Source organism: Miscanthus floridulus, chromosome 10 (genome assembly GCF_019320115.1).
Source record: "Miscanthus floridulus cultivar M001 chromosome 10, ASM1932011v1, whole genome shotgun sequence".
Taxonomy (NCBI): Eukaryota; Viridiplantae; Streptophyta; class Magnoliopsida; order Poales; family Poaceae; genus Miscanthus; species Miscanthus floridulus.
In genome coordinates this window covers 136,158,693-136,221,673 of record NC_089589.1, presented here as the reverse complement: position 1 = coordinate 136,221,673, position 62,981 = coordinate 136,158,693, and the positions used below count along the sequence as shown (strand labels likewise).

General features: G+C 45.9%; 1 protein-coding gene, 1 long non-coding RNA gene and 1 pseudogene across 4 annotated transcripts; 2 read left to right on the top strand and 1 right to left on the bottom strand.

Annotated features, from left to right (window-relative positions):
- The window catches only part of LOC136485800 (disease resistance protein RGA5-like), a 65,929-nt pseudogene extending 42,915 nt beyond the window's left edge, over window positions 1-23,014 (top strand).
- A 19,625-nt stretch (window positions 23,015-42,639) lies between these two features.
- Window positions 42,640-44,570, top strand: LOC136487328 (putative disease resistance protein At1g50180). The gene is made up of 2 exons (XM_066484490.1): window positions 42,640-43,496; window positions 44,066-44,570. Exons 1-2 carry the CDS (start codon window positions 42,640-42,642, stop codon window positions 44,568-44,570), a joined length of 1,362 nt encoding a protein of 453 aa, XP_066340587.1.
- Window positions 44,571-46,804: 2,234 nt separating this feature from the next.
- Window positions 46,805-49,090, bottom strand: LOC136485799 (uncharacterized). 3 transcript variants are annotated; one of them, XR_010766557.1, is made up of 4 exons: window positions 48,269-49,090; window positions 47,710-47,823; window positions 47,444-47,600; window positions 46,809-47,151 (listed from the first exon to the last, which is right to left on the bottom strand). It is a non-coding gene; the product is annotated as an uncharacterized lncRNA (long non-coding RNA). The 3 variants fall into 3 exon arrangements; XR_010766558.1 differs by having other exon boundaries at window positions 46,805-47,596; XR_010766556.1 differs by having other exon boundaries at window positions 46,807-47,600; window positions 48,269-48,434.
- Between the last annotated feature and the right edge of the window lie 13,891 nt (window positions 49,091-62,981).

The window sequence follows — 62,981 nt, the reverse complement described above, 5'->3', positions numbered from 1 at the left end:
TTCAGACTTGTTGCCACCGCTGTGCGGTTGTTGTTCGTGTTGGTTGCAGCGTGGCGCAGGGATGGTGTCTGACCGGCACCGAGACGTAACGCTACCACATCGGTCCTTGCGGGGTCAGTGTGGCATGCTTGCTTTTGTCATAGCTAGAGCGCCTGGCTCAGACGCGACCTTCATGATCGTAATGGGGAGAGGATCATGCGCTGATGTCCACCCAGTTTTAAGGATAAAATTGATATGCCAACAAACACGTGTGTGCCCAGGGATCAGTCACACACACAAGCTAACAAATTACATAAAGTATAATCACGGTGTCTCTTACATCAGATCCATAATATAACTTAGTCTTACATCACACAGCGGAATATAAAAAGATAACTCTCTCGGGGACTTCGTCACAGGGAAGGTCAACTGGTTGACCACAAGCCTAAAAATCCTCAGGAAATTCCTCATACCCATTGTCATCTTGCTACCTATCCGGGATTTTTATCCAAATAAAGAAATAAACAAGCGTAAGTACTTCCCGTACTTAACAAGATAACATGGGGTTATGTAGCTCAAAAAGGTTGACACTGGTTTACTGCAGTTAGCATTTTTAGTAAGTCAAGCTTTTATTATCAGGTAATATCAAATTATGCTTAAGCTCCCATTTAATCCATATGAACAGATATCCAGGGTCAAGTGTATCATATATCATCATAGAACATCTTAAATGATCATCAACAAGTAACCAATTATTCTGTGAGTTTTCCGAGCCGCTCATGACCGTGAGCACGGCTGTTATAACAGTTTGTCTAACAAGTTAGGGCCGCTAGGTTTCCTCGGCAGACAGATGTAGGAACCCCCCCTTTCCTATGGCACATATCCATCGCGGCTATACACATAGGAACAGAGGCAGCCCTATACCCAAGTGACAAGCCCCTTTTGCGCCATAAAGGTAGCCTCTAACAAGCTAGAAAAGGTCCTATTACTGAGCTAAAGTCAGAGCCATATGACTCTCCCGGTTGCACTGTCAGTCCCAGCTTTTGCCGACAAATAAGTCCTTATGGAGGGCCGGGAGCAACATGATCCAAAGTCATTTGCACCTTCGCCCTATGGATCAGTTGTTATAAATCATGTTTATACTTTTAGTTCCATAGAACCATTCATCATCATGTAGATCATGTTCAGTTAGAGCACTAGCAATCTACCCATATGCAATTAAACCCATAGGAGCCAAGGAACAAGTCATCAAATGACTAGAATGTCCTTATGGTTATCAAAATTAGACACATGCGCATGAGTAAATGATTAAAGTGAATAGGACATCAAGGTAGGCCCATGCTATACTTGTCTTGGTTCACAAACTCTTGCTGGTCCTGCTGGTCATCAAAGAATTCTTGGTCTCCAACGTTCTCCTCATCGTCTGAACGCGACCAACACGGCAACATACAATATTCCAAAGGCATTCATGCAAAGCAAATATTCCTATAATTAGAACAGTACACCAACAGTATAGAAAACAAGATAAAATGTTTATGAAAATAATCTACGTCTCGCTACGATCACGTCAACGCGAAGTTCATGAAAACGGAGCTAAAATGCGAAAGTTATGATTTAAACGGGATTTCCTATAACAATATATTTAATTAAATCTAACCATGAAATTTAAAAGTTAAAAACTTGATTAACAGTGGTACTAACGCATAGATTATGAAATTATGAAGCTAACGCAATTGGAACGGGTTAATTCGGAGCTAAAACGACGATTTTATAAGCAAAACAGTACAAATGGCATTTTGTAAATGCTGAAAACGTATTTTAGACTAAAACAGTGAACTTTACGCTTTCAAAATGAGAAAGCGTACTCGGGGAAATGCGCTAAGGACGGCGGGTTCTATTACGCGAAATCAGGGGGGTTCTTTAGCAATTTGACCCACGAAGGGGTATCGGCCAATGGTGGCCGTCGGATTTGAAATGAACGGCCAGAAATAGATCTGGGGAGAGAGAAGAAGGTGCCAGCACCGGAACAGTGCGGCCGGTGGCAAGGCGCCATTGCCGGCGGCATGGAGGTCGCCGGAGTGCGTGGTACAGGTGCTAGGGGCCACGGATTGCGTATCTGGGAGCACCGATAGAGAGAGCGGGAGCAGGGGAACTCGCCAAGGCCAAGGAGGTGGCCGGAGAACGCGGCCGGCGGGGTGGTCACCATGGCCGGTGATGCGGAGGTCATCGGCGCACGCGGCTAGGGCGCTAGAAGACATGAAACGGGAAACAAACAACATGGGGAGAGAGAGGGGATCACTGTGAAGCTCACAGCGGGGAGAACAGAGTCGACGGCGGCTCGGAGACGACGGTTCGTGCGGAGGCGGGCGGTGGATCCTGGCGTCGTAGTTGCTGTGGCTTCTGAGCATGGCGAGTGCGAAAATGGAGCGGGGGAGCAGCAGGGGGGTGCACGGTGGGGGGTCGGCTTTGTTTTGTAGAGGCCAGGGCGCGGGCGACGCGCCCACGTCGCGAGTGGAGCATGGGGCGGTTGCTGCTTGACCGCCGCTGCGGTTGCGGGACGCGCGGGAGGAGGTGGGGGGAGGAGCTGACAGGCGGGGCCGGGTGGTCAGTGGCTGAAGAGGGGAGGAGGGGCGCTCGCGGTTGCCACTTGCCCAGTTGGGCCGGGCGGGGCTTGCTGGGCCGAGCGGCCGAGGCAGTTGCCAGCCTGGCCGAGTGGGCCGGCGCCTTGCTGGGCTGGCGCGGTGCGCAAAAGAGGAGAAAAAGAAGAGCTGGGCTAGTGGGGAGAAAAGGCCTGCGGGCCAAAAACAGAGAAGGGGGAAGAGAAATAATAAAACTCCTTTTCTATTTCCTAAAACATATTTTGAAAACCAATTCCAATTCAAATTTCAATTCTCTTTGAAATTTTTGATCAATACCAAACATTCACAAAATAATATGCAGCGACATGAATGCACATACATGTTACTATTTTATGATAAATTTTAAATTCATAAGAAATTTATTTATTTCTACATTTCATGAGCACAAAATACAGAATTAAATCATTTTAAACCTATTTTCCAAAAGAGGCAAATTTTAGGGTGTTACAGCTGAGCGTCGCGCGGCTAGGGTTGGAGGAAGAGGTCACGGTCGACCCTAGCCCTTGCGTCTGGCCTAGCGTGCTTGGCTTGACTGGGCCTCGGTCATTCAGGCCTTTGCCAGCTAGCGCATTGCAGGCCTCACGGCCTACTAATCTAATTGGTGCCTTTAGACACCTTGGGGTTATGACCCCGATAGTAGCCCTCGAGCATTTTTGTGATCGCAAAGTGATCGCAAAAGCACTGGTATGCGCGTGCATTAGAGCACGGGCTCGTGGTCATGTCCTACTCGAGCTTCGTTGCTCGACCCCTTGCGGGCTAGTGTGTTTAATGTGGTAGGTGGCTACGGTACTTTGCTGTGTTAGTGCCCCATGTGTCGGGGTTTGTGACCCAAGTGGAACCGTGTGTTCTCGTCGACGTTGTACTAGTCCACTTTTGTGAGGGTCTTGATCTTCCCGACCTCACGTGGCCATCTGACGTTGGCTTTGTCTCCCCATGGTTCGCTTTGTGGCGTGGGGGTATATATATAAGCAGAGGTTCTTCTACCGTTTGAGCTGCTCATGGTTGTGACTCCAATTCCTCCTAGAATTTCTTGAAAGGCTAGGCGCCGAGGAGGCGAGGAAGTGAGAGTGTCATTGTTCACGCTTCGAGCTTCGCATTGCGCGTGGCCCGGGCCTTTTTGCTTCATCAATCTCTCCTGGAGAGGCTGTGGACCTCTGACGGTTTGTCAGTCTCTTGAGCAAGCCTTAGGTCTGAGACCTGGGTTATAGGGCAGAGTTGGTCGGGGCTTGGCCTTGACCTCTTTCGGGGTCGCCGGGACCTAACTCTATTTTTTCCAGGTGTCCTTGCTGACCTGGAGGTGTCGTGTTGCCTTGTTACAGGCGGTTTTTGTTTCGCCCCACGTGGGGAGAGCATGTCCACCATGCTGCCTATTTAAATCGAGGGGGAAGAGGGTAGCGAGCCTCACCCCCACTTCTTTCCCTAATCTCCAAGTTTTCCCCGGTGTTCAATCCGAGTAAGAGAACGATTGTCTTCTTTGAGTGTCATGGCTCGTAGGCCGTCCCGACGGCTCCACCGCCGCCGGGAAGGATCTTCGAGGATCGGACTCCGCCGCACCCTGCCGGCGTTCGTCCTCCATAGGTGTTAGAGGAAGTTCAGTGAAGATAGAGAGGACCATGGCCATGGGAGGCTCAGGTCACTAGGTTCCCCATGGTTGGCGGGCACGCGGCACCTAGCTCTAGGTGTGGGAGCATTCGAGCATCGGCTCAGTGGCTCATTTGTTGGCTCATCGCTAGACGTTCCTCCCATGGCTCTATCGGAAGCAGCGTCGGGGCGGTTTCTGGCGGGCTCCTCTTCCTCAGATGTTAGAGGAAGCTCCATGAGGTGGTCATCCCCGAGGCTTCTTTCGACAGTCCTCTCCTGCTCATGGTGTAGCTCTAAAGGTCAAAGACACCTTGTACCGGTGTCCCTGCTTCATGAGGTGTCCATCGTGAGCAGGAGGGGGTCCGACGATTGTCGTCACCTTGGGTCTATCTAGTCATGTAACATGCTGGACTAGAGGTTCTTATTCGCGGCTTCAGAAGGAGATGATCCTAATGTTTAGGATAGTGTTGTAGTCGGCGAACGCATGAGCCCTCGAGGCTCCGATATATGCGTTGCTTTTTCCGATTTCCCTTTTGTAATAATTGAATTCAGTTGTTTGACTAGCTTATTTCAATGATCCTTGGCGTAAAGGGTTTTTTGCCCGAGCTGGTCAATTTCTGCGTTGCTGATTTTCGCAAATCTTTCTGTCTGGTTAGTCTTGTCGTTGAGCCATTAGCGGGTTGTGGGGATTCGTGCTCGCGTGCCGTGGCACGCTTCTACTGCAATCGGGAGAGGCGCGTTTATCATTCCTCACTGGGTTTCCTTACGAGGAGCGGTCATCGCAGACTCAGATGGAGTGGCCCTGATGCACTGTTCGAGTGTGCACCGAGGCATCCAACGTTCTCAAGTAGGTTGTGGTCCTTAGGTTTCTCGGATGGGAAGCTTGGCCACGGCTTGTGACGAGCAAGGGTACTGGCCCCTTTGGGTAGATGAACTCTAGGATATAGCCCTCGAGGGTAGTTCTGGGAGTGTGTTCACCGCGGGCCTTGGAACTCAGATTTCCAAGGTGGAGGTCTGGACTGTGACTGATGGTGGACGCGGGCGCTGGCCCATTAGTGCCGATGAACCCATAGTTTTCATGGTGGATGTGACCACCGCGGGCCATTGCACCAGCGAGTCCACCGACGGTGCGAGGAGCCATCGCTTCCTTCTCAACAATCGAGAGTGCGCGACTGTCCCCTACCTAGCGCGCCAACTATCGGTGTTTCGTAAACTGGACTACTAAACTTATATGATTGTCGTGCTGCTCTAGGAAGACGATGGTAGCATCCAATAGACACGAGGATTTATACTAGTTCAGGCTGGAGCCCTACGTCCAGTCTCAGAGAAGATCAAGTTCATGTTCCTCGCTTGAATGCTATGAAGTTCTTACAATGAGGGGTGCAAGAATGGTGAAAGAGGTGGTAGAACCTATGCTAGTCGAGGGGTAGCCCGAAGAGAAGCTCCACCCTACACCACAACACCAAGATTAGCGATGGATGGTCTGATGCTAAAAGCGGCTACAGCGACAGACAATTTGACGCTAAAAAGTTATAGCGACAGACTTCTATAGATGGTGTAAGTCCTGTCGCTAAAAATCTTTAGTGTCAGATAGTACTTTTAGTGATAGACAGTCTGCTGCCCTGAATATTTATAGCGACAGATAGTCCATTGATAGTTTTTAGCGACAGATGCTCTGTTACCAAGCATATACCGACAAACCATCCAATAGCCCATGTATTTATAGCGACAGTTGGTTCAATAGGAGAATATAAATATACAAAAAATAAATAAATACAATGAGAAAATATGTTGCACATATCACATATCTTACCTAGATTCATGCTTAATATAGTGTTCACATGTCACATGAAGATACACAAACACATATATATCACATAGATTGAGGTCAATACATGTTACATCCAATTTGTCTTGCACACCATATGCTTGTGTACATCATCCAGCAAAGTGAAGCACCAAAAGAGTTACATGAGTACACATCTTTAATCCATGTCTTATCCATGAGTCTTTGCAGCGAGCAGATTTCAGATTATATTTGTTCACACTACAAAATTTCATAACAGAGAGCAATTGGAAATAAGATCAGCAACTGACAACAAGCATTTGCATTGCCACTTGGCCACAACACCTCTACATTTTTTATAAAAAATGGCATGGCTTTGCATATGTGACCATATAAAAAAACTCATGCTTCGATGCGCAAAGACGACAAACTTAGGATACTATCATGCTAGAATAGAAATTCTGCCATTATTTCGAGTTCAAGGCCGAGCAAGCAACACAAGTAGAAAGCAGCAACTATACATAGAAGAATAAATGTGGAAGCCAAGTGCGATAGAGATGGAACACCCTGCTCCTCTATGTGCGGTGTACCAGAAAGTGTGCCACAACTCAAAGTAATATTTTTCTCAAAATCGAAATAAACAGTTTTGACACATGCTGCAACTCCTGTGTATGGTGTACCAAAAAGTGTGCCACTACTCAACGTAGTGATTGCATCTTCCACATAGTCCCCTTGGAGCATTGGACTTTCAGACTGCAATATATTATTTTTCTCAGAATCAAATAACCGTTTTGACGCATGCTGCAAACTCAGATTACATACTGAAATTAAACACATAGAGGACTGATAGCTGCAGCATCTACTACAAATCAACTTATATCTTAGTTACTAATGCACATATGCAGTAAAAATTTTAGAGGTAGTGACATTGTTTGGAGGCCCAACACTAAAGACAGTAGTTTAGCATAAGAAATTTGAGATATCTAAGAAGTCAATTGAGCTTACCTTCACTGTTATTGGCTTACTACTTCCCATTCAAACAGGGTCTTGACTCCTAAAGATAGTGGTTCACTAGAAGTTTGGAGCATCTCCTGGGGCTTTATGATGTCCCTCATCAGTATTAAGAGCTTGTGATCTAAATAAAATATTGTAAGAAAATCTTGGAACAAGAGGTAATGAATGTTATAAGAGATATTATTATTCTAAATCATGACTTACTAAAAATACAGATTAGTATAATTCAGATCAAGACTTGCTAAAAATTTAGATTGCTGCCTAATATATGAGATAGTATATATAAGTCAGATCCAAACATGCTGAAAATTCAGACCGCAACTGAAACAATAAGAAAGTACTTGATGTTAATTTAGCATAAAATAGAAAATCATAGAGACAACATCAATTTGTTAACTAGCAGAACAAGCAATGTCAACTAGCAGAACAATTACACTTATTACGCATGCTGGATATACTCATGTTTTGGACCTCTATCAATCATGTTTCTTCCAAGACTTAAAACTATACTTATCGAACTGGTATATAGGTTCTTCCAGAATCCTGGTACACTAGAATTTGTCATGGCAAGGTACAAAGTTGAAAGAAATTTAGGTATCTGAATATAAGGGTATTCCATAGTGAAAAGTTTTCAAAAAAAGGTGAAAAGTTGGTAATGACTTTGAAACAAAATGGCATATTTTATAGGCACAACCGCAGTTAGTCATTTACTATTATTAAATGGATTGTTTGTGAATAGCACATACACATACAGTGACTATAATGTATTGCTCATTTAAAATCAAAGTTTGACTAATGAAGTACAACCTTCTGGAAAGAATGACTCAAAACAGTTACACTTCATTAATGCTCAAACAATTAAATGGTACAAATATATCATGAGAGGCCCTTTCAGAAAAAAATAGATGCAAGTCTACTCGTTTCATGGAATACTGTATATCTGTCTGTAAAATCGTCATCTTACATATATGACTACTGTTCACAAAACTTTCTGTTCTACTTAATATTTTAATCAATTTAGGAAACAAGAGAGACCAATTCAGAAATCTTAGATTGGAGGGAAAAAATAACAATAAGAATTACTACATAAGGTGCACGACAAGCAGGTAACTAGTTCTTAATGGCAAAATTATTTTTGTCAACAAACTAGTGCTCTCTTCAGTGATGTTTACTGAGAAAACTAATTCATATTTGGGACCAGTATTTTTTTACCTGCATTTAGTTCAAAATCATGTTCTACAAATGATGAAAAACAGGGTAGCAGTAGTACACTTAAAATCAAAGATTAATTTATCTAGCAGTTCACTAAACATTTATCGATACGATATCAAGTCCAAACTTAGCAGCCACCCATAAACACACACGAGATGACAAGATCAAACCATAATTGCATCTACATAAGCAGATATATTACACAAGGGGAGATGGAGGGCTGTCTCACATCGTAGTGACGTCTGGAGCGCGCTGTCGTGGGTAGTGGTGGGCGCAACTACCGTGGCCTCGTCCTCCTCAGAGCTCGAACCACCAGCTCCTTCCTGAGCGCCTCCTGATGGACCTGCGCCGCCACATCCCTCGCCGCTGCCGCATCTCAAACCGGCGCCGCTGCGAGATCACGGATCGGCGCTGCTGCCGCATCTCGTGGCTGCGTGCCTCCTGAGCCACGCCACTGCTGCCTCCTCGGCCCTCGTGGAAACTGCAGCCGCCGCATCCCGGACCTCTGCCGACTGCCGCTACCGCATCTCGGATCCGTGCTGCTGACGCATCTTGAGCCCACGTCTCCACATCCCAAGCCCGCCCGTGGCTGCCTCTTGGGCCCATGTCGGATCCGGGACCCTCCTCACCAGATCGAGCTCTTCCTTGCAGAATCGAGCTCCTCCATGAGGAAGAGAGCACCAGGTGGGAGAGCTACGGAGAGGGAGCAGGAGAGAGCGAACAGAACAGGGGATGCGGAGGGAGCGGCAGCTCGATAGATAGGTTGTGTTCGTGTGTGTTGTGACCTAGGGTTGCCTGGGTGGGAGGGATAGGTGGGCCGACTGTTGGCTTGGAGGCCGCACGTGAAAGGTTCATCTTTATTAATTATTTTTTTATTTTAACTAATTAAGACACATTGGTGAATATTCTAATCAAAATAGTACTTGTAACTAAAATTTTTTACATGAAATAGACTGCATATATGTTGTTGCGTAAAAGTACACAAAATTTTGAAAATCATTTACTGTTTTCTATAGTTTAAACAAATCTCTGTGTGTCTGTATTAAGTTCCAAATAAAACTACGTGTTTCAAATTTCTGCGTGCTTATATTAAATTTTGGTCCATGATCATTTCATAAATATTTCAAACATTTTTAAGAAAGTGGGACTACATGTTAAAAGATAGATACATTCAACAAAAAGATAGTAAAAAAACTGAATCCAAGTACATTCAACCACAGATTCATAGCTTAGTGGTTTGTTCATGATTTGGAAAAGCTGAATTTGCATTTTCGGGGAGAGGAGAGTCTAGGGTTCACTGGTGGGCCAAACAAAAATTTGCGAGTGAGCTAGATAGAGGTGGGGCACGCGAGCTCAGCGTGGGGCCCAATTTCTTTAGCGACAGAGAGATTGACGGTACACTTGGCTTTAGCGACAGATGGTTCAACGCTAAATATGAATACATATAGCAACAGACACTAAATCGCTAAATGAGGATTTAGCGTTAGATGGTCTCTGAGTTATCTTTAGCGTCAGATCATCCATCGCTAAATATAATTTTTAGCGTCAGATGTCTGACGATGAAGCGGTGTTGTGGTGTAGTGCCAGGAGCCCTACTGCTATGGTGAATGGATGGAGTGGTAGAGGACGATGAATGAGAATGTGGCGAGGTGGGAGCCCTGGCTGCACTTATGTAGAGTTCGGGGCCAGGGTTCGTTACACAGAAGAGGTTCCCCCGACCGAAGGGTCGAGGGCCTGAGGGAGGTCCTAGCTAACTTGGCTTGCAAGCTATGCCATCTTTTGGCGTCCGTCTGGGCGTGGCCATCGTCATGGTCTTGTGGCCACATCGCAGCAGGGTATGACGTGGTGCTACTGTGCTGGTCGTGGCAGCACTGTAGCCATGGTGATTATTCGTTAGCTGTCCTGTGCAACGCGGCATCCATCATGGTATTCGCCGTCATCTCCAGGTCCCCTAGGGCGTAGTACCCGTAGTAGGTAGCCGCCTCTGGGTCGTTGTTCGCCGGGTCGCTTCATGGGGTTGAGGGCCACGACCCCGATCGTTGGGGTTGGGGCACTCCGCCAGCCAAGGAGGTCTCTTGGTCGAGACCCTTGCCATGGATCCCATCCTACAGTGGGTGGGATCGTACGCGCGTCCTGTCGGTCCGTATTCGGATGGTGGGTTTCATACCCGTTGCCACCGCTGTGTGGTGTTGTCTTTTGGTGCGGCGTGGCGCAGGGATGGTGTCTGACTGGACCGAGGTGAACGCTGCCACATCGGTCCTTGTGGGGTCAGTGCGGCATGCTTGCTTTTGTCAGAGCTGGAGCGCTTGGCTAGACACGACCTCTCCCGATCGTAATGGGGAGAGGTCATGAGCTGAGCGTCGCGTGGCTTGGGTTGGTGGAAGAGGTCATGGCCGACCATAGCCCTTGCGTCCGGCCTGGCTTGCTGGGCTTGAATGGGCCTCGGTCGTTCGGGCCTTTGCCAGCTAGCACATTGCAGGCCTCGTGGCCTGCTAATCTAATCGCTGCCTTGAGACACCCTGGGGTTATGACCCCGACAACAAGCTAAAACCACTTTCTCATGACAACTCCAAAAGGTTGTTTCATATGAGATTATTCGGTCATGAGGACAAATGTCCAAATAATCATCCGGACGAGTTAACTAATGCGATTCTAAAGAAAAGTGGTGGAGTTCCATTGGCTATCATCACGATGGCTAGTTTAGTATTGGGTAAATCAAGAGAAGAATGGATTGAGGTGTGCAACTCTCCTGGTTTCTATCGAGATAAGGATGATAGGCATATGGAAAACACTATGCATATATTGTCTCTCAGTTACTATGACCTTCCATCTCATCTGAAGATTTGTTTGCTGTATCTAAGTGTATTTCTAGAAGACTCTCTTATTGATAAGGATTCTTTAATATTGAAGTGGATAGCTGAAGGCTTTGTCGAGATGAAACCAGGACGTTGGTCTTTTGAGGTTGGAGAGGAATATTTCCATGGCCTCATAAATAGAAGCATGATCCAGGGAGTGGATTCTGGAGTATATGGCATCCTGGATGGTTGTCGTGTTCATGATATGGTACTTGATCTCATCCTTTCCAAGTCAAAAGAGGAAAACTTTGTCATTGATGATGGTACATTATCACAAAGCCAGGCACGTCGGTTAGCCCCCAAAAACAGAAAACTAGATCTCACACAGGATACTGATGTGAAGTTGCCACAAGTGAGGTCATTTATAGTTTTGCAGTGTGATATTGCTAAGTGGGCCTTGCATGCAAGGTTAAAACTCATCCGTGTGCTAGCTTTGGAGGGTTGCACATTCGAAGGAGGATGATGCTGCAGACTTGAGCATATTGGAAGTCTACTTCATTTGAGGTACGTTGGGATATGAAGTTATTTATGGTTTGAGGATCTCTCAGAAGCAATAGGTGCCCTGAAGTTTCTACAAACATTGAGCTTGGAGAGTACTCCAATCGTTCAGTTGCCGCATAGCATTGGCAGGCTAACTTAGCTGGTATACCTACGTGCTCAGGACATCACGGCACCAGATGGGGTAATTGGGAGGTTGACTTCACTGCAGGAGCTACAGATACGAGGACCTCGTGACAATGATAAGTCCAGGATGCAGTTTGTGAAGGATCTAGGCAACCTGTGTGAACTCAGGGTGCTCAAGATTGACATTATCCAGAGGAATATGGATGACAGCATGGAGATAGATTTGATGCGCTCTCTAGGAAATCTCCAGAAGATGCAGCATCTCACACTGGTTGTTTAATTTTAAATAATGTTAATATGAATGCATGGCATGCAGCAGTGCCCTTTCGTGATCTGCGATGTTTGTTTCTTACCTCTATCCATTTCCCCAAGTTGCCATCATGGATTAAATCTACACACCATAAAATTTGCAACAATTTAAAAATAGGTGAATTGGGTTTATTTATGCATTTAGCGTGAGCATGCAACATAGAAAAATAATAATAATAAATTTTATCCAATTAAAATCAAATATAAGGTCTACATACATGTATGTGCATACATGCTGCTGCATATTATTTTTGAATGGTGTGATTTGAAATCAAACTTTAAATTGATTTGAATTTGTGTTTCAAAATTTGTTTGGAAAAATTAGAAAAGAAAAGAGAAAGAAATTTTCTCCTACCCTTGCTTCCGACCCGTTGGCCCAGGCCCCGGCCCAGTTTCTCCCGCACGGTGCAGCTTCTCCGCAGGCCCAGCCACTCCCTCTCCTGCTCTTGGATCTCTCCGCTCCCCCTTGCTTCCTCGCGTGGCCCAGCAACGCAAGATATCGCAGCTGCCCGTGCCCTCTCCCCTCTCGTCTATTGTTGACGACCCAGGCCCGCGTGTCAGTCGCGCCGTCTTCCCCTTCCTCTGCTCGTTTCCATGCCGGACTATCCCGCAGGGAGTCCGCATCCGCCCCGTCGCCGCGCCCCGGTCTTGGCGTGCGCTCCACGCACGGGCCCCATAAATACTGAGACTCGCACCCGTCGCCTCCTCGTCCAGCTTTGGAAGCAAGCCGCAGCCTCCCCGTGCCCTAAAACAGCGCCGCCGCGGGCTTGGAGATCCCCCTCCGCCGTCAGTTTGCCGCGCCGCCGCTTCTCCGCCCCCGTGACTGCCTTGTCGAGCTTCTAAGCGAGGTAAGCAAGTATAGCATGTGATCATCCTTGTTTCCTATCAACTTTAATACATTTAATTCATATTGCATGTGTCACTTTGATAGGGATTCCCTAGAATTGAACTTATACCTTGTCTCCTATGGGATATGCATTGGGTAGTATGATGCTAGTGCTCAATTGAAGACCATGATCTTGTAACTTGACTAATGATATATGCAATAAACACTAAAAGATGCTTTTTAGCAACATGGAACCAGGGGGCTAGAGCATTGGACTATTTTTATGGTACTCTAGATTCCTGTTCCTAAGGACTTATCTGTAAGTGATCATCCAGGACCTATAGTACAGCTGTGAGGGCTACATGGCTCTGGCTTTAGCTCAGTATGAGGACCTTTTCTAGCTTGTTAGTGCTTATCTTTATTGGCGTAAGAATGGCTTGCCAAATCGGGTATAGTGCGGCCTTTGTCCCCTTGTGTATAGGTTGCGTTTCATTGTGCCATCGGGAAGGGGGGCTCTACATCTGTTTGCCGAGTGAATCAAACGGCCCTAACTTGTTAGACGAACCTTTGAAAGGCTTCATAGTAAACCCTGCTAACCTTCCTTGGAAGTGAGTCAAGAGACTTGCTACCTCGGGCGAAAGGGTAAATCACGAATCACAGTGAAAGTGTACAACCTCTGCAGAGTGTAAAATTAGTATATCAGTCGTGCTCACGGTCACGAGTGGCCTTGGAATCCTTATGGAATAGATGATCACTAAAAATTATCCGTTTATGCTATTCGTTATTCTTGTTTACATTGATCATGTGTTTTACTCTGGGATTGAAACAACTTTTTGCTACTCTTATGCTAAAATTGTGACAACTAAAAGTTGAATGCTGTTAAACCTGTGTCAAGCCTTTTGAGCCTCATGAACCCCATGTTACACTAGTTGAGTACGACACATACTTTCGCTTGTTTATTTTTATTATTTGGATAAAAATCCAGGATGGGTCACAGATGGCTATGGTAATGACGACTTTTCTGAGGATTACTAGACTTGTGGTCAACTAGTTGACATCCCTGTGATATGGTGTTTCCATGAGAGATTTTTCTTTATACTTCTGCTACATTTATGTGAAGACTATGTCTTATTATTCATGATGTAATAAACACTTGTGATGATACTATTTATAATTTGTCGGCTTATGTGTGTGACTGATCTCTGCACGCACATAAGATTATGCATCCCATTCTATCCTTAAAATCGGGTGTGACAGATTGGTATCAGAGCCGTGTTGACTGTAGGATGCAAGCCTAGTTAGCAATGGTCGTTTTAGCTTCTTTTGCTTCGCTTACTTCCTGCTTCCTATCTCCCCCATGTTATTTGCTAAATTTTATGCTTCTTTTGCCTCACTCTGTTGTGAAAATTATTGCTTCTAATCTAACTAAATCTGATCCTGTAGATGTCTCATGCCAATAAGACCGCTCACATCAGCACCGGAGGCTACTACTCGCCTCGTGGCTTTTATGAATCCATGGAGCCACGTGAGGAGGAGGAGTCCTAGGAGCAAGAAGTTGACTCGCCAGTACCTGCACCTACGCCTAAGCCATTCAAGGAAGAGCCCAAAGAAGAAGAACCCAAAGAAGTGGAGGTCGCTGTATTGTCTGATGATGAGGAGGAGGAGGACGCCGTTCAAGAGGATGAGCCAATCCCTCCCCTAGGATGGACTACAAAGATCTAGTACAAGCTGGGGTGTGAATCCTTCGCCTCGCCCCACTGACTTATGGGGATTCTTCAAACCTACTACGTTGATTAGGACGCAGCTGTGGAGTACGTCTGCAATGAGCATACGCATCCTCTAGAGGACACTTATTGGAAGACCAGGGTGTGCATCTCCATCCAGGATGGAGAGAAGGACGCATACTAGCTAGACTCGAACTATGCGCATCACGCTCACTGTGCCACCATGGAAGATAGCATAGAAGACGCAGCTGCTGTAGCCTGCATGGGTCTCCGTGGACGTCGCTTTGATGACATAAAGGAAGATCAATATAGTTTCCTCCCTCGCCAACACCCTGACTTAGGATTTGCAATAATGGACCCTAAAGGCATGGATCCCACTACTCAAGTGATGGTGCACTATGCTTATGAATTAGTAGACAAGAATCGATGGCTGGAAGATCTGTTGAAGGTACAGGAGGCGACCCTTAAGAGATACCGACAAGTGATAGATGAGCAAAGGGCATGCCTCAACCTACCAAGGATCTATGAGGAGCTTCCCCATAAATTTCGCCATAGGTGTTGGGGTCCTTTTTTATGTAATAAGATGTTAGTAAAACGGGTCAAGTTGAGTCAAGTCGAGTCTAGAAGTGTAGTGTGAACTTTGGTGTGCCTAGTTGATTTATTATTATGTTTATGTGTGAGTTGGTTTTTTGTAATGAGTGCTGGAACCTTGTGGGCATGTCCGCAAGTTCCATAGTTAAGAATATTAAAGTCTGAGTCAATAAATAAATAGTTGGGTTTGTCACATCTTGTTCTCTCGGATCTATTTTTTGGAGCAGTTATCCCTTATCTCAATGCCAATCTAAATATACTCCACCAAAAATTATAATTTTTTATGGGAACAACTAGACTTAAGTATATTTCTAATGCCTCTGGAATCACCCCTATAACTGATCTGGTTTGAGAGATATAACAGTTTTAAGTTGAAGTTTCTGCGCAGTCTAGAATGTAGGAAAGTTTCGGTTGTGTCCTGTTTTTGAGTAAACTAACGACAGAATCTGGGAATATGTTATGAATAAAAGTTGTAGATAATTTCTTAAGCTTTCCAACCGTGTAAAGCACGTCTCTTTTGGATATCTGTAACTCGGAATATGGCTGTTTTACCGAGCTGCTGATGTTGGAACTCGTTCAGAAAATTTTTGGAATATATGCTATATCTCTATAAGTGTCTATAATTTAGAAATCTCTAAATTTTGAATATTTGTGTTGGATGTCAGATGTCTGGAAGAGGAAGAGGCTGAGGTCGTGGAGGTGTTCCCCCACATCCACCACCACCATCGCCACCGACAATTGAGCAACTTCTGGCAGTGCAGACACAGCTTATGCAAGCTCTGGTGCAGAATCTGCAGAACCAACCGATTGGTGGAGCACCGCGTGACAAGCATGGTGAATTCTTGAAGGGCCATCCCCTAGTGTTTTCTCATGCCATTGATCCACTGGAAGCAGATGATTGGCTTCGTGCAGTGGAAAAGCAACTCAACATAGCGCAGTGTGATGACCAGCAGAAGGTGTTGTACGCGTCAGGAGAACTTGAGGGAGAAGCCCAAGACTGATGGGAGGCATTCGAGTATGGACATCCTACTAATGCTCCTCCTGTCACCTGGTAGGAGTTTAGAGAGAATTTCAGATCTTACCACATACCTAAAGGATTGATAGAGCTCAAGCAGGAGGAATTCAGAGCTCTGAAACAGGGATCTATGTCTGTAGCTGAGTACCATGACAAATTTGCTCAGTTATCATGTTATTCTCCGAATGAGGTGGTTGATGATGCTGATAAGCAACACTACTTTCTCAAGGGTTTGTATGATGGTCTGCAACTCCAGCTTAAGTCCAATACATACCCCAATTTTCAGACGCTGGTGAATCGCGCTATTGTTATTGATAATAAGCTTAAAGAGATGGAGGCCAAGAAGAGGAGGCTTCAGGGATAGGTCTCTGGGAGTAATACCCGTCCACGCACCAACTCTTAGCAAGGCTTCCAGCAGAGGTACCAAGGACCACCCAATCAGGCAAATCGTGGTCAGTATCCTCAGCGCAACCCAAACCAACAGCGTCCATTGTACTAGCAGCAAAATGACAATCAACGTCCCCAGCAGCAGAGTGGTCAGTAGACACCATGACAGGGAATGCCTAACAACACTCCCATGAAGACCAGTGCCCCTAGCACTCCAAACAAGTGCTTTAGCTGTGGTAAAGAGGGTCACCTATCTTATAATTGCCCTGAGAAGCCAAACCAGCAGACCCTATAGAGGCAGAATAGTTATTAGAAGCCAGCACCCAACACAAGAAAGGTGAATCATGTGTCTATAGAGACGGCGCTTGTGGAACCAGAAGTCATGCTCGGTACGTTCGATGTCAACTCAACTCTTGCCACTATTCTTTTTTATTCTAGAGCTTCCCATTCATTCATATCACAAGCATTTGTTAGAACGCATAGCATACCCTTATGTGTCGTGCCAAATCCCATATTAGTAAACTCACCGGGAGGTAGTATGCAAGCTTCGTATCATTGTCTTCCGACTAGTCTCTCCTTAAGGGGGCTAGATTTCAAAGTGAGCCCCATTGTGTTGAGAACATCTGGCATTGATGTGATTCTGGGTATGGACTGGATGAAGAAAAACTGGGCAGTGATTTAGTGTCAAGAGAAGGTAGTTGTTGTGACCGCACCGAATGGGGATAGAATCAGTGTCGATGTTGTAGTACAAGCACAGCCGACAGCTACAGTGAACCAGCTTGATGATTGCATCAACAAGGAGGACCTAGTAGTGGATGAGTTTCCGGATGTGTTCCCCGATGACTTGTCAAGTATGCCACCTGACCGTGACATTGAGTTTATTATTGAATTATTACCTAGAACTGCACCCATAGATATGCGTCCATATAGAATGGGGGTTAATGAACTAGAGGAACTTAAGAAACAAATAAAGGAGTTACAAGAGAAAGGTTTTATTCGTCCTAGTTCGTCACCTTGGGGAGCACTGGTTATATTTGTTGACAAGAACGATGGTACCCAAAGGATGTGTGTTGATTATCGGTCACTAAATGAGGTTACTATCAAGAACAAGTACCTGCTACCTAGAATTGATGACTTGTTTCATCAGCTGAGAGGTGCTTGTGTTTTCTCTAAGATGGATCTCCTTTCTTGTTATCATTTGTTGAAGATTCGTGCAACTGATATACCCAAGACAGCTTTTACTACGAGGTATGGTTTGTACGAGTACACCGTTATGTCCTTTGGTTTGACAAATGCACCTGCATACTTTATGTATTTGATGAATAAGGTGTTCATGGAGTTTTTGGATAAATTTGTGGTGATATTTATCGATGATATATTGGTATTCTCCAAAACAGAAGAAGAGCATGCTGAACATCTAAGGTTGGTCTTGCAAAAACTCAGAGAACACAAGTTGTATGCTAAGCAAAGCAAGTATGAGTTTCGGTTGAAGGAAGTTTCTTTCCTAGGCTATGTTGTCTCTAATGGTGAAATAGCAGTAGATCCAAGCAAGGTGAGAGATGTGTTGAATTGGAAACCATCAACTGATGCGGGAGAGATTCGTAGTTTCTTGGGATTGGCTAGATACTACAGAAGGTTCATAGAAGGTTTCTCTAAACTTGCCAAACCTATGACAGCTCTATTGGAGAAAAATGTTAAGTTTGTGTGGTCAGAAAAGTGCCAGGCTAACTTTGAAGAATTGAAGAAAAGATTGACTACCGCCCCAGTGTTGGTTTTGCTAGAGCTTTTCTATCTATTATGATGCATCTCGTCAAGGTCTCGGATTTGTTCTTATGCAAGAAGGAAGAGTAGTGGCCTATGCATCCCGATAGTTGAGAAAGCATGAGCAAAACTATCCTACTCATGATTTGGAGTTAGCAGCAGCGATTCATGCTCTGAAGATATGGAGACACTATCTTATCGGACATAAGAGTGATATTTATACTGATCACAAGAGTCTGAAGTACATTTTCACTCAGACAGATCTGAATATGAGACAGCGTCGATGGTTGGAGTTGATAAAAGATTATGATCTGGAAATACACTATCATCCTAGAAAGGAGAACGTTCTTGCCAACGCTCTTAGCAGGAAGAGTTACGCCAAGGAGGTGCAAGTAGCAGCTATGTCAAGTGAGTTGTGTATAGAATTTGAGCTACTGAACTTGGGCTTTGTCACTAATGCAGTGGAGTTGCTGATAGAACCCAGACTGGAGCAAGAAATACGTAAGGGCCAGTTACAGGATGCAAAGTTGAAAGAGATAGCGGAGAACATAGTGATTGGCAAGGCACCAGGTTTTCGTATGGATGATAATGGAACTAAAGATGGCAACGGGTAAAATCCGCGCGGATACTAGCTCTAGATATCCATACCCGCGAGCAAAAATCCGTGCCCGCGCCCGCGCCCGTTAACCGTCACGGGTAGAAAACCATGCCCGTGCCCGCTATCCGCGGATATCACATGCCTGCGGGCACACCCGTATACCCGCAAAAATGAAGCAACAAAGCACACAACCATATCTTAATAGCAAGTAAGAAACAATATATCAAAAAAATAAACGTCTATATCTCAACATTAGATAAAGTATGACACATTGACCATACAAGAGTCATCAAAAGTCTACATTAGTGTATCTCAAGTCATCACAAATTAACACGAATAAAGACATACAACCGTATATAGACTTATAGGGTCATTGGCGCGGGTCTAGCGGGTTTGCGGGTGTGGATATCATTTTTCCATGCCCACGAGCAAATATCCATCGGGTTTAGAATCACACCCATACCCGTGCCCGTGGGCACAAACTTAAACCCATATCCATGCCCATCGGGTTTTCTATCCGCGGGCACGCGGATATTTTATGCCCGTTGCCATCTTTGAATGGAACTCTATGGTTTGGGAAAAGACTATGTGTGCCCGAGAATAAGGCTATGCTAGATGCAATTATTCATGAGGCAGTTCTGTTAGCTACCTCTAGGACTTCTTTTGGGGAGCCAGTTAATAACTTTTTACTAGAGGGGTATTACATTTTGAGCTAGCTATTAATTGGAATATTAGCTATGGTGTCTGCATCCACTAGTGCTAATTTTTGCTGCCAACAATTACTTCTAATAGATCTAATATCTATCAATTCGATGACTAGATTGACTCATAACATTAGTCACATGTGCTGAATGTTATGCTATGAAGCTGGATAATTTATTATAGCCTATGCATAGAGGCAGTGGGTAACTGAGTAGATACCTTGCAAAGGATAGAATTTAGTCTACTGTACTGAATTTGCCAAAACAAAACCAATTTATAGCGAAAGCTGCTGCCATATCATCCGAGCGCATATACCATGCTAACTGTGTAACTTTAGGCGTTTAGGGGAGAAATCAGAAAAATACTAGAAAAGGGTAACAATGGACTTATTTCTATACTTTGTATAAGTTGTCCAAGCAAATTTTTATTACTTAACTATGCGATTTTTTATTGTCATATATATGCTTAAATTACAAATCATCTGTAACTATGCTTTACAAGATGCTCAATTGCTACATACTTGTAGGTACCTCATTGTTATAGATGATATATGGGATACAAAACCATGGGAGATAATAAGATGTGCTCTACCTGAGAATGTCCTGAAAAGCAGAATAATGACAACTACACGCATAATTGATGTTGCTGAGCATGTTGGCGGTTGCTACAAGCTGAAACCTCTTACTCACCACAACTCAAAAATGTTATTCTATGGACGGATATTTGGCTCCGAAAGCGATTGTCCTAAACAGTTTTCTGATGTATCTCAAAAAATTTTGAAGAAATGCGGAGGTGTGCCATTAGCTATTCTTACAACATCTAGCTTGCTGGCTAATAAGTCAAGAAATATAAAAGTGTGGTATGACGTGTGTGAGTCAGTTGGTAAGGGACTAGCAAACAATCCTAGCATTGATGGTATGAGGAAGATATTGCTGCTTAGCTATTATGATCTGACACCCACTTTAAAGACATGTTTACTGTACCTAAGTATATTTCCGGAAGATTATGTCATTTGGTGGGATCGGTTGATACTGAGGTGGATAGCTGAAGGATTTGTTCAACAAGGAGATGGGAGGCAGAGCTTATATGAGATTGGACAGAGTTACTTCAATGAGCTTCTAAATAGAAGCCTGATCCAGCCAGCACACATGGATGAGGATGAGATGAATCCTTTTTCTTGCCGGGTTCATGATATGGTGCTTGATCTCATTTGCTCCTTGTCGAGGGAAGAAAAATTTTCTACCACTATAAGTGGTGACTGCATGCAAATGACATCTTCAGAAAACAAGGCTCGCAGGCTCTCTATCCACAATACTAGTTGCCCTACAATCAACATGTCAAAATTGAGGTCCCTTACTATCAGCAGTTATGCTTTAATTAACACTATGCCACCCCTTTCATGCTTTAATCTTCTGCGTGTGTTGGATCTTGAAGATTGCAATCTTCTTCATCATCCAAATCTAGAGTTTGTCGGTATATTATTTCACCTGAGGTATCTAAGCCTAGCAGATACTGGATATGCTGGCGAGCTCCCAAGGGAGATAGGGAAGCTACAGTTTTTGCAGACATTGGACTTCCATGGAACTTGTATAAAAGAAGTGCCATTGAGTATCTTCAGGCTGAGACAATTAATGAGCCTTGATGTTGGGGACAGTTCAAGGCTGCCAACCACGAGTGGGTTGAGAAATCTATCGTCTCTGGAGCTGCTACACATTAATGTGGAATCTGCATACGTCGCAGAAGAGCTAGGCCATCTGACGCAACTGAGGCTGCTATGTGTCATGCTCAGAAAGGACTTGGAAGGCAGATGGGAAGAAAGCATCTGCAGAGTTTTGGTGGGGTCCCTTGGCAAACTGCACAAAATCCAAAGTCTAGCAGTAGTAATCTCAGATGATGTTGAAGTTGATCTTGAAGGCTCAGTGGACTCCCTGTGGAACCTATCTCATCTTCTTATTTTTGGAACCAGTCGGTTGCCGACATGGATCGATATCGCGTCATTTCTCAACCTTTCCCGCCTGCGCATAATGGTGGGTCAAGTTCGAAGTGAGGACATCCAAGTCCTGGGCATGCTGCAGGCTCTTCGTGTTCTGGACATGAAAGTGGCTGGCGCCAAACAAGTGTTTGAAAGGTTCATGATTAGGGCAGATGCCTTCCCATGTTTGACGCGGTGCAAATTCTCTGGGTTTTCAACGGTGCCATCTATGTTCCAACCTGGAGCTATGCCCATGCTTCAACGTTTTAAATTCTATATCCGGCCAGAGGATTTCGGGGATAGTGAATTTACTGTTGACGACCTGACCATAAGCCACCTTCCGTCCCTTCTTACAGTTCGGGTTGACCTCGATGGAGACGAGACAGTCAGTGAAGAGTTGGCAATGAAAGTAAAAGATGCACTGAGGAACGAGGCACGTGCCCACCCCAACCATCCTGAAATTTCTATGAGAATTGATGGCCAATGGATCCTGCTTTGCATGTACGTAATCCTCTTCCTTTTTCTGGTTCTTTAGCCGGTCCAAGAACTTTTTTTAGCCACCTGTTATTGTAGCCTGTCTAATAATCTTCTGCATGCTGCCATAAGTACTATGACATCGATGGATGCCGGCCCTGAGTTCACCCCTAACTTACCATGACAAATAATCTTATTTACCCTACTATTTTATTCCAGTTTTATGTCTCTAAGGATCCTTTACATTTGTTATGCTTCTAGTTACCACTTCCATGGATGCCCCTATGTTCACCCCTAACTTACCATGACAAATAACCTTGTTTACCCTACTATTTTATTCTAGTTTTATGTCTCTAAGAATCTTTTACATTTTTTATGCTTCTAATTATCCTTTTTATTCATTTGTTACTAGCACAACTGGTGATCGCGCAATCTAGTTGTGAACTCTGTTTCTTCTTTGCACAGTTAGAATCTGTCTGCATATTCCGAAATCAATGTGGCCGTCCTCATAGAAATTCCGAGTTTATTCGTAAATGATGCTAATTCTTTGTCGTGTACATGTCCCAGGTAATGGTTGGATGTACATCGGTACGGCCTCAGCCACTACCTAGAACAAGTTCATCCATGATATATTCGCCAATGGCCAATTGCTTACTGTCTCCACCACGTGCGTCCATTGCAGTAGATTGAGCAAGAACCCCAGCATTTCCACTGTTCGCGATCCAGCCTTACTGTGCGATCGACGTCAATGGCCACGCTTATTGCAGTAACATTGTTCTTGTGTATTGGATCATTCTCTCTGAATCTCTGTAGACCCACTTGGCTTGTTCTAGGTTTCAATTTACTATGCTCTTTAGTAAAACTTGATCATGCCGAGCTGCTGTCTTTCTAGTTTTTTATGGGGTCATGTACGTACAATTAAGTTTGTGCCATATACTGTGCTTTGCCAAATTAATGGAGGAACATTCAGCTGCACTGTTATATAGTGGAAAATTCAGCTGCCATACAACAACAGAATTGAAATATCAGAAAACAATGTTATATAGTGGAAAACATACTTATATTAACACTTACAGCTGTGAGTGTATCATCGAATGGTTGCTAAACGTCTCCTCGGGCTCCATTCTTCTCAGGGATAGCTGACTGGGGGCTCTGTATGCCAAGCACTTCTGACTGAGGAACATTCAGCTACCATACAACAACAGAATTGAAATATCAGAAAACAATGTTATATAGTGGAAAACATACTTATATTAACACTTACAGCTATGAGTGTATCATCGAATGGTTGCTAAACTTCTCCTCGGGCTCCATTCTTCTCAGGGACAGCTGACTGGGGGCTCTGTATGCCAAGCACTTCTGACAGACCTTAGAGAACTCGTCCGCATCATTGTCCTTCTTCTGAGCAGCACTTTACTACATGCTGGGGGGCATGGGGGAATAGCAAGGGTGAGTCCATGTCGAACTCAACAAGTATAGGCAGAAAGTATAATGACATGCAAGGCTTAATCAAAGAAAGGCTAACACTGTTTTACTGCAGTTAAGCATTTTAGTTGGTCAACTTTTATTTAAGCAACCTGTTACTAATGTGAGTGAAATATCCCAATCCCTTAAATAATAGAGTGAGGTTAACAATATTATTAATCATCAGCATTACCAAGGTAGCAACCTCAAAAGTACCTGGGGTAGCAACCCCAATTAAGAGCACGAGATAGCAATCCACTGTCCAAAGTGAGTCATATTCTAATCATGTGAGAGTCTGGGCCGCTCGTGTGCTTGAGCACGGCTCATATATGAGTTTTAACTCTGCAAAGGTGTACACTTTCACTTCAAGTCATGATTCCCATTTGCCCGGGGCTCCCCAAAACACCACCAAGGTGAGTAGGCGGGGTTTCACTACGAGACTGTTCACAGGTTGCAGCTAATAGAGTGCAACCAGCTAGGAAGAGCTTAGGCGCATGGCAACCGTCCCCGTAGCCATGAGACCCGAATTACCTTACTTCAAAACCTAAACTCCAATGTAGTGCCTACACGGTAAGTTCACGCCCAACTTGTAGAGGTCCTGATACTACGTCAAGCTAGAGCCATATAGCTTGAAGTTGTATGGTAAGTCCCAGGTGGTTGGTCCACGAACAGGTCCTTAGGGAGGGCAGACACGGGTACCCCTAGAAAACCGGGCCAAGCTCTAGTACCCGTTCCCCCTTCATCACCATAACCACGTTGCTATAAAGCATCTTTACTTCACCATCATTAAAGTAGTCATTAATCATCATTATAGTAATCATTAATCATCATTATAGTAATTATTAATCATCATTACTTTCATCACCATGTAATAGTTGTGGGTGGAGTAGCTAAGCATAACTACACTACCCAAATATTGAACGCCAGGTAATACAAGGAAGGTAATAAGAAGACTAGTCATGTCCTTAGGGTTTGCAATATTAGACACATGCAATGAAAGTAAAATGAATTTACTGAATAGAAGCAATATGATCAAATGGTGCTCAGAAGTCTTCGGCTTCTATCTTCTAGTCTCCAGCTTCTGCCTCAACTATCGGTCCTCAGCTCCTAGTCTTCAGCGCTAACGAACCACGCTTCCTCTACTCGCAGCAACCAAGCAACACAAACAGACAAAACACAACTAAGAATAGATCAGTCACAAGAAACGTTTGAAGAGAGCACACTAAATGACACGGCTCGGTGCTACGGTCGCGAGAGCGTTAGAATGACCGAGAACGGAGCTATCGTTAAAGAGGACACGTGTATCGAGGTCTGCACATAACGGAGAAGACAGACTATACGCTTGATCTATTTTATTTAATGAAATAAGGCGATGGACATTTCAGAGAAACATCCCTAAGTTGAATTAATCAAATTATATTGAATTATAAAAGCTGTAGTTAAGCCTTAGTCATATTTTATTTATAAATAATTCAGAGTATTTAAGTCATTTCATAAACATTTATAATTTAGAAAACATAGAACTTGTGAGAGTAGCTATTCGAATCATTATATGCTACGAGAGGTTGATCTAAGCATGTCATTGTTGAAAAGGCATTGATGTTTATATTAATCATGTGAACATTTAGTTAGGAAAAACCGAAGTATAAACCTAAATTGCTTTTAATTAAAAAGGGCATTGAATAAACATTAATCAAATTGATATGTTTTATAATTCATAAACAAGTGACATGGAAAGCATCGTTGCTAACACATAGCTTACGTCGGCACAGTCGCGATGCAACAAGAACGAGTTAAGCCATAGGCGTCTTATAATTAGAAAGCTATTAAATAAATATTAATCCAATTAGTATTTCAATCAACAAATTCATAATTGAGTGACATGATAAATACTATCGCTAACTGCATAGAGCGCGACGATACGAAACTAACGCAACGAGAACTACTCGAAATGGACTTAAAACGACTGAACGTCGGAGATTAAACTATTGATGGTAATATCGTAAATAAGAGCATCTTCTACCTTGGTTTTCATCTCCATCTGGACGTGGCCATGGCAGCCATGGGAGCTGCTGCTGCTCACGGATCACATGCAGGAGAGGGAGGGCCCTTCGGCCGGAACCTTGGCCGGCTGGCGGCACGCCGGTACAGCGCGTGCCGACACGTGGGGTCTGGGCAGGGGCCCGCACGGTGGCCAAGACCATGGCCAATCGGCCATAGGGCGCGCTTAGGGGCGCGGGATGGGGCGGCGCAAGGCCCGGGGTGACCGCGTGAGGATGGGGCCGGGACGTGGGAGGAGGCCGGGGTGGCGCCGGCTGGCCGTAGACGAAGAAGAAGGACCTCCATGGAAGACCTTGCCGAAAAAGTGAAAGAGAGATTAGGGAGATGACGAGCGAGCACGGCTTCGTCAAAAGGATGGTACGACGGTGTAGAGGAGATCGAGACGAACCTCGGAGTGGTGACAGTTTTCATGGGGGACGCCGGAGATGGCCGGAAACCCACGCCAAACATTCTCCGGGAAAATTCGCAGGAAACGAGATGCAGAACTTCGGCTTTAGATGGCACAACGGAAGCGGCGGCTCGAGAAACGGGCTGTACTTCTAAAACCAGTGTGTCGAGGGCTATGCCAGCATATATATATATGACTAGGGTTGGGAAAAACAAGCTATATTTATAATTTTGGGATTTTTAGAAAATCTTATTCAGTTCAAAAACAATTCCAGAGAAAGTTGAAATCATTTTAAATTACTGAAAAATATTTCTAAAACTCCAAAAATTATAGAAAAAATACCTTGAGATAGATTGAGAGAAGATGAATCCAAATAAATTATTTGGAGGCGGCGAAAACTGATTTTAGAGCATCCAGAAATTTGATTTTGCTCTAGGAAAAATGGGAAAAGGTTCCGAAAAAGTCCAGAAAATTCCCAGGAAGGATCGAATGGCGTCTAAACGTGTTTTGAAAACTTAGCGCACTCAAAAACACCAAAAACAAGCATCAGACAAACACCGCATCAGCAAAAGTGCGTCAAATTAATTCAGAAATATTTGGAAAAGCACCATTTTCTTTAATAAAAGTATATAGAAATTCAAACTAATGTTAAAATTTTTTACCCAAATATCAAAATCATTCATTTTACTTATTTTTTTCTATTCACAACCTAAAATAGAAATCTTGGGGGGTGACAGCCTGCCATGCCCGCCGTCGCCGTGGGAGAGGAGAGGCTGCCGGATCTAGGGTGGGCACCGGTGGCGGGGATAGGGGAGGGTCCGCAGCTTGCTTGGATCTCACCGGGATGGGGTACAGGGCCACCAGATCCACGGGCGTTGAACTCTCCTGGTGGGTGAGGACGCCGGGTGGAGATGGAGGCCGCCAGGGTGGGGAGGAGGACGCCGGGGTGGGGAAGGAGCCACCGTGGTGGGGAAAGGAGCCGCCGCCGGCCAGTGAAGCAGTAACGGCTGTGTTGTCGGGTGTGGGGCAGGACGCGGATTAGAATGGGGAGGGGCGGGAATGTGTGGGACTTAGCGGTGGAAGCGTTTGTCCGTCCGGGCATCTTAATCATATAGTTATCGTATGTGCGCGCACTCCCAGCAAAATCCCTTGAGGAAATGACAAAATCCCTGCATGGCCAGATACTAATGACTGCCCGTCACTAGCAAGTGGTATACTAATCACTAATGTAATTATAATCCCTTATTATCCTTTGGCCTACTTCTCGAGGGATCCCTCCAACTTTGGGTTGCATGCCTCGGGAAGCTTCGCCGGTGGCTTATCTAACCTTCAGCCTCTAGCTCCGTTCCTTGGCCTGGCAGAAAGTGCAACACCAACATGGAGAATGGTTAGTTTCATGGAACCCTCGGGGACTAGAATACGGACCTTTTCCCCATTGCCCTCTTGTGGCTAGGCTAGGCATACAATGCTGATGGCACGCCTTTGAAAGCGCCGTGATGCCTAAGGGGTGGACCAATTAGACAATTTAAAACTCTATAAGTCCTCTTTTTCTCTAAGCAAAAACTTAAACAAAAACTATGATGACGTGCAACTTAGTTTTGCTAGCGTTGCTGTCTCAAACGATAATAGTCTTGCACCCTAAATTCGAGAGCTTTAAATAACCTAGCATGCTAAACTAGAAAGTAAAGCCACATCACGTTAATCTTCACCAGACGCACTAGAAGAAAGGTAAATCCTAAAAATTCTCACAATAATCAGAAAGATCTGGCCTATGATTTGGTAGACTCTAATCATCGTTGCCGATAATAGTTAGTAGACCTACTGTAGTTTATTAATTAGAGGCCCCAACGGAGGCACCACATAAATTTTAATTAGGGGCGTTAGGAAGAAACATAAATCCAAAAAATTCTCACAATAATCAGAAAGTTCTGGCATTTGATTTGGTAGACTCTAATCATCATCACCGATTGTAGCCAATAGATCTATTGTAGTTTATTAAAAAATTATACCCACCACTGCCATTATGAATAATACATAAAGTAACACCCTAATTTTGCATGTAAATTAAGCACCTCTGCCACTACAAAAGATATTTCATAATAACCCCCATAAATTTGCATCTAAATTACCCACCTTGGTCAATTTAAAATAATCCCCTAACATTGTGTCTAAATTACCCAGTATTGTCATTATGAAAGATAATTTAAAATAATCACCTAACTTTGTATCTAAATTACTCGCATCTACCATTATGAGGACGATGTGGATGCGTTGCAATCCAAATCAAATGGAATGAGGCCGAGTCTAGCCTTTCTAGCCAAGATCGAACCATCTACATATCCCCTGACCAAATTTCAGGGGTGACCTGGGTCACGGAAGCGGCGGAGGAAGGCGAGCCCGGGGGCCTGGCAGAGACACTGCTTGGAGACGGCGACGGCGCGAACATGAGTTGGAGGAGGAAAGTTGAGTTGGAGGAGGTCCTTGTCGCCGAGCACCAGAGAGACCACACCGGCCACGAACGCCGACAAAGACAACATGTGGGCATGGTCCTCTTCCCCCCATGGTGGTGCACGCCGATGGCGGGGTGCGGGTGGGCTTGGTCCTCTTCTCCTTGATGGCTGCAGTCACAGGACGCGACGGTGCCAAGGCCATCGGAGCCAACTCCTGGATCCGACCTAAACATGAAGAGTGGTGGCGCACGTCGATGGGTGGGTGCGGGTGGGCTTGGTCCTCTTCTCCTCGAAGTCTATAGTCGCCGGTGGCGGTGGCGGTGTCAAGGCCATCAGAACATAAATCGTAGAAATTCTCAGCATAATCAGAATGTTCTGGCCTTTGATTTAGTCGACTCTAATCATCACGAATTGTAGCCAATAGATCTATTGTAGTTTATTAAAAAATTATACCCACCACTGCCATTATGAATAATACATAAAGTAACACCCTAATTTTGCATGTAAATTAACGACCTCTGCCACTACAAAAGATAATTCAAAATACTCATCCCCCGTAAATTTGCATCTAAATTACCCACCTTAGTCAATGTAAAATAACCCCCTAACATTGCATCTAAATTACCCAGCATTGTCATTATGAAAGATAATTTAAAATAATCACCTAGCTTTGTATCTAAATTACTCGCATCTACCATTATAAGGTCGATGTGGATGCGTTGCGATCCAAATCAACCGGAATGAGGCCGAATCTATCCTTTCTAGCCAAGATCAAACCATCTCCAGATCCCCTGACCAAATTTCACGGGTGACCTAGGTCATGGAAGCGACAAAGGAAGGCGAGGTCGGGGGCTTGGCAAAGACATTGCTAGGAGACGGCGACATCGTGAACATGAGTTGGAGGAGGTCCTTGTCGCCGAGCACCAGAGAGACCACACCGGCCACAGACGATGACAAAGACAGCATGTGGGCATGGTCCTCTTCCCCTCCATGGTGGAGCACGTCGATGGCCGGGTATGGGTGTGCTTGGTCCTCTTCTCCTTGATGGCTGCAGTCGCCGGCCGCGGCGGCACCAAGGCCATCGAAGCCAACTCCCGGATCTGACCTAAACAGGAAGAGTGGTGGTGCACGCCGATGGCTGGATGCAGGTGGGCTTGGTCCTCTTCTCCTCGAAGTCTACAGTCACCGGTGGCGGCGGCGGCGCCAAGGCCATCGGAACATAAATCGTAGAAATTCTCAGAATAATTAGAAAGTTCTGGCCTTTGATTTGGTAGACTCTAATCATCACGAATTGTAGCCATTAGATCTATTGTAGTTTATTAAAAAATTATACCCACCACTGCCATTATGAGTAATACATAAAGTAACACCCTAATTTTGCATATAAATTAACCTCCTCTGCACTACAAAAGATAATTCAAAATAAGCCCCTAAATTTGCATCTAAATTACCCACCTTGGTCAATTTAAAATAACCCCCTAACATTGCATCTAAATTACCCAGCATTGTCATTATGAAAAGATAATTTAAAATAATCACCTAACTTTGTATCTAAATTACTCGCATCTACCATTATGAGGTCGATGTGGATGCGTTGCTATCCAAATCAACCGGAATGAGGCTGAATCTAGCCTTTCTAGCCAAGATTGAACCATCTACATATCCCCTGACCAAATTTCAGGGGTGACCTAGGTCATGGAAGCGGCGGAGGAAGGCGGGCCGGGGGCGTCGCAGAGACACTGCTCGGAGACGACGATAGTGCGAACATGAGTTGTTGGAGGGAAGTTGAGTTGGAGGAGGTCCTTGTCTGCGACCACCAGAGAGACCACACCGGCCACCGACGCCGACAAAGACAGCATGTGGGCATGGTCCTCTTCCCCTCCATGGTGGCGCATGCCGATGGCCGGGTCCGGGTGGGCTTGGTCCTCTTCTCCTTGATGGCTGCAGTTGCCGGCCACGGCGGTGCCAAGGCCATCGGAGCCAACTCCCGGATCCAACCTAAACAGGAAGAGTGGTGGCGCACGCCGATGGGTGGGTGTGGGTGGGCTTGGTCCTCTTCTCCTCAAAGTCTACAGTCGCCGGTGGCGGCGGCGGTGCCAAGGCCATTGGAACATAAATCATAGAGATTCTCCGAATAATCAGAAAGTCTGGCCTTTGATTTGGTAGACTCTAATCATCACGGATTGTAGCCATTAGATCTATTGTAGTTTTTAAAAAAATTATACCCACCACTGCCATTATGAATAATACATAAAGTAGCACCCTAATTTTGCATATAAATTAACCACCTCTGCCACTACAAAAGATAATTCAAAATACCCCCCCTAAATTTGCATCTAAATTACCCACCTTGATCAATTTAAAATAACCCCCTAACATTGCGTCTAAATTACCCAGTATTGTTATTATGAAAGATAATTTAAAATAATCACCTAACTTTGTATCTAAATTACTCTCATGCACCATTATGAGGTCGATGTGGATGCGTTGCAGTCCAAATCAACCCGAATGAGGCCGAATCTAGCCTTTCTAGCCAAGATCGAACCATCTACATATCCCCTGACCAAATTTCAGGGGTGACCTAGGTCAGGAAGCGGCGGAGGAAGGCAAGGCAGGCCTGGCAGAGACACAGCTGGGGGACAGCGACGGCGCCAACATGAGTTGGAGGAGGGAAGTTTAGTTTTTTTTTTTTTTTTGGTTGCGAGGGAAGTTTAGTTGGAGGAGGGCTTGGTCCTCTTCTCCTCGATGGCTGCAGTCGCCGGCCGGGGCGGCGCTAAGGCCATCGGAGCCAACTCCCGGATCCGACCTGGACACGAAGAGTGGTGGCGCACGCCGATGGCTGGGTGCGGGTGGACTTGGTCCTCCTGTCCTCGAAGTCTACAGTCACCGGCGGCGGAGCCAACTCCCGGATCCGACCTGAATACGAGCGGCGTCGGGACAACGTTGCGTGATGTGAGAGATGGGAAGGGGAACGAGAACAGGAGTGGACCAGCATGGAAGACCATCTTGACTACTGTATTTTGGTAGCTATACGATATTCTCTACAGATGAGTTGGTGGGACCAACTTACTTCCCCATCTGGATGCACTTTTCTTGATGCATGATGGACGGACCAAAACATGCCTTCGGAAAAATCAGACTCTCCAGTCTAGTGTGGTCATGAATGTCGATCTCCACTGGGTGACGTTCGATGGTCGCTACAGTGTGGGTTACCTGCTCAAGCACCTGACGAAGTTCTGCGGTGTCACCGACAGCGGGCTTGATGATCTTGCCAATATTCTTGATGTCAAGTCCGCTCGAATCTGCCACAAGGCAGGCTCTGATTCGTTTCTGACAGCACTTTGCTTCAGCGAGCTTCGTCAGGGCTTCTTCAACGGGTCAGCTGAGAAGTATGGCTTGGCGCAGTGAACAGCTCTTCTCTGGGTCACTGATCGACGAACAAAAAAAAGCTTAGCTCCTTCAACTGCTTGTTACAATCTCGGTTTTTCTTTTGTTCGGTTTGGGTTGTCTCCTCATGCTAGTTACAAAAGACATCCACGTGTACGTGTGTTGGAGACATGGAGTCCGGCCGAGTCTATGGCTTTTGCCCATGTTGTGTTTTGTGGCCGCAATCCGCGTGGTGTGCTTTGTGTGCAGCGTGCGCAGCCTCCCCACCGCTTGCATTTTTTATTCACCGTAATAAAATGACAAAAGTACTCTCAGGAAATTTAAAGGTGCTCTATGGCAGATCAATGTTCTCTAGAAATCGGGTATATTTTTCAGAGGTGGTTGCATAAAACGATCTGTGGAGTCGGTTGATAATATGGTCCACCTCTAATGATCAAATAAAATAAAAAAAAAACACAACGCATGTACGGCCACAGTGACAGCACGCCCTGGCTCACTGAGGCAGCCATCTCTGTGCCCCAGCTGCCGCCCGCTGCTTGTGTGTGCCACGCCCGGCCGACCACCTCACCGCCACCACACGTCGACACCGATCATGCTGGGCATAATTAACCGAGAACCGAACCGAAATAACTAGAACCAAAACTGAACTAAACGAAACCGAATTTTTCGGTTACAATTTCGGTTCCAAGTTTGCAAGAACCGAATTTATCTCGGGTAAATCGGTTCTAGGTGTCGGTTACACTACTACATAAATCTTACTGGAGGCGGAAAAAAGGGTTAATGGAGGCGGGCATTGTAACCGCCTCCAATCAAAGGTCACGATTAATCGTGACTTTATGGAGGCGGTTGTCCTGCCCGCCTCGGTTAATCCATTAACGGAGGTGGGCGTATTAGGGTGCCGGCCTCTGTTAATCATTTAAAAAAAATAAAAAAAAGCCTGAGTGAGCCCAGTCGAGCCCACGGTCGAGCCCAATCGAGCCCGCTGCCGTCGCGTCCATGCTGTCGCATCGGGGCCACTAGCATCCACGCCACGCCACCGCACCATTGGTCCTCCTCCACGCCGAGCTCTTGCGCACCGCCACCACTGCTCCTCATGCGAACGTGCCGCCACTTCTCCTCCTGCGAACGCGCCGCTGCTGCTCCTGCTGAACGTGCCGTCCTACCATGAAGAGAGGGTGGGCGAGATGGAGAGGAGAAAACGAGGGAGGGAGCCGCCGGATCTACCCGCCCACGTGCTCGTAGCCGCGCGTTGTCGGGGGAGAGGGAGGGAGGGACAGAGTCGTACGTGAGGCAGATCTGAGCAGAGGAGGCACGGTGAGCCCGACATTGAGTGGGAGCCCGCCGCCGATGGAGAGGGAGGCAGGGTGCCCGCTAAGGGAGAGGGAGGGAGGAAGCCACCGGATCTGAGCAGAGAGAGGGAGGGAGGGAGGACGCCGGATCTGCACGGGTGAGTGAGAGGGAGGGAGGACGAGTGAGTGTGGGAGGCCACCGCCTGGGCCTGGGAGAGAGAGGGAGGATGCCGCTCGGCTGAATGGCTAAGGAAGCCGCCAAACCCTAAGTGGAGGTATATATACGAAGAGCTATTGGGCCTCGCCAAGTCCTATTGGGCGTCGGCCTTTTTAGGAGGCAGGCATTACAGTGTGGCCGCCTCCAAAAATGGATTTATGGAGGCAGGCCTCCAAAAATAGTTTATTTGTGGAGGCAGTTGTCTTAAGATGCCCGTCTCCGTAAATTAATTTTTGGATGCCGGCAAAAGCGACCGCCTCCAAAAATAAAAATGCCCACCTCCGTTAATCGCCCAGCATTTTTCGAGGTGGTTGGATTTTGTGACCACCTCCGTTAATTAAAGTGCGATGCCACGCAAAATCAATCATGTAGCAGTGTTAACCGAAATAACTGAATACACCAAATTGTACACAAAGAAGCCCAACATCCTCATGTCCTACATCCAATTTGGCCCAAGGAAAGCAGCCAAGGCGGCCCAACTGTCCAAGATAGCCTAACCCTAAGCCACCCTCACACAGTCACCCCACATCTGCTCCCTCCGACCCTCCTCCCCCACCCCGCACGCCCCACGCCGCCGCCACTGCTCTCTCTCGCCCTGCTCTGCTCCCTCAAGCACCGTCAGCAGCAGCGCATCCCTCTCTCAAGCACCGGCGGCGGCGGAGCACCCTCCTCCCTCAAACACTGGCGGCGCCGGCGCATCCCCTCCCTCAAGCACCAGCGGTAGCGGCGCATCCCCCTCCCTCAAGCACCGGCGGCGGTGGCGCACCCCCCTCCCTCAAACACTGGCGGCGGCGGTGCATCCCCTCCCTCAAGCACCAATGGCGCTGCTTTCATATGTAGAAGAGAAAAGCAGCATTGGAAATGGAGAGAAAAGAAGTAATGCATATGTGGAAGAAAAGAAGTCTTGTGCGTGACTAATGGTGATAAGAACGGACAAGAAGTCATATATGGTTCTCGGTTTGGAAATGGAGAGGCATCCATCCGTTCGAAACACCAGCATAGAAGAAAGAGCTCCCCTACTTTAGGGGCTGTTGAAAACTCCGCCCGTCTCTACATATCCAATCTTAATTTTTTGGATGGCCACCTCTACAAATAACTTCTATGATTAGTCACAGAATCATTCAGAGAGTGCAATTACGGGATATTGGTTAGTCATGTTTTTTTTTTGAACAGGCTCTGTTTCCTCTGTTTTGAATGGACATCGCCTTGTTGCATGTGCAACATGTGGTACTTCATTAAAGAAAGACAGTAGCATGTGATAACGTGAACACTTCGAAATGTGAATGCCAGAGGTTACGGAATGTGCTAGCGGTATTGGATATGCTGTAGACCTGTACTGCAGATACTGCTGTTAAACTTGAAGCCTGATCTCTGAATTTGCAGCCTCAATGCAGTCATGCAGGTACAAAGCAGAGTTGGATGATGTGCTTTATTTTGCCGTAAGAGTCGTGATCGTGAACGGTCTATGATACGGCGTGATCAGTCATCATGAACATAGATAAAACGATTTTTTCTTTTTTTTCTATATTTATAAAATAATGTAGGCAGTAGGAATTGAACAAGTGTTTTGCTCTATCTCTGTGGTCGTCTATGTGCAGTTCCCATAATAAAGGAAACAAAAGAAAAGCACAAGTCAAATAGGGAATATAATGGCAGTAGTGGGCTTATATGAGTTGAGTCAGCCAAAATTTGGGCTGCACATAGCCCACGGATGGTCCTGGACTCCTGGGCCAAAAAAGAACAGTCTAAGGCTCGAAGGATGAATGGGCCGTTCCACTAACATATACAGGTAACCCTGTTTGGGCTACCACCTGGCTGACGCTGTTAACACAAGCACCAGCACCTCAACTACCTGCTTCTGCATGATACAAGAGAGCACAACAGCTGGAGCAGCTCAACTGAAAATGCTGATAACGGTAAGTTCTACTATAGTACTTCTAATCTGCAATGTGAGCTTGCTATGAACCAGTGAAGAAAAAGACAATAATCTGTTTGAGTATGTCAATCGCTCAAATTTCAACCTTCTTTTGCCCAAAAATTTCGGATTTTTCAGATAAATTTTAGTTACAAAGACATATCCTTATTTGAAACAGCTGTTCAAATGATTTAGCAGCTAAATATCACCGAAAATCATGAAACTCTTTAATATCGCTGGGGTCTGTTTTTTTTATAAGTAACCATTAACCCTGGCTGAACGGCTGAACCTAACATAAACTCAGAAAGTTGAACCCTCAGGGCATCGGACTACGTGACAACTTGGTATATAATAAAGACATGAAATTTCGTATGCCAACTAATTTACGTCCTTTTCATCTTAAAAATCCAATGGTTGGTCTGTCCGTTTCCAAGAAATAAAACTCCTTTGTTTCCCTCGATGACTGACCTCGGAGTCTTAAGGTCTATAGCTAATCCGCATCTAACCAAGATGCTTTACAATTTGATATCAGCAAACTGAATTTGAGTATTGTTACCCATTTGTCTAGTTCACTGAAGATGCCAAGTAACAGACACAAAGGCAGGCAAGCCTGAATTTGATACTCGAAGGAGGCAGGCGGAGCAAAAGATAAGAGTGTCTTTTCTCTAGCAAGATTCACAATGCCGCTTCATGGCCACAACTAGCTGTTTGGATGTGCGTTATTTTATCTTTCACTCTTTGTAGAGAACAGATAACTCAAATAAAGCTATTTTTGTGGTCCATTTTTCTCGTCACACTATCTTCACCGGTGAATCCATATATAGTTCAAGTAATTCAGAATGCACAAGATTACGGACGTGTCGTCTGTCTTAAGAATTTGCTATATTAGTATTGCAATAATTAGTATTAATTAACGATGCCATCAATTTGGAACGACGTATCGTCTCAACCAAAAAGAATTTGTAACTTAATCTGTCATTGTCCCTGCGTGTCGTACGACATCATAGACATTTTTTAATAATGTTAATGCTCTTGCATCATGACACCGACATCCTGTTGCTTCTAGTTTAAGAGCAAATTGTTTTTGTTTATAATGACGGGGAGTCGGTCTTTGTCTCTTTTATCTTCGAAAAGCGGTATCCATTATATTCTATTCAAAGAGTACAAAGACTTTATATATTTGTCGACGTCGTGGAGTCATCAGCGATGATGTGGCAACCTTAAGCTTCCCACGGAATATTTCTATGAGCTCCAAAATGATATATTATATTATCATCGGTAACAAGTTGTGAGTGGTTTTATGAAGGACGCATGCAGCAGATATGTAGTACGTTATATATAATCATTTGATTAGTAATAGATAATAGCCGGTAGCTAGTAGCGGGTTAGGGAATAGGCAGAATATTACGTACGTGCGTGTTTAGTTGGGGGGGGGGAAATTGAAATTTGGCTACTGTAGCACTTTCGTTTTTATTTGGCAACTAGTGTTCAATCATGGACTAACTAGGCTCAAAACGTTCGTCTCGTAATTTCCAACCAAACTATGCAATTAGTTTTTTTTTTTGTCTACATTTAATGCTCCATACACGTATTGCAAAATTCGATGTGATAGCTACTGTAGCACTTTTTTGAAAGTTTTTTTGAACTAAACACGGGCTATGTCTGATGGATCCCTGGTCTCGTAGTTCAAACAATATATATGATGTCATAGAAAGGGATGCAACCAGAACTTATATTAACTTAAGTTTAGCTTCAACTAAATATATATCACTCTACGAAGAATATAAATCTTAGAAATTCTAATTAGTGGTCCGTAATGGACCCTCCATGTTAATCCTCACGAGGCCCGCTAGAAAAATAGATAAATCTTGAGATTTCCGAAAAAATTAGAAACATGTTATTCATCAATTCTGTAGACTCTAATCACCCTTGGTAATAATAGCCATAAAATCTATTCTATATTATAAATAATTGTCCACCATTGTGATTGTGTAAATGAACATAAGTAACCAATGAATCTATATATAAATTACCCAACCATGATATTAAAAAACATGAATTAAAGTAAACCTAAATTTGCATCTAATTACCCACTTGCTTCTACGATAGATAATTTACGTAGTCCCGATGGATTGTCTCACCCGACATCTTCGGCGGGAGCTGCTTTGTCCTGGTGCTACTTTGACCTCCTTGGTTGTCCAGGCTTCAAGAACGATGATGTCAGGGTCTCGTTGCCTACAAAATGTTCATTAATTTATTTGATTTCCCCCATTCTATGTGCTGGGATTTCAAATGTTATACATTCACCATAGGAATTTAAACCATTACTAGTTGTGTGGGGACGAAGAGATCTATGGTATTGATGTTAGGTTGATCTCCACCAAGTTGGCCCAACGGTCAATTTGGGCCTTTGATCCGCGCCCTGATCGGGACGTCCAACCCAATCATGGTTGGTGGGCCCCCATCGCGTAGCACTATAAAGAGAAAGGTGGGGGCCGGGTCACTGGGTACGTGGTCACCGCAGCCGCCACAAACCCCACCTACATTCCTAACCCTAATCCGATCTTAGAGGGCAGCGCTGAAGCGACGGGAAGCTCTGCCACCACGTCGCAGGGACGCCGACGCCATGAGAGTCGCGCCGCGGACGTCCATGCCTCTCCTACGACCGTCGATCCTGTGTCACCCCTTCACCGACTCGCGCCGCCACACCTTCATCATGGCGACCTCGAGCTCCAGCGCCAAGCCCGCTTATGGTCGGTAACACCTCCCCTCTCTCATCCTCTCTCTCTCTCTCTCTCGTTTTTGTTCATGTTCTAGGGCTTTTATCCCGAATAGAAGAAAACCACTCACTAGATCTACTGCTAGTTGATCCTAAAGGTGTAACATTGGTATAAGTCGCCTACCCTAGCGTGTGGATCTAGATTTTGGGGAAGAACGAATTGAATTCGGGTCTACCCTAACCCTAACCCGAGAAGAAGGAGAAGAAAAGCAAGGGGTTCCTACCTGGGATCCACCCGCCCCATCGCCACCGCCGGACGTCACTTGGATGCTGCAAGGGAAGTCAACCCGAGCCGCCAAAAGGGGGCGGCGAGGGCTCGCCACCGTGCGGTCTCCACCTCGGCAAAAAGGCACCACCGCAGTGCCACTCGACGACATCGTGCGCGGCTCCGGCAGCACACGTGCGTCGGCGAGGGGTGCTGTAGTGGCGCCACCATCTCTTCCGTCGCGCGCTCGTGCCGTCGTCGTGCGGTTCGCCGACGGCTGATGTTGCTGTACACGAGCAAAGCGGGGGAGATAGGAGAAAATGGTTTTGGGTTTTCAGGGAAGAGGCAGGCGGCCTGGTTTTGATTGGCCGCAAGCACCGGACAGCCGACGGCTCCGGGCGCTCGGGCCAGCTTTTAGCCCAGGCGGACGAAGGAATTCTCGGCCTAGGCCCAGGTTGTGGCCTGGGCGTGGGGGAAGCACGGCGCGCGTGACTGACCAGGCTGGTTTTCGCAGCTAGGCCACGTATACGCGCAGCGCGCAATGGCTTTCGGCCCGAATGAACAGTAACGATAGGAATTTGTTTTATTCTTTTTCAGAAGCCTTTTTTGATGATTTTGTCTAGTTTTCAATCTCTGCTCGAATTTGAACCCACGGGATAATTCGTCTAGAGAGTAGATGAGTACGTGAGATGCTTCTGATCAAGAATAGCCTTTTGTTCGGATTTGAAATCTTTTCTATTCCTGCGGTAAGGGTGATCCTTAGGTAGGAACCTATGGTGTCCCATATAAACTATCTTTGAGTTATTTGGCAGATTTACCGCATCGGTGTCGTCCAAGCACTCGACACATCTAGTATAGCCTTTTGTCTTCTCTCCGGACAACGAACCTTGACCTGGCAGGTCGGTGATTGTAGCGATAAGTACTCCCTTGATCGTGACATGTTCATTTTTGTACTCGTCCTAAACATCCGGCACACCCTTTTCAAACATCTCCACTAGTTCATCGATCACGGGTTCCAGAAACACATCGATGTCATTCCCAGGTTGTCTTGGCCCTTGGATCAGTAGTGGCATCTGGATGTACGACCGCTTCATACAGACCCAAGGTGGAAGGTTGTATATACAGAGCGTCACTGGCCAGGTGCTATGATTGCGTCTAACCTGGTCGAAAGGATTCATCCCATCTATGCTTAAAGCAAACCAAAGGTGCCTTACCTCTCCACCGATGTCCTTATAGAACATAATATTGATAGTCCTCCAGTCATGCCCATCGGCGAGGTGCCTCATCATTGTATCTTTCTTACGCTCTTCGTCATGCCAGCGCAATAGGTTGACTGACTTTGCACAAGCAAACAGCCTATGCACCCGGGGAGCTATAGGGAAATACCAAACGACCTTTACGGGACCTCCTCTGGTCTTGGTACCCTAATCTGACGGCCCTTTCTTGTACCGTGGAGCTTCACACTTGGGGCACTTATCCAAGTCTTTGTATTTTTCTCCACGGTACAATATACAATCATTGGAACACACGTAGATTTTTTCAACCTCGAGGCCGATGGGGCAGATCATTTGCTTGGCCAAGTATGTCTTTTCTGGCAACTCGTTTTTTCTGGGAGCATTTTTCTTATTATACCTAACAACTGATCGAAGCCTTTATCGTTCAATCCGTTTGTCGATTTGAACTCTAACAGGATGATGTCGGCTTCCGGTTTGCTCATTGGACAATTCCTATACAATGGTGTTTTGCCATCTTGTCTCATTTTCTCTAGCTTTCTCAGCTGTCTTTCACTAAGACATCCGGTGTCTACATTATGTAGCAGCTGAGAAATGCCATCGTTATCCTCGGTGTCGTCAGCTAGCGTGTTCCTAAACACATTATTAACTGTGGTCATAGGTTCCGTGTTGACACCGGGTTCCTCGCCAGCATCGTGGATGGCTACGTCAGGCATGTCCACATCATCATCGTTTTCCTGCAGAACATTCACACCAAGCTCGCCATGCATAGTCCATATCGTATAGTTTGGCATGAACCCCCTAGTAATCAAGTGCGATCGTATAGACTCAATTTGACGAAAGTTCATATGATTCTTGCAATCTTTACATGGGCAGAAGATAGGGTTTCCATTCCCAGCATGGGCTTTGGCATCGGTGATAAACTGGTTGACGCTATGCATGTACAGCTTGTCCGTTCGGGACAGATGCATCCACTCTTGATCCATCTCTGCACAAAAAAATAATGAGACAGTAATTACAAAGAATTAATAAGAAATCAAGCTTCATGAACAACAATTGTAGCTCGAAAGTACCATTTTTAGAAAACATTATTGTACACTAATTATTGAAAAATTGAAATTGATAGCCCTGGCTCTGTAAATTGAAAATCGTAGTAAAAAACAATTATTGCACAATATTGAAGAACAACTATTCTACTCTACTTCTAAGAACTAATTATAGCATCACATACTAACAATGATGATCTTGACCACCATGGAATAATTAGTTAGGAATTTAAATATGTTCATAGACACCAACCTTTTGGATGATGGATTCACCACAATTTGAGCCTTGCACAAATGTCCAATTGGAAAAGTGCTCTCTAGAATGGAGACAGAACTAGAATGAGAATCAAGCAATGTAGCCATCAAAATGAAGCTAATTAAGCAATAAAATCAAAGGAGTGGATGTTTGTTACTAACCTTAAAGCAAAAAGATCAAGCCATTCTTCAAAATCCAAGCACTAGCTTCATGGTGAAGAGCAGCCGCAACAATGGAGGGAAGGGTCCAAACGCGCGCCTCTGTTCTCGAGATGTGAGAGAGGAGGAAGGAGAGGACGGCTGCAGCCTTTTTATGTTGTAGGCTTATCACCGTCGGTTCTTGGCTAGAACCGACAATGATAGGGCCCAATCACTGTCGGCTCTTAGCTTGAACCGGCAGTGATGAGTGTCCGCCAAAACACTGGCGGTTCAAGCCACAAACCGGCAGTGATGTGGTCCTTCACTGTCGGTTTTAGCCTAGCTCCAATCATTTTTGCATTTTTAGCTCATAACCGACAGTGAAGGTACATCACTGTCGGTTCTCACAAATCCAGCAGTGATGATGCCGGCAGTGATGTGCAAATCTAGCGTAGTGGATGCCAGTTTCTTATGGTGAAGCTGCCCAATGTTTATAGTATATTTTTGTAGCAGCAATAAATGCCTAATTTCACCTTTTAGCACATTGTTTGTTCCCTAAGGGCCTTAGTCCTCTTTTAGTCTCTAAAGATCTAAACAAGGTGACTAAAGGGGTGACTAAACTAATTAGTCCATTAATCCCTTGGTGGTGACCTAAAGGGGTCGACTCAACCACCCAAAAGACACCCCCTACCCCTCATTAATGCACTCCTTTCCCCTCTCGAATGAAGATTGTGTGCATTATTTAGGGGCTTTTTGGTCTTTGTACAGTAGCTTTAATTGTCATTAGCCCCTCTATCGAATTAGGGTAGGGATTCAGAAACTAAACTTTAGTTTAGGGAATAAAAGATCCAAACGGGCGTTAATATATTTCCTATCACTACTAGAGCAGCCGTAGCAGGTCATCGTTTCTTTCTCATTTTATTATACTCCGTGCCTCAAACCCTGAAATATGCCTATCTATTAAAGCATTGTACACTGGAAACGATGACGACTACCCAGTGAGGCCTGCCGTTGCGTGCCTGACAAAGATCCACACTTAAAGGCAAAGCCACATGCGCCGATCGATGCGCGCACATGATCACATCCATCACTTCAGAAACGTTGCAGTGCCAGCTGCAAGTGAATGCGTTATTATCAGCCAGAGACAAGCAAGCCCTGCCCTGGTGATTTCTAAGGCTCTACGAAAAACTTTGCAAGATAGTAATACGTACATTTAATTCTTTCAAAAAAAACGTACATTTAAAACGAAGATGCTTTACAATTTAATAGTGCCAAATTGAAGTTGAGTATTATTACACATATGCCTAGTTCATTAAAGATACTCTCAACAGTGAGTATTATAGACACAAAGACGCCAATTAGAAGACACAAAGATACTCCTCTCGCTAACGCTCGCCCCTCCGCTCTCTTGAGAGGCACTGGCGCCGCCGCCGAGATCGTCCACTGTCGCCGGGTTCCTCTTCCCGCGCGTCGCTGCGTCCGAGATCCGCCGCCGCCACGGAGCTCCTTCCCCGCACGCGGCCGCTGGAGGCTGGACTCCTCCCAACACGTCGCCGACTCCGCGCTTCGTACTCCGCTGCCGGGCTCCTCCCCGCGTGAGCCCAGAGATCCTCCACTGCCGGGCTGCTCCTCACGCGAGCTCCGATATCCTCCACTGCCGAGCTCCAAAATCCTCCGCCGCCACCGAGGTTCTTCCCCTAGCTTCCGCATGTGCGGAATCTCTCTTGGTCTTCAACATCACCAATCTTCCATCCTGCCGTCGACATGGATCTTGTGGCCGGGGCAGTGGGCAGCATCGTCACCAAGCTCGGCGAGCTCCTGCACGGGGAGTACAAGCTGCAGAAGGGCCTGCCGGAGCAAATCGAGTATCTGAAAAATGAGCTCGAGAGTGCGCACACGGCTCTCTGCAAGGTGGGCGAGACGCCGCCAGAGCATCTGGATCGACAGGTCCGGCTGTGGGTTGGCGACGTCAGAGAGGCGTCCTACGACATGGAGGACATCCTCGATGCCTTCCTCGTCGATGTCATGGAGGGGGGCGCCCCTGCTGAGACTAAAAGCAAGAAAGGCTTGCTTAAACGTCTCAAGAAGATGGCCAAGTTGTTGAAGGAGAGCAAGGCACGCCACGACATCGCCGGCGCGATCGAGGACATGAAGAAACGACTCCGCCAGGAGGTGTGGGACCGCCGCGAGAGGTACTCCATACCCGTTGCAGTGCCTGCACCGGGCACCAAACTGGATCCTCGCCTTGTAGACATGCACAAAGAGGCAGCACAGATTATCGGCATCGAGAGGACCAGGGCGGAGCTGATCGACATGCTTCAGTCATCGACCCACGGCCACGGAGATGCTGGCGCCTCCAGCAGCAGCAACCGGACCAAGATAGTTTCTGTGGTCGGAGCTGGTGGTCTGGGCAAGACCACTCTTGCCAAGGCGGTTTACGACGAGCTGAGTACGGGATATGATTGTCGAGCCTTTGTTTCGGTTGGCCGCAATTCTGACCTGGTGCAAGTCTTCACCAGCATCTTCTTCGGTCTCGACCAAAATAAGTACCAAGCCATTCGTGATATAAAGGACCTACAACTGCTCATTGTCGAACTCCGAAAATTCCTTGAAAACAAAAGGTATGGATTAATCAGTAGTCACCTAATCACCTATAGTTTCTCTGTTTCATAATCTTATTATTATATATATGCTACGCTACTTGTACTGTGTGCATACTATTTGGGAGCATACATACAACATACGTTTACCATTTAATTTGAAGATGTTTCTTTTTGATTATGTATCAAAGATGTAGTAGTGGTACAATACTTCTTCTTGCTTGGGAATTTATATTTGATAATACAGATCTGAAGATGTTTGTTTGTTTTTCGTTGTGAATCAAAGCTGCAGTCGTGGCACAATACTCCTTTTCTTGCTAGGGTTTAAATTTGATAATACAAATTTGAAGAAGTTTCAACGGGGACATTGTAAATCTTGGAAGTACAGAGTTCTTAAAACTTTGAACATCTATAAAGTTCCACTAGTATGTGAGTTTCAAAGACTAAATTAAAATTAGACATCACGCATATTCAGTAGTAGTATACTACAGATGTAGTGTCGCTCTTCTTCTCCTTTATAGACGATAGATGCTCGAAGGTCTACTTACTAACTCTGGCTATTAATTTGTATTGTCTTGTTGCACTGGTAGGTTCTTCATCGTTATTGACGACGTATGGGACATAAATTCTTGGCAGGCATTAGGATCAGCTTTGCATCAGAACAATAACGGAAGTAGAGTAGTCAAAACTACTCGAAATCTAGAAGTAGCCTGTGGCGATGAAGTTTACCAGCTTGGTCCTCTTTCACATGATAACTCAAAGAAGCTATTTTATATGAGGCTATTTGGTGGTGAAGACAACTGTCCTGCTCATCATCCTGAAGAGGCATCTGAAAAGATTCTACACAAATGTGGTGGTGTGCCATTAGCTATCATCACAATGGCTAGCTTGTTGGTGGGCAAATCAAGAAAGGATTGGTTTGAGGTGTGCAACTCTCCTGGTTTCTATGGTAGTGGAGACAACAGGCAGGTAGATGATACTGAGTGGATATTGTCCCTTAGCTACTATGATCTGCCTTCTCATCTAAAGTCCTACTTATTGTACCTAAGTGTGTATCCCGAAGACTATGAGATTGAGAAAGATTCTTTGATATAGAAGTGGGTAGCAGAAGGTTTTATAGAGAAGAAAACAGGAACAAGCTTGTTTCAGCGGGGAGAGGAATACTTCCATCAGCTCATAAACAGGAGCATGATCCAAGGGGTGGAGTCAGAAGTGGATGGCATCATAGATGGTTGTCGTGTTCATGACATGGTCCTTGATCTTATTCGTGGTCTGGCAGGCAAAGAAAATTTTATCACTATCTCAAATAAGCATGGAGGAACATCATCGTGACACAATGTGCGCCGGTTAGCTCACCAGAATAGGATACTACTGTTGGGTCAATCTCATCCTGACAGTCATAGGGACACGACACAACTGAGGTCATTGGTTGCCCATGGGTGTGATATCCATGGTTGGGTCTTGTCTCAAAGCTTTAAACTCTTACGCGTGCTAGCTTTAGAGAGGTGCACATCATCTGATAATTTTGAGTATGACAGGCATGGGATTGAGCATCTTGGAAACCTAGTTCATTTGAGGTACCTAGGGCTACGAGGTACAAAGGTCCGAGAGCTCCCGGAGGCGATAGGGGCTCTAAAGCTTCTACTGACACTGGACATGCAGCACACCCAACTACATCAGCTACCATGGAGCGTTAGCCAGCTAACGCAGTTAGTCTGCCTACGATGTGACAGCAGATGGACGACGGTGCCGGATGGGTTCCTCCAGAAGGTGACGTCACTGGAGGAGCTAAAGATAAGTGTTCGCATGCTGTCTTTTGAGTCCGAGAGGCAATTTTTGAAGGAGCAGGGCAACCTGAGCCAACTGAGAGTGCTCCGTGTGCTTGGGATGGGCAGGCTGGATGAGAGCATGCAGGCAGAACTTTTGAAGTCACTAGGCAATCTGCAGGAGCTCCATCATCTGGATCTGGATTGTTATCTGATTCGTAAAACTAGCCCTGCCTCAGTGGAGTGGGATAAAGCCGTGCTTCCGGAACATCTCAGGCGTCTCTGTATACGTTGTGTGCCATCATTCATAGATCCCACGCTTCTCCCCAACCTTTGCTACTTGGACTTGTTTGTGGATCATATGGACGAGGCAGGTCTGAGAACCTTGGGTGGGCTGCCAGATCTCCGTTACCTCTGTATTGCACCCACGGATTACGGGACAGCTTCTCAGGAGCAGTCTATGGTAATTAATATTGTTTCCCTTGATGTCTTCTTCCACAAGTTGAGAAGCCTCCGGTTGGATGGATGGATGGTCCAGTTGGCGACCAACGGTGACTCGACTAGTGCTTCGTTGAGCATCTGGAAGGGAGGCCAGGATGCTGCTATGGCATTTGATTCCAATTCCAAAGCAGAGGACGGGGGCTGTAGCAGCAGAGTATCACCGGCCCCTGTTGCTGTGATGCCAAACCTCCACAAGCTTGTGTTCACTGTCCCAGTCAGGGCTTTCTACGAGGATGGACACGGTACCTGTGACAATAATCTCGGCTTGGACTTGGAGTGCCTACCTTCGCTACACTATGTCGTGGCATATCTCAACTGTAAGGATGCCTTCCCTGATAACGTGAACAAGGCAGAAGCTGAGCTCAGGCACATAGCACAACTCCATCCCAATAGTTCCACACTCAGATTCGACGTGGGTAAAATTAATCAACGTATTTAAGGTTAATGATGAAGATATAATGGCACGACCAATACACAGCGACGGTGAAGAGGTACGTACCAGCTGCCCAACTTGTTTTAATAACCACATTCCATTCCCAATTCCACTAACACATACTTCTCTATTACTATATTATTATTTTATATAGTAACAATATGTGTAGAAAATCAAGGGCTGCGGTGCTCCAAAAACCACCCAAGACGTAGCAAGATCCCAAAGAAATCATAGCCCTTGATTTTTAGAATTAGTAGGACCATTAAATAAATTAAATAATCAGAGAAAAAGAAGAAAAAAAACAAATCCCTGAAATCTTCGTCTGCCTGGGCTACTTGTACATATGAAGTAATTACCACTAGTATCTGGCTGAGGAAAAATACCCTGAACTGAAGACCAAGTTTCAGGAAAACCTCAAACCAGGCCTGACGGGAAAACACACGAGAGACTACAAGATGTTGGATGGTTTAACAAATTTTTGTCATCCAATAGTCATTATTTTCTATTTTCCTCGTATAATCAAGAAAATAACCTTAAGCAATATTGTTCAGGGAAAGACAGATAAACAATAATCAAAATATCTGAAGTGATTCCACCAAACAAGATGACCATAATTCAACATTTCACTCTACTGTGCATTCTTATTAGATATTTCTACAAGCAATGATTGGGCCATATGTGTACACCATTCTACCCAATAGCGCACAAAATTCATAATGAACATACCATGAGGTGAGGATATCATGAAAAAGCTTAAGATAAGTAAAATACCAACCGTATCAAAATATATTTGAAGCTGAAACAGGAATATGGAAGTAACTTTAGGATTTTAAAACAAAATAAATTTAGTACACTATAGTAGTTATTTTTTTAGCCTAAGATTTCTTGGGAGCATGCTTTCAAAACTTTGAATCTGTGGTGATTTGAAAATTTCACTTGAATAAGTTGCAAAAAAAGTTGCTACATCTTTAATTCACTAAAAATAAAAAGGGAAGGTAATTAGCATAATTGTAAATGCAGCCTCTGTACGCAAAGTTAGACCCCACAAGAGAATGGATCAGCCAACTATAACATACTAGGGGCCTCAACCAAAGCATGTAAGCAAAGGGTATTGTAATGTAAAGGAAATGCACAAAATGATGTGCTTTGTCTAAAATGTTCAGCAAAACATTATGACCAGCATGACAGATACAAGGGCAAGACAGTATGACCAATATGAAATTAGACAAAATATTACAGCAATTGACATAAAACTTTAATAGAAATACCTTCTTTTCCAGTGATGGGTGCTGCCCGCTCATCTCTATACCTCAGGTTCATCAATGCATTGCCTGGGGTTGGCTTGTCAACCCAAATTGAGAATCTCCAGATGAGGAACTCAAGGAAAGCATCAAGTTCAGGCTCGTATTGGAACAAGAGTCCTGGCTGATATGAAGAACAAGCATCAAAACTGAAAGCAATAACTAGCAGCGCGCTTAAGTTCGGTGCAAACCTCAAACAACAGGCAAAACAGCAGAGTTAATAAAGAAAGCACCTTCACCAAGGAGAACACCTTGAGTAGCTGCTCTTTCAACATGGCAGACATCTCAACATCTAGCCTTGCAGCATCAAACTGGTTGACCCTAGATATTGAAATCGGGATAATGACCTGCATAAGAAAACGACATCAAATTCCACATTAACTGTGCTATGTGCCTGCAAGTATCACGCCCGTTCTGACAGACGGGTCAAAATTACAAAACCACTGTTTGCTTAAGAACCACTATATTAGTGAAATGAAAAAATTACAAACCAATAGCTACATCAATGGTGGCAACTAAATATGCTTCCAATTCGAAGAGGTCAATATTATCCCAAAATTTCATATCTGTAGTACTTGATAAGCAAAACTGTAACCCAGAACAGCAAAACTAGCAGCCATGAGGGTCGTGAAATTAGTTGACTTCGCCCTCGGAGAAGGGCAAATTCCATATGCTTGTGAGGGGTTTCAAGTCTCTACCACTTCACATCTCAATATGCAGCATCGCAAAGTGCCATACAAGAAAATTATAAAACGAAGCTAAGAACACTGGGGAAAACACAGGGGCATCTACCTTTGAGGAATCGCGCAGTGACTCCCACCGCGGGAGGAGATGGCGGAACTCAACGACCCATGCGTCCTGCGGCGGCGCCGGCCCCTCCGAGGCAGTGGCCGACTCAACCTAGGGCATAGGGGCAGGGGCGGATCCCCTATTTTCTGGAAATGAAAAAAAATCAAAATTTCTCATTTACCACATATGTATGTGCATGTAATTAGGTCTGTTGCGAATAGAAATGATGCCTAACTATAGCGGGAGTAGAGAGGAGGGGCCGAGGGGGTGTACCTGTACCTGGTGGATGCCGAGGTCGCCGGAGGACGGCGCCGCCGTCAGACGCCAGCCGGTGAAAACACTAGCGTCGCGCTTCCAATCCTGCGCGACTCACGAGTACGCGCGCGGTCGAGCGAAGGAGACAGGGCGCCCTCCTGCTACCGCTCCTGCTGCCACACCTGGCCCTCGTCACTGTCTCCCAATTCGCAGATCCTCATTTCCCACCATCACAACAGCTCGCGAATCCTCGTGCTGCCGAGACGCCTCCAGCATCCTCCTCCGCTTCCACAGCGAGCAGATCCGTGGAGGAACGGAAGAGGAGGGGAATTGGTGGATCGAGACACTTGTAATTAGATCAGATCCGGATGCGAGCCTGTGTCGGGGTGGGCGGCCTATGGAGGAGCCGGCGACCCACGAGCCTGGACGCGAGCAGGAGGGGGCAGGGTGGACTGGGGAGCAGCGGCCCCGGTGTGACGGCCGCCGGCGTCTGGCGGGCTCCAGTGAGCGGAGCCCTCGGGTGTCCAGCACGGGAGAGACGAGACGAGAGAGAGAGGGGAGGGGATAATTGAAATTTGGGATTTTTGAGGGAGAGGAGAGTCTAGGTTCTCCTGTGGGCCAAACAAAAATCTACGAGCGAGCTTGGTAGAGGTGGGACACGTGAGCTTAGCATGGGGCCCATTCTCTTTAGCGTCAGACAGATTGATGGTATACTTGGCTTTAGCGACAGATAGTTCAACGTTAAAAATCAATATCTTTAGCGACAGACAATAAATCGCTAAATGAGGAATTAGCGACAGATGGTCTGTGAGTTATCTTTAGCGATAGATCATCCATCGATAAATATAATTTTTTAGCGTCAGATGTCTGACGGTGATGCGGTGTTGTGGTGTAGTGGTTGCCACAGCCTGATTCTGAAAAATAAAACTGAATATCCCATAACAACAAAGGCTATGTTCATGCTCTGTAAAAATCCATGGCTAGAAAAGGGTGCGGTGCACTCTTCAATAATTAAACTGGCCTCTCGCCCAGGCTGCAAAAGAGTTTGTTTGGCCCCAGAGAGATTAAACTACCCTAGAAAAGGCCGAGTAGAAGCCCAGAGGGATTGTTGGACCGAACGAAAAAGCAGAACAACTAATCGTTGTCACAGCCTGTCTGTCAAAAAAAACGAATGCCCCAAGACACCAATGTCTATGTTCATTGTTCGTGGTATGTAAAAATCAATGGCTAATGGTCGTGCACTGTCAGTGGTTGGACCACAATCTGTCATGCGTGCCGTATAACAGGAAGTTAATCCATATGTGCGCCGGTACGCCTAGCACTCCAGTCGGTACGTCTCCTCCAGACGCGGCTCCGACACCTGTGCCGCTCTAGCCTCACGCTCAGCGTCCCGTGTCCCGCCACCCAGCACCCGTGCCCATGTCCATCGCTGGGACCCACGCCCCCGCGCCCTGCATAGCGACAGACGCCGACAGAGCTGTGCAATACCCCGATCCACTTTTGCAACATCCAGATGAAACCTTGGCAACATTCGTCTAAACCTGATGAAACATTTGGAACATACAGTTGAAACACCATTACAACATGTGCAAACATCCCGATCTACTTTTGAAACATGCAGATGCAACACTTGCAACACACAAAAGAAGACAAATGAAACACTTGAGATATGCGTTTAAAACACTTGCAACATATGTGTACAAAAAACAGATGAAACATTGGGGATAGACACTTGAAACATACGTAAACAACCATTGCAACATATGCAACATCTCGATCCACCTTTGCAACATCCGCATAAAACAATTGAAACATACATCTGAAACAACTAAAACACTTGAAACATGGGTTTGCAACATGTCTGAAAAGCATCCAGAAACACTTGAAACACAGAATCGACACGCGGCCATGACCTACCTGGTGGGCAACTGCGGTGGTGCAGGCTCTCTAGATGGTGCGCACCCGCACGCCCGTGTCACACCCAGTTTTCCAAAGAAGACCAAGCATCTATCATATGTGTGCGCAGGAAGTCCACACATACAACAACATAATAGAAATATCAGAAAAAAATGTTATATAGCGGAAAACATACTTATATTAACACCTACAGCTATTAGAGTATCGCGGAACGGTTGCTAAACTTCTCCTCGGGCTCCATTCTTCTCAGGGACAGCTCACTGGGGGCTCCGTACACCAAGCACTTCTGACAGACCTTAGAGAACTCCTCCGCATCATTGTCCTTCTTCTAAGCAACACTTTACTACATGCTGGGGGTATGGGGGAATAGCAAGGGTAAGTCCATGTCGAACTCAACAAGTACAGGCAGAAAGTATAATGACATGCAAGGCTTTATCAAAGGAAGGCTGACACTGTTTTACTGCAGTTAAGCATTTTAGTTGGTAAACTTTTATTTAAGCAACCTGTTACTAACGTGAGTGAAATATCCCAATCCCTTAAATAATAGAGTGAGGTTAACAATATTATTAATCATCAGCATTACTGAGGTAACAACCTCAAAAGTACCCCGGGGTAGCAACCCCAATTAAGAGCACGGGATAGCAATCCACTGTCCAAAGTGAGTCATATTCTAATCATGTGAGAGTGTGGGCCGATCGTGTCCGTGAGCACGGCTCGTATATCAGTTTTAACTCTGCAAAGGTGTACACTTTCACTTCAAGTCGTGATTCCCATTTGCCCGGGGCGGTCCATTCCCCAAAACACCACCAAGGTGAGCAGACATGGTTTCACTACGAGACTGTTCACAAGTTCCAGCTAATAGAGTGCTACCCGCTAGGAAGAGCTTAGGCGCATGGCAACCGTCCCGTAGCCACGAGACCCGAATTGCCATACTTCAAAACCTAAACCCCCATGTAGTGCCTACCCGGTAAGTCACGCCCTACTAGTAGAGGTCCTGATACTATGTCAATCTAGAGCCATTTAGCTTGAAGCTGTATGGTAAGTCCCAGGTGGTTGGTCCACGAACAGGTCCTTAGGGAGGGTAGACACGGGTACCCCCAGAAAACCAGGCCAAGCTCCAGTACCCGTTCCCCCTTCATCACCATAACCACGATGCTATAAAGCATCTTTACTTCACCATCATTATAGTAGTCATTAATCACCATTATAATAATCATTAATTGATCATCATTATAGTAATTATTAATCATCATTACTTTCATCAACATGTAATAGTTGTGGGTGGAGTAGCTAAGCATAACTACACTACACAAATATTGAACCCCAGGTAATACAAGGAAGATAATAAGAAGACTAGTCATGTCCTTAGGGTTTGCAATATTAGACACATGCAATGAAAGTAAAATGAATTTAATGAATAGAAGCAATATGATCGAACAGTGCCTGCACATGCCTTTTTCCTAAAGTTTAGCTGCTCAGAAGTCTTCGGCTTCTATCTTCTGGTCTCCAGCTTCTGCTTCAACAATCGGTCCTCAGCTCCTGGTCTTCAGCCCTAACGAATCACGCTTCCTCTACTCGCAGCAACCAAGCAACACAAACAGACAAAACACAACTAAGAATAGATCACTCACAAGAAACGTTTGAAGAGAGCGCACTAAACGACACGGCTTGGTGCTACAGTCGCAAGAGCGTAAGAACGACAGAGAACGGAGCTATCGTTAAAGAGGACACGTGTATCGAGGTCTGCACATAACGGAGAAGACAGACTATATGCTTGATCTATTTTATTTAATGAAATAAGGTGATGGACATTTCAGAGAAACATCCCTAAGTTGAATTAATCAAATTATATTGAATTATAAAAGCTGTAGTTAAGACTTAGTCATATTTTATTTATAAATAATTCATAGTATTTAAATCGTTTCATAAACATTTAAAATTTAGAAAACATAGAACTTGTGAGGGTAGCTATTCGAATCATTATACGCTAGGAGGTTGATCTAAGCATGTCATTGTTGAAAAGGCATTAATGTTGATATTAATCATGTGAACATTTATTTAGGAAAAACCAAAGTATAAACCTAAATTGCTTTTAATTAAAAAGGGCATTCAATAAACATTAATCAAATTGATATGTTTTATAATTCATAAACAAGTGACATGGAAAGCATCGTTGCTAACACGTAGCTTACGTCGGCACAGTCGCGACGCAACAAGAACGAGTTAAGCCCTAGTTGGCTTATAATTAGTATTTCATAATTGAGTGACATGATAAATACTATCGCTAACTGCGTAGAGCGTGACGATACGAAACTAACGCAGCAAGAACTACTCGAAACGGACTTAAAATGACTGAACGTCGGAGATTAAGCTATCGATGGCAAAATCGTAAATATGAACATCTTCTACCTTGGTCTTCATCTCCATCTAGACGTGGCCATGGTAGCCATGGAAGCTGTTGCTGCTCGCGGATCGCGCGCGGGAGAGGGAGGGCCCTTCGGCCGGTACCTTGGCCGGCTGGCGACGCGCCGGCACGGCGTGTGTCCACGCGTGGGGCCGGGGCAGGGGCCCGCACGGTGGCCAAGACCATGGCCGATCAGCCATAGGGCGCTGGCGGCGCTGCACGCAGCGGCGCACCAAGGGGCGCGGGATGGGGCCGCGCAAGGCCCGGGGTGACCGCGTGAGGACGGTGCCAGGACGTGGGAGGAGGCTAGGGTGGCGCCGGCTGGCCGGAGACGACGCTGAAAAAGTGAAAGAGAGGTTAAGGAAATGATGAAAGAGCACGGATTCATGAAAAGTATGGCACGATGGTGTAGAGGAGATCGATACAAACCTCAGAGTGGTGACGGTTTTCGCGGGGGACGCCAGAGATGGCCGGAAACCCTCGCCGAACGTTCTCTGGAACGTTCAACGAAAACGAGATGCGGAACTTCGGCTTTAGATCTGAGATGACGTAAGCGGCGGCTCGAGAAACGGGCTGTACTTCTGAAACCAGTGCGTCGAGGGCTACGCCGGCATATATATATGCCTAGGGTTCGAGCTCGGGGAAAAACAAGCTATATTTATAATTTAGGGATTTTTAGAAAATCTTTTTCAGTTCAAAAACAATTCCAGAGAAAGTTGAAATCGTTTTAAATTACTCAAAAATATTTCTAAAACTCCAAAAATTATAGAAAAAAAATACCTTGAGATAGATTGAGAGAAGATGAATCCAAATAAAGTATGTGGAGGAGGCGAAAACTGATTTTAGAGCATCCAGAAATTTGATTTTGCTCTAGGAAAAATGGGAAAAAGTTCCGAAAAAGTCCAGAAAATTCCCGGGAAGGATCAAACGGCATCTAAATGTGTTTTGAAAACTTAGCGCACTCAAAAACACCAAAAACAAGCATCAGACAAACACCACATCAACAAAAGCCCGTCAAATTAATTTAGAAATATTTGGAAAAGCACCATTTTCTTTAATAAAAATATATGGAAATTCAAACTAATGCTGACAAAATTTACCCAAATATCAAAATCAATCATTTACTTATTTTTTTCTATTCATAACCCAAAATAGAAATTTTGGGGTGTGACAACCCGCCATGCCCGCCGTCACCGTGGGAGAGGAGAGGCTGCCGGATCTAGGGAGGGCGCCGGCGGCCGGGGTAGGGGAGGGTCAGTGGCTTGCTTGGATTTCACCGGGATGGGGTACAGGGCCACTAGATCCACGTGTGTTGAACGCTCACGGTGGGTGAGGATGCCGGGTGGGGGAGGAGGCCGCAAGGGTGGGGAGGAGGACGCCGGGGTGGGGAAGGAGCCGCCGTAGTGGGGGAAGGAGCCACCGCCGGCCAGTGAAGCAGTAATGGCCGTGTTGTCGGGTGTGGGGCGGGACACAGATTAGAATGGGGAGGGGCGCGAACGTGCGGGACGGAGCGGTGGAAGCGTCTGTCCGTCTGGGCATCTTAATCATATAATTATCGTATGTGCGCGCACTACCAGCAAAATCCCTTGAGGAAATGACAAAATCCCTGCATGGCCAGATACTAATCACTGCCCGTCACTAGCTAGTGGTATACTAATCATTAATGTAAATATAATCCCTTATTATCCTTTGGACTACTTCTCGAGGGATCCCTCCAACTTTTGGGTTGCATGCCTCCGGAAGCTTCGCCGATGGCTTATCTGACCTTCATCCTCTAGCTCCGTTCCTTGGCCTGGTAGAAAGTGCAACACCAACATGGAGAATGGTTAGCTTCATAGAACCCTCGGGGACTAGAATACCGACCTTTTCCCGTTGCCCTCTTGTGGCTAGGCTAGGCATACAATGCTGATGGCACGCCTTTGAAAGCACCGTGATGCCTAAGGGGTGGACCAATTAGACAATTTAAAACTCTATAAGTCCTCTTTTCCTCTAAGTAAAAACTTAAACAAAAACGATGAAGATGTGCAACTAAGTTTTGCTAGCGTTGCTGTCTCAAACGATAATAGTCTTGCACCCTAATTTCGAGAGCTTTAACTAACCTAGCATGCTAAACTAGAAAGTAAAGCCACATCACGTTAATCTTCACCAAACGCACTAGAAAAAAGGTAAATCCTAAAAATTCTCAAAATAATCAGAAAGATCTGGCCTATGATTTGGTAGACTCTAATCATCGTTGCCGATAATAGTTAGTAGACCAACTCTAGTTTTTTAATTAGAGGCCCCAACGGACGCACCACATAAATTCTAATCAGGCTCGTTAGGAAAAAACATAAATCCTAAAAATTCTCACAGTAATTAGAAAGTTCTGGCATTTGATTTGCTAGACTCTAATCATCATCACCGATTGTAGCCAATAGATCTATTGTAGTTTATTAAAAAATTATACCCACCACTGCCATTATGAATAATACATAAAGTAACACCCTAATTTTGCATGTAAATTAACCACCTCTGCCACTACAAAAGATAATTTAAAATAACCCCCTAAATTTGCATCTAAATTACCCACCTTGGTCAATTTAAAATAACCCCCTAACATTGCGTCTAAATTACACAGCATTGTTATTATGGAAGGCAATTTAAAATAATCACCTAACTTTGTATCTAAATTACTCACATCTACCATTATGAGGTCGATGTGGATGCGTTGCAATCCAAATCAACTGGAATGAGGCCGAATCTAGCCTTTCTAGCCAAGATCGAACCATCTACATATCCCCTGACCAAATTTCAGGGGTGACCTAGGTCATGGAAGCAGCGGAGGAAGGCGAGGCCAGGGGCTTGGCAGAGACACTGCTTGGAGACGGCGACGACGCGAACATGAGTTGGAGGAGAGAAGTTGAGTTGGAGGAGGTCCTTGTCACCGAGCACCAGAGAGACCACACCGGCCACAGACGCCGACAAAGACAGCATGTGGGCATGGTCCTCTTCCCCTCCATGGTGGCGCACGCCGATGGCCAGGTGCGGGTGGGCTTGGTCCTCTTCTCCTTGATGGCTGCAGTCGCCGGCCGCAGCGGCGCCAAGGCCATCGGAGCCAACTCCTGGATCCGACCTAAACAGGAAGAGTGGTGGCGCACGCCGATGGCTGGGTGCGGGTGGGCTTGGTCCTCTTCTCCTCGAAGTCTACAGTCACCGGTGGCGGCGGCGGTGCCAAGGCCATCGGAACATAAATCGTAGAAATTCTCAAAATAATCAGAAAGTTCTTGCCTTTGATTTGGTAGACTCTAATCATCACGGATTGTAGCCATTAGATCTATTGTAGTTTATTAAAAAATTATACCCACTACTGCCATTATGAATAATACATAAAAGTAACACCCTAATTTTGCATGTAAATTAACCACCTCTGCCACTACAAAAGATAATTCAAAATAACCCCCCTAAATTTGCATCTAAATTACCCACCTTGGTCAATTTAAAATAACCCCCTAACATTGCGTCTAAATTACCTAGCATTGTCATTATGAAAGATAATTTAAAATAATCACCTAACTTTGTATCTAAATTACTCGCATCTACTTGGATGCATTGCAATCCAAATCAACCGGAATGAGGCCGAATCTAGCCTTTCTAGCCTCCCCTGACCAAAATTCATTGGTGACCTAGGTCAGGAAGCGGTGGAGGAAGGCGAGGTAGGCCTGGCAGAGACACCGCTAGGAGACGGCGACGGCGACGGCGCCAACATGAGTTGGAGGAGGGAAGTTGAGTTGGAGGTGTTAAGTTTAGTCCCACGTCGATAATTAATGGTGGGGAGCACAACATATAAGGCGGGAGCAGTCCTTATCTATCAGACTGGTCTTTTGGGTTGAGTTAGGCCTAAGGCCTGGATATGTTGTGGGCTCTAGTGGACCTGGACCTGAGGGGCGCTGGCTCATGGCTATAGCTAGTTGGGCTAGATTCCGCTGCGCACTCTAACTAGTGGTATCAAAGCCCATGGTCAGAAAAACCTGAAAAAACTCATGGGTCACATGGTGACGGGGGAGCCCATTAACGTCTTGGAGGTCACACGGGTTGTGTGTGATGTGAGCGTTGGACTTGAAGCCTGGATAACGTCTTCCGGAGACACAGAATTGTGTGATGTGAAGAGTTGGGTCCAATGTGTGACGGTGGAGATTGTTAGGTTTAGTCGCACATCAGTAACTGATGGTGGGGGAGTACAACATATAAGACGGGGGCGGTCTTCACTTATTAGACTAGTCTTTTTGGTTGAGATAGGCCTAAGGTATGTTGTGGGCTCCGGTGGACCTACGCCCGAGGGGCGCCGGCTCGTGGGTATAGCGAGCTGGGCCGAATTCTGCTGCGCACTCTAGGAGGTCCTTGTCGCGGAGCACCAGAGAGACCACACCGGCCGTGGACGCCGACGAAGACAACGGGTGGGCATGGTCCTCTTCCCCTCCATGGTGGCGCACGCCGATGGCTGCAGTCGCCGGCCGGCCGTGGCTGCGCTAAGGCCATCGGAGCCAACTCCCGGATCTGACCTGAACACGAAGAGTGGTGGCGCTCGCCGATGGCTGGGTGCGGGTGGACTTGGTCCTCTTCTCCTCGAAGTCTACAGTCACTGGCGGCGGAGCCTACTCCTGGAACCGACCTGAATACGAGCGGCGTCGGGACAACGTTGCGTGATGTGAGAGATGGGAAGGGGAATGAGAACAGGAGTGGACCAGCATGGAAGACCATCTTGACTACTGTATTTTGGTAGCTATACGATATTCTCTACAGATGAGTTGGTGGGACCAACTTACTTCCCCATCTGGATGCACTTTTCTTGATGCAAGATGAACGGACCAAAACATGCCTTCCCGGGAAGTCGCCTTCGGAAAAATCAGACTCTCCAGTCTAGTGTGGTCATGAATGTCGATCTCCACTGGGTGACGTTCGATGGTCGCTACAGTGTGGGTTACCTGCTCAAGTGATTCACCAACGGGAGCCTACCTGACACGATGTCCAGATTTTTCGATCTCGACAACATATGCTTCCCAAGCGTATACGACATCAAGCACCTGACGAAGTTCTGCGGTGTCACCGACAGCGGGCTTGATGATCTTGCCAATATTCTTGATGTCAAGTCCGCTCGAATCTGCCACAAGGCAGGCTCTGATTCGTTTCTGACATCACTTTGCTTCAGCGAGCTTCGTCAGGGCTTCTTCAACGGGTCAGCTGAGAAGTATGGCTTGGCGCAGTGAACAGCTCTTCTCTGGGTCACTGAACGACGAACAAAAAAAAGCTTAGCTCCTTCACTTGCTTGTTGAGGTCCCGTGATGGTTTGAATCTGCCACCCACCAGCTGGACTCGGACTTTCTAGTATGTTGTTACAATCTCGGTTTTTCTTTTGTTCGGTTTGGGTTGTCTCCTCATGCTAGTTACAAAAGACATCCACATGTACGTGTGTTGGAGACATGGAGTCCGGCCGAGTCTATGGCTTTTGCCCATGTTGTGTTTTGTGGCCGCAATCCGCGTGGTGTGCTTTGTGTGCAGCGTGCGCAGCCTCCCCACCGCTGGCATTTTGTATTCACCGTAATAAAATGACAAAAGTAATCTCAGGAAATTTAAAGGTGCTCCCTCGCAGATCAATGTTCTCTAAAACGATCTGTGGAGTCGGTTGATAATATGGTCCACCTCTAATGATCAAATAAAATAAAAAAACACAATGCATGTACGGCCACAGTGACAGCACACCCTGGCTCACTGAGGCAGCCATCTCGGTGCCCCAGCTGCCACCCGCTGCTTGTGTGTGCCATGCCCAGCCGACCTCCTCACTGCCACCACACGTCGACACCGATCACGCTGGGCATAATTAACCAAGAACCGAACCGAAATAATCAGAACAAAAACTGAACCAACTGAAACCGAATTTTTCGGTTACAATTTCGGTTCCAGGTTTGTAAGAACCGAATTTATCTCGGATAATTCGGTTCAAGGTGTCGGTTACACTACTACATAAATATTATTGGAGGCGGAAAAAAGGTTAATGGAGGCGGGCATTGCAACTGCCTCCAATCGAAGGTCAAGGTTAATCGTGACTTTATGGAGGCGGTTGTCCTGCCCGCCTCGGTTAATCCTTTAATGGAGGCGGGCACACCGCCGTCGCTGCTCCTTATGCGAACGCGCCGCCACTGCTCCTCCTACGAACGCGCCGCCGCTGCTCCTGCTAGACGCGCCGTCCTACCACGAAGAGAGGGTGAGCGAGATGGAGAGGAGAAAACAAGGGAGGGAGCCGTCGGATCTGCCCGCCCGCGCGCTCCTAGCCGCGCGCTGCCGGGGGAGAGGGAGGGAGGGAGTCGTACCTGAGGCAGATCTGAGCGGAGGAGGCACGGCGAGTCCGACGTCGAGTGGGAGCCCGCCGTCGATGGAGAGGGAGGGAGGGTGCCTGCTGAGGGAGAGGGAGGGAGAAAGCCACCGGATCTGAGCAGAGAGAGGGAGGGAGGGAGGGAGGGAGGATGTCGGATCTACACGGGTGAGTGAGAGGGAGGGAGGACGGGTGAGTGAAGGAGGCCACCGCCTGGGCCTGGGAGAGAGAGGGAGGATGAGTGAGGGAGGCTGCCGCTCGGCTGAATGGCTGAGGAAGCCGCCGAACCCTAAGTTGAGGTATATATACAAAGAGCTATTGGGCCTCGCTGGGTCCTATTGGGCCTCAGCCTTTTTAGAAGGCGGGCATTACAATGTGCCCGCATTAAAAAATGGATTTATGGAGGCAGGCCTCCGAAAATAGTCTATTTGTGGAGGCGGTTGTCTTAAGATGCCCGCATCCGTAAATCCATTTTTGGATGCCGGGAAAAGCGACCGCCTCGGAAAATAAAAATGCGCGCCTCCGTTAATCGCCCAGCATTTTCCGAGGCGGTTGGATTTTGTGACCGCCTCCATTAATTAAAGTGCGATGCCACGCAAAATCAATCATGTAGCCGTGTTAACCGAAATAACCGAATACACCAAATTTTACACAAAGAAGCCCAACATCATCGTGTCCTACATCCAATTTGGCCCAAGGAAAGCAGCCGAGGCGGCCCAACTGTCCACGACAGCCTAACCCTAAGCCACCCTCTCCCAGTCACCCCCACACCCCACATCTGCTCCCTCCGACCCTCCTCCCCCACCCCGCACGCCCCACGCCACCGCCACTGCTCTCTCACGCCCTGCTTTGCTCCCTCAAGCACCGGCAGCAGCGGCGCATCCCTCAATCAAGCACCGGCGGCGGCGAAGCACCCTCCTCCCTCAAACACTGGCGGCGCCGGCGCATCCCCTCCCTCAAGCACCAGCGGCAGCGGCGCATCCCCCTCCCTCAAGCACCGGCGGCGGCAACGCCGCACCCCCTCCCTCAAACACTGGCGGCGGCGGCGCATTCCCTCCCTCAAGCACTAGCGGCGCATCCCCTCCCTCAAGCACCAGCGGCGGCGGCGCATCCCCCTCCCTCAAGCAACGGCGGCGGCGGCGGTGGCGCATTCCCTCCCTCAAGCTCCAGTGGCGATGGCAATGGCGCATCCTCCTCCCTCAAGTGGCATCACATCCTCCTGCGCATCTACTTCCAAGCGGATTTTGATTTTGTGATCTGTATTTGCTCTTGGTTTTTGATTCGCCATGCTTCTTTGGATGATTCCGTGACTTCATTTTGGATGTGTTCTGTTGGAGCTCGGTTAGTTCGGTTAGGACCAAAACCAAACCGAATTGACCGAAACCAGCTCGGTTCCTCTTTTTGCAAGGAACCAATCGGTCAGTGAAACCTAGGTAACTGAATTTCTTTAAAAATAGAGAAACCGAACCGATTGGTTCGGTTAGACCGAATGCCCAGGCCTACGCACCCATGTCTCGGTAGCTCTAACCACGCACACTCCATGCCCAAACACGCCACCGACGCTGCCACCTCGTGCCCTCGAGCTGTTGTGCCTATGTGTGCTGCCGACATATGCTGTGCGTGGCCATGGATGGTGGGAAACTGCGCTGCTTTCATATGTAGAAGAGAAAAGCAGCATTGGAAATGGAGAGAAAAGAAGTGATGCATATGTGGAAGAAAAGAAGTCTTGTGCGTGACTAGTGGCGATAAGAACCGACAAGAAGTCATATATGGTTCTGGGTTTGGAAATGGAGAGGCATCCATTCGTTCCAAACACCAGCATAGAAAAAGTTCTGGGAAAGAGCTCCCCTACTTTAGGGGCTGTTGAAAACTCCGCCCGTCTCTACATATCCAATCTTAATTTTTGGGGTGGCTACCTCTACAAATACCTTCTATTATTAGTCACAGAATCATTCACAGAGTGCAATCACGGGATATTGCTTAGTCATGTTTTCTTTTAGAACAGGCTCTGTTTCCTCTGTTTTGAATGGACATCGCCTTGTTGCAGGTGCACCATGTGGTACTTCATTAAAGAAAGACAGTAGCATGTGCTAACCTGAACACTGTTTGGAATGTGAATGCCAGAGGTTACGGAACGTGCTAGCGGTATTGGATATGCTGTAGACCTGTACTGCAGAAACTGCTGTTAAACTTGAAGCCTGATATCTGAATTTGCAGCCTCAATGCAGTCATGCAGATACAAAGCAGAGTTGAATGATGTGCTTTATTTTGCCGTAAGAGTCGTGATCGTGAACAGTCTATGATATGGCGTGATCAGTCATCATGAACATAGATAAAACGATTTTTTTCTTCTTCTTTCTATATTTATAAAATAATGTAGGCAGTAGGAATTGAACAAGTGTTTTGCTCTATCTCTGTGGTCGTCTATGTGCAGTTCCCATAATAAAGGAAACAAAAGAAAAGCACAAGTCAAATAGGGAATATAATGGCAGTAGTGGGCTTATATGAGTTGAGTCAGCCAAAATTTGGGCTGCACATAGCCCACGGATAGTCCTGGACTCCTGGGCCAAAAAAGAACAGTCTAAGGCTCGAAGGATGAATGGGCCGATCCACTAACATATACAAGTAACCCTGTTCCTTTTTCTGTTTCAGTGCATTCAATTTTGCAGTTGTGCCACAAATAACAGATTTATCTCTTTGGGCTACCACCTGGCTGACGTTGTTAACACAAGCACCAGCAGCTCAACTACCTGCTTCTTCATGATACAAGAGGGCACAACAGCTGGAGCAGCTCAACTGAAAATCCTGATAACGGTAATTTCTACTATAGTACTTCTAATCTGCAATGTGAGCTTGCTATGAATCAGTGAAGAAAAAGACAATAATCTGTTTGAGTATGTTAATCGCTCAAATTTCAACCTTCTTTCGCACAAAAATTTTGGATTTTTCAGATAATTTTTTGTTAAAAAGACATATCCTTATTTGAAACAGCTGTTCAAATGATTTAGCGGCTAAATATCACCGAAAATCATGAAACTCTTTAATATCGCTGGGGTCTGGTTTTTTTATAAGTAACCATTAACCCCGGCTGAACAGCTGAACAGCTGAACCTAACATAAACTCGGAAAGTTTAACCCTCAGAGCATCGGACTACGTGACAACTTGGTATATAATAAGGACATCAAATTTCGTATGCCAGCTAATTTACGTCCTTCTCATCTAAAAAATCCAGTGTTTGCTCTGTCCGTTTCCAAGAAATAAAACTCCTTTGTTTCCCTCGATGACTGACCTCGGAGTCTATGGTCTATAGCTAATCCGCATCTAACCAAGATGCTTTACAATTTGATATCAGCAAACTGAATTAGAGTATTGTTACCCATTTGTCTAGTTCACTGAAGATGCCAAGTAACAGACACAAAGTCAGGCAAGCCTGAATTTGATACTCGAAGGAGGCAGGCGGAGCAAAAGATAAGAGTGCCTTTTCTCTAGCAAGATTCACAATGCCGCTTCATGGCCACAACTAGCTGTTTGGATGTGCGTTATTTTATCTTTCACTCTTTGTAGAGAACATATAACTCAAATAAAGCTATTTTTGTTGTCCATTTTTCTCGTCACACTATCTTCACTGGTGAATCCATATATAGTTCAAGTAATTCAGAATGCACAAGATTACGGACGTGTCGTCTGTCTTAAGAATTTGCTATTTTAGTAGAGCAATAATTAGTATTAATTAACGATGCCATCAATTTGTAACGACGTATCGCCTCAACCAAAAAGAATTTGTAACTTAATCA

What these genes read in the sequence shown, in the direction of transcription:
- LOC136487328 (XM_066484490.1), top strand. Translation starts at nt 42,640, where the DNA reads ATGGATCTTGTGGCCGGGGCAGTGGGCAGCATCGTCACCAAGCTCGGC. An exon ending in AAATTCCTTGAAAACAAAAG is followed by an intron (nt 43,497 to 44,065) that starts GTATGGATTAAT and finishes TTGCACTGGTAG; the next exon opens with GTTCTTCATCGTTATTGACG.